The sequence below is a fragment of the Saccostrea cucullata genome, unplaced genomic scaffold, assembly GCF_032062105.1.
Source record: "Saccostrea cucullata isolate Sc308-1 unplaced genomic scaffold, CSIRO_AGI_Scuc_v1 ctg1270, whole genome shotgun sequence".
Classification (NCBI taxonomy): Eukaryota; Metazoa; Mollusca; class Bivalvia; order Ostreida; family Ostreidae; genus Saccostrea; species Saccostrea cuccullata.
The window spans coordinates 6,487-78,575 of NW_026925713.1; the positions used below are offsets into that span (position 1 = coordinate 6,487).

General features: G+C 32.9%; 1 protein-coding gene and 2 long non-coding RNA genes across 3 annotated transcripts in view; all 3 read left to right on the forward strand.

The window, feature by feature from the left end:
• Window positions 1-887, forward strand: part of LOC134269640 (uncharacterized) — a 2,674-nt gene extending 1,787 nt beyond the window's left edge. Inside the window, exon 3 of the long non-coding RNA XR_009992616.1 lies at window positions 824-887. This is a non-coding gene — a long non-coding RNA (uncharacterized LOC134269640). The remainder of the gene's footprint in view (window positions 1-823) is intronic.
• A 5,863-nt stretch (window positions 888-6,750) lies between these two features.
• Window positions 6,751-7,037, forward strand: LOC134269641 (uncharacterized). The gene is made up of 2 exons (XR_009992617.1): window positions 6,751-6,804; window positions 6,950-7,037. It is a non-coding gene; the product is annotated as an uncharacterized LOC134269641 (long non-coding RNA).
• A 294-nt stretch (window positions 7,038-7,331) lies between these two features.
• On the forward strand, window positions 7,332-36,040 carry LOC134269642 (E3 ubiquitin-protein ligase MIB2-like). The gene is made up of 6 exons (XM_062751844.1): window positions 7,332-7,528; window positions 9,215-9,386; window positions 9,474-9,583; window positions 10,797-10,985; window positions 12,708-12,793; window positions 35,819-36,040. The coding sequence occupies exons 2-6, from the start codon at window positions 9,271-9,273 to the stop codon at window positions 36,038-36,040; spliced, it is 723 nt and encodes a 240-aa protein (XP_062607828.1). The 5' UTR covers window positions 7,332-7,528; window positions 9,215-9,270.
• The last annotated feature ends 36,049 nt before the right edge of the window (window positions 36,041-72,089 follow it).

A 72,089-nucleotide genomic window follows, 5' to 3' on the forward strand; every position in this document is an offset into this window, starting at 1 on the left:
TTACTTAGAATATAAATAATTTATATTCGGACGAACAAAGTAAAGGAAGAATATAAATCAAAATATGAAGAATCTTTATAAATCTTCTTTTAAAGAATCACAAGGCCAGAAAAGCTGAAACTTAGGTGCAACCTGAGATTGCGTAGATTTTGAATTGTTCAAATCATGGCCTTCTGGGGTATGGCGAGGCACAATAGGAAATCCAAATTTTGCAATGAAATAATAGTGCGACTCTTGAACCTTTTATTGAGAAATGTCCCATTCAAACATTCAACTTAACACATCACCCCAAAGTTTCCTAAAGTAAAGTAACGATCTTTGAATTCATTCATGAAATAAAAGACACATATATATATAAAAATATATTGCCCCTTTAAATTACAACTTAGATTAAAGAATTGTTTTGTTAAGAAACTGTTTAATAAAGGTTTCTAGTGTATATAAAAATATACGTTCATGATGGAAGAAAAATACAAAAAAAAAAAAACACCAAAGGCTGTAAGCTTCATGGGCACCCCGCCCAGTGCCACTCAGCTAACTGAATTACTTAACGTGTAATATGAGCGAAATAATTTTCATCAGGACGAGCCAACTGTCAAAAACATAAATAAAAAAGGTTGGGATAGACCCTCCGCCAATCTCTTTTGTTCATTTATCTTGATATTGTACTTTAGATCTTGGCTAATTAAAGCAAATTCAAATTACTTGTTTTAGATATTTCATTTTATAAGGCTTGCAATGAAATATATAGGACAAAACAGTCATGTCGGTCAACAATTATCTGAAATTCGCTCCCATTGTATTAAGTCATTTTATATTACAGAATAAGAAGGCTGGCAAACAAAGACGAGAAAGAAAAAGAAAAACAAAAAAGAGAAAAAAGGTAAGGATTTCAGTAGAATATATTTAAATAAGTCAAAACAACTTTTAATTCAATACGATGAGAAAACAGTAACATCTATCTCGTTATTTTACAGAAAAATGATGATAACTCTGATGAAAATGAAGAAGACGAGGATACTTCAGAAGATGAGAATTTAATGACCTCTGGTGCTGGGGTATGTGATGACGTTAAAGTTGAGAATATATTTCTGTTATCAAATAAATCAAACTAAAATCTAAATCCGAAAAAAAATTCTGTACAACTTAAAATCACTTTTCAATCAACAATATGTGTTTTCAATGTTAGTTCTTTTGAAGTTATGTGCATGCATTTGCTTGCCTCTTGTTAACACTAATATATATTATTTATATAAATTGTTAGAAACATTTAATCTCACATACAACGTAAATTATTACTTGTATCTATTTTCATGTCAATCAAAAAAGAAAAGGGAATTTAAACGGGTTTAATTAAAACGATAAGGTTTTTCTGCGCAGATATGAGAAAGCTGCCCGAAGGCTTAAAATGCATTAAAGTGTACATTTTATTTTAGCCAGAATTTGATTGTAATATGTAATCCTTGAATTGGTAGTCATATTGTGAAAGGGATTAATCAGGTATTATTTAAAGCATTTTTGTGTCACATAATTTTGTTGATCACATAAAGGGCATTCATGATATTCCGAAATGTAAAACAAAAATTGCATCGGCACAAGTGCAAAACAAAATTATTGTGAAAAATTTGTTACATTGATAAATTCAATGTGATATCTGGTATATATTAAGTGCTAGGGGGCAAGTCTGGTTCTTACTTTCTAGGAAAGAATTTTACGAGAAATTCAAAATACCAATATGAGAAGGGGTATTTTCAACTGTTAATCGCATTTTTATACAAGAATGGATAAACAACATACAATCCCCCAGCAAAGTTTAGTTTGATGACATACTTCTCTGGTGGATTCACACAGAATATCTTCAATATCTTCAATTCATCCTTCACGTATAATTCCCGTTGATTTCTCCATAGTAGGCCTCAACAGTGCTGCAAATTAGTCTTTTCTAAAAAGGTAGTGGGTTCTTTGAAGTCATTATAAGGGAAAGAGTTATTCGAAATGCCGACTTACATTTATCAAATGCATCTGTATTTATTAGAGATCAATGACCCTGCCGTCGTTTAATAAGTTCTAAGAGGACGATCATGTAAATCGGAGGAATCAGAGATTATTTATTTTCCTGACGGTGAAGGACATATCACATGGTGACAAACCACTTTCAGCTATAAAACATCAAGCTTAAGTCCACCCTGTACATTATATTCTACAGCAAAATCTACATAATAGAGTACTAAGTCCTATATATTACAGAATCATAGGGCTGACAAACAACGACAACGAAGAAAAGGAAAATCAAAGAAGAAAAAAAAGGTATAATTATATAAATCAAAACAACTTTAAAATCAATATTTCTGTACGATGAAAAGATAGTAGCATATCAACATCTTTTCAGACATGTAAAGAGGAAGAGGATGCTGAAGAAGACGGAGCTTTAGTACCAAACGTTGCATGGGTATGTGCTAATGTTAACATTTAGAATATTTTCTTTTATCTCATGAATGATGGAGAGAACTAATATAGGCCCTTGGTCTGCTGTTCAATCCATATTCATATTGTACACTTGATATGCAACATTTTTGCGAATTCTATTTTGGGCAATCCTGCGCTTGGGGTAAACGTTTTTAAAGACGTTACAACACGCTGACTGTTTTTCACACTATTTACGTGTATCTTCATATAATTAAACTCATTATGACCTGTTTAATATCCTAATTTATCACATGATTTTTAGACTCAAGTAATTTTGTAAATGCAAAAAAAAAATTCTCTGGCTTTAGCTCCGATTTACATTCTCGAAAGTGAGAAAGTGACTAATAGGGTACTAGAGTGTATTAGATTGGAAAACATGTAATTATATTTTATTTGATAGTCCTTGGATTTAGGAGGCACCTTTAAAAGAGAGATTTATAACAATGATATGGCACTAATCTTTTAGAAAATACATAAAAAGTTTTTCGTTGATATAATATTTCCTGTATATACAAGTAGGCTTCCTAATTTAAGTGTTGAATATTCACTTAAACACTATCAACCCCCCCCTTTTTTTTTAAAATATACTATATGATTATTCATTTTTTTTAACTTTGGCTTCATATAATTTTGAAATAGTTTTCAATTCCCTTGAGAAGTGAATAAAATTTTATAAGTGCACTGTTTTTTTTATTCATGAAAAAGTCCATGATAAAAGCAGCAATTGAAAGAGGAGAATTCCGAAAGAAACTGGAGGAAGGAGAAGAAAAACGTTCATCGAGAAAAATGGTAAAGAACAAATGTTTCAATCTAAATTTAATAAAACCTTTACTATAAGTGCTTTCTGCCATGCTTACTCTTTAGACAGGTATGAAAACGTTGTCAATAACATTGATAACTAGTGCTAATTGTAACGGGGACCGTTACAAATGTTCCCCCAACGCTCCTCAACTCCCTTTTATAGTCATATTCCCTGTAAGCGTAATTAAATAAGACAAACTCTATGCATTTGAGACTTTAACAATGTTTACCCGAAAGTGTACTATGTTCATTCAAATTTTATCATTGCACACTTGCACATGTGAATGCATGTGCGTAATGTCCATATCATATTGTCTACACAATCTATATAGTTTAATATGCTAAATATTAAAGTATTTAATCCAAAAGTATTAAAAAAACGCTCATTCAAGTGTATTTTTGATTTTACCCATTTCACATGCACGCACGTGCATACATGAGCATGGTGTCCATACCTTCTTATAGAAGACCATTACATCTATCTATGTTTTAAATCCCACCCCGTTTGGTTGAAATCAAGGGACTTATAGCTGTTTAAAGTTTCAGCCAATCAGATTGCAGAGCACGTACACGCACATGTATGAATGTGCATGGTGACCATACCTCCTTGTAGAAGTTCATTATATCTATCTATGTTCCAAGCCCCATCCTGCGCACGTGCATTCACGTTTTTTCATGATAATTGCTATATATCATGTTGTAGGACATCGTAATACATGGCTATGTTCAAAATTTCAAAGGATTTCGTCAAAAAACAAGACAGATATTGATACTTTAGTTTCAGCCAATCAGAGCGAAGCGCACGTGCATGCGCGTGAGATCTTATTATTTTGACCACGTCATATTGTCTACGCTACTAACATATTCTTATATTATGAGTTTCAAAGCATTTCATCAAAAATGTAAAAAGTTACGTCTTTATCAATTAAATCGGCCATTTCACGTGTTGCACGTGCACGCTCTTGCAAGCACGTGCGCACAAAATGACCTTGATTCCGCAAATTTACATAACATGCCTATTGACCCTAAAAAGGTTTCACCTAAGTCGGATGTGTAGTTTACAAGATCACTCCCGGACAAAAAAGTACCCAGGAAGAAGAAGAAGAAGAAGAAGAAGAAGAAGAAGAAGAAGAATAAGAAGAAACAGAGTAAAAACAATATGTTCCCCAACTTCGTTTGGGGAAAATAATTACGTCTGTAAAATATGAGACATTATAACATCATTTAAATGAATTGGATCTGTTACTATATTTTTTTAAACATAGTGAAAGGCAATGTATGAATAAAAGCATAGAAATTTATTTAAATTATGAGCATATAACTGCCCAAAGAACCCTATTTATGACGAAATCACACAGGCAATAGAAAAACCGATAACCCAATCAAGAAAAATTTCCCAACCAGAGGAAAACGATGAAGAGAACGTTCTGTTTGTAATTACACATGCTTCATATAATCACAATCTTCTTAAATAAGCGGAGCATTTTTTCCCAGTATTAAAACAATCTGAAAACATAAAAGATATACTGGATAAATCGTCCATTAAATAACAAAAGACAGACAAAAATCGGGGTATGATACATGTACAAACCAAAGCAATTTTTCCTCAATCAACCATGAGATCATCAGAAAATGTGGTGGTTCCAGATATGGAACGAACAGATAACACTTAAAAAACAGAAAAGATTTAAAATGTAGTACGATATATAATATTAAAGAGCAGTCAAATCAATTCAAGTCACAAGTGAGGCTTCACATAAAAGTTATAGATTATAGAACAAGTTCAGATTTTCTGAATATTTTGTCTAGTATGGTGAAGGCTAATGCAAGATTTTCTTTTTTAATTCTGCAAAATGTGGACATCAGATAAAATCGCCCGTGACCAAACCGGAATTATTTATAAGACTGTTTAATCCAACTTCCTATGCTTAAATCATACATTGTATTTAACTAAGTCACGATTTTTAAAAATATTTTAGAGGTTATAAGCAATGTTATTGACACCGTTTATAATTTTTCTTAATTGTCAGAAGGGCCAATATAGCGAAAGCACTCAAGGTAAAGGTTTTATTGTTTTTTATCTAGGTAACTCTTACTGTACCAAGAATTTAGATTATAGTAAAGGACAAAATTTTAGCTCTCCACCGGCAAGTGGTGGTGTCTCCATAAAATTGAAAAATTCTCGAGAGGGGCATTTAACAATTTAAAACTCAACAAATAATCTAAATACATTTTTCATTGATATGCAGAGTCCCCCCCCCTTATGAAAAAGTGTTATTTATTTAACCTGTGTTATAAAATATTTTAAGGAGAATTCTGACGATGAAGATGCGGTTGAAGAGGAGGAAAAAGAAAATAGTAGCGATAGTAGCGACTACAATTATGATTCTGAGGATGAAGTTACAAATGTGGAGAATGTACGCATTTTTTTCTCATAGTAATAATCAATATATTGATAAACCCATAAAATATGAGTGACTATATGCAGCAAATACTCATTTTTCAAGTAGTTTTGATGCTCGTTCGTGTACTATGTTACCTTTATAGTTTATCTCGATTACAAAGGAACATTCAACTAGGTTAGAAAGTTTTTCCGCTGCTGAGATTGAATATGTTCAAATCTTTGTGTCTTGCTATCATTTTTATTATACTTTGCCAGATATCAAATGCAAAAAGTTCACCGATGGGTATATGCATCACAATGATTCAAATTCAATATTCAACTATAATTTGATTTTTGTACTTTAGCCTCTGATTGGTAAAAAAACGAATACAATTTTTTATATAACCTAATTTGGTATGGGGACACCCTCCTCCCTGACAACCAGGTGAATCATCTGTATCTGTGCAATCCTCATATTTCCAGTCCTCGCGATTCATGGAACATTAAAGACTTAATAGGTTTACCTTCAACTTTAAACGGTAACTTGATCCTACCACATGAAACAACATAAGTACTTGGCCTATGTATCAATGTTGTCTCTCCTTAATTCTTATCACGTCTGTAACTAGGTGAGATTATTCAGTAGCAAATTTCTGTATGCCTCTTTATTACTCCTGCGCGGAAAAAAAATTGTAACGCTTGGAAATAAAATTTAATTTAATTTTCAAAAAACATAGTGGACAAAAATGACTGCCGCGACTTTGACATTGAGCTTTTTTGACATCGAAAGATAAAGGTCATTTATTTATTACGGCGGTAATATGAAATAAAAGGGAAAATCAGTTTTATATGTAAACAAGTATCTAGCAAGCTATATGAGTATGTAGTGAGTATATAGTGATTTCTGTAAATTACAACAATCAAAATTATATAAGCTTTATACAGGATCACTTAGTTTTACAACGTTACATGATTCAATGCAATTAATTACAGCTGGATAATCTCTTTAATAATCCGACAAGTATTACTTTAATTGAATCAATTGCTATCATGTGTAGTACAGCTAATAAAAAGTAAAATAAAATACCTTTATTTTCTAGAAATTAAGATGGATTAGTTCGGATGATGACGAAATTGTGAAATACAAGGACGGGGTAATTATCTTTCAACTATCAAAATGTAAAAGAACATATCGTTCTTTCATAATATTTATGTGATAATATTATATTTAAAATATTTCTTTCCAATTTTTGTTGGAAATGGTTGACAACGATAGACTTTTTTTTTTATATTTTAAAGGATATTCAAGATCATAAAAATATCAAAGACAAAATTTATGAATGCGACAAATTCGCCGGTAATGATATCAAAGAAGCGTACGAAGGAGGTGAGATTTGTTTTAAATTCTTGTCGAATTGATCTTTTAGATGATTATTTTTTATAATAATAATTTCCCGATCATGACAAGGAGCTCACTACGGGTGCAACCGGTAGGCAGGGAATGCTCACTCCTTCACTGCAACTGATTCCGCCTCTGATTTTGTTTAGGTCCGTGATTGCTATACCCCTTTTTTATATTCTTTTGTGGACTTTTGAACTTGAATACTATTTGATTTCTCAATATATTTCATTCAACCCATATCAATACTTAGATATTTAAACTTTGATTTTTTAAAGATAAAATAAAAGAAGGACAAAGAGTTGTTTTAAGTTCCGAATACGAAGAAAAGAATAGAATAGAAAAGAAGAGGGTTGGCTTTGTTGGTACTATAATCAAGGTTGAGGAAGACACTGTTCGCGTTCTTTGGGACAATAAGAAAACTGATGAATTCTACAATACTTCTGGTGATCTTCTCCTCCTAGATAATGCACAAACAGGTAATGCCTGCAACAAACACATTTTAAAACATACCACTGAATTGTAAAATTTAATTTCAGTCTTTTCCATGAATTGTTCATATGTACAGCAAACAGGTTAATTTCGCAACATAAACATTTAAAATACACATCTCTATAACACACACGAACATTGTCATATACAGTATAAACTACAGGCATTTTTAACACTCTAGGAATACCAGAAATAAATATAATTTTGAGTATATGAAGAAAACAACCTGACCAAAATGTACAATCCTCTCCCATTCAGAGCCAAAAGTGATATTTATACAGCAGACAAACATACTCACTTTTTTCACCCTAAACTGACAGAAACTCTCCACTCTAATATGGGCCGCGGGCTTGGCCAGCTTACGTCGATTTTACTCTCAAACGCGCACGTACGCGTCGTTTGCGTAATGTTTTTTTTAGCATGTTTACACTGGGGAAATGTAGCTAATATTTGTCGATACTTTTTACAAACATTCACAAGTACCAAACCTGCTGGGTTCTGTATATTCTATCCTAAATCGAAAATTCGCGGGATTCGATTGAGCGGGGAGATTTGTTGACTTTGGAATAATACAGCTAATCTCAGCTATTAAGACTACCGTCGGAAGGGTTGACTATATAATAATGCTACGAAAAAATAAATGCTCTGGTGAACTCAATATAAAGGAAAATCAAGTTTGTTACTGATGCGAAAGGGAGATTATGAGAATTTTTAGTTTTATTTTTGGGGGGTGTCACCATATTGATATCAATATCTCGGGAACTATCACTCAAAAGCATACAAAATTTATGTAACTTGTTGATTAAAGCTGAATTAAAATGTATGATGAAAATGCTGAAAAACATATTTGAAATAATTGCTTTAATTTAACTCAAAAGTTTAATATGCGTTTTTTAATCCTTTCAGTATATATATAACTAGTATAGACGTGATGACGTTGTCAAAATAGCAAGATCTCACGCGCATGCACGTGTGCTTCTCTCTGATTGGTTGAAACTAAAGTCTCAATATCTTTCTTGCTTTGTGACAGAATCCTTGCAAATTCTGGACATAGTCATACATTATGAAGTTCTACAGTATGTTATATAAGACATCATGAAAGCATGCGCATGTACGTGTGCTGCAATCTGATTGGCTGAAACTTTAAATGCCTATAACTTTCTTAGCTTTCAACAAAACAGGATGAAATTTAGAAAATGAAGAGGTAAAATGGATTCCGACATTATGATGCAATCAAATTTGAATGCACAAAAATGCATGAATGCACGTGCGCGCGCAATATACGCTAAATGACCAATATATTTGAACACAGTAACATGTATATTTTAAAGACTTTTTTATTGATTCATTGTAGCTTTTATAACTCTTTGATGAAATCCTTCGTTACTGATCAAATTTTAATAATGTATTACACGAATTAGGCACAAAAAGGGAGTTGGGGAGGGTTTGGGGAACATCTGTAACGGTCCCCGTTACAATCAAAACTAGTTTAATTCAATGCTACTAATTTGCAATTAAAAATATCATTCGGTTATTCAACATGATAGCGTTAAAGTATAAAGACAATAGTAGTTTTGTCAAAATTTATTTGCTAAAGTCATAATTTTTGAGTGAGAAGTAAAGATTAACAAGATTATCATGTTTATACACTTTATCTTAATATACATTGTAAGGGGCAATACACAACGGCTACAAATGTAACGGATGTAAAGAGAATCCAATACGTGGTATGAAGTGGAGTTGTTGCATTTGTGATGACATTCATTTATGCACAAAGTGCTACATGCAAGGAACACATAGTCTTTGTCACGAATTTGAGAGAAAGCTCTACCAAAAATCAAAAAGGTATGAAAAATCAAGAACACTCTTTACAATCTATACTGTTTGAAAAGAAGAAAAAATTAAAATAGACTTTTTTTATTTTATTTTTAGTATCAAGGTAGGCATTCGTAATGATGACTTCGAGGATAAAATCTTCAAATACGTGAAGGGAATATTTCCTGGTGCCGAAGTTTCCTTACGCAATGACGAAAAAGCAATAGGTAAATGTATACTACAGACATAATTTTTACTAAAAAGAGGAACAAAAGACGAATTTACTTTTCCTGTTTGAGCTGTAAAGCGATCGTTTCTAAAACAAAAGGATATTCTAAGTATTGATGAACCCTTAGTAGTGACCATATGGAATAAAAAAGAAGTTTGTTAGAAAAATATTTAATGTATTAAATATAAAAAAAGTTTTAAAAATGTTATGTTCACTTAATCTAAAGTAAAATTGATTTATGTTTTGAATTCAAACCTACAAGTTTTAATTTTTATTCGATCCGCAGGGGATTGAAGATTAAGTTAAGGCTATTGAAATGTATGAACCTTGATTTTGGTGGATTAAACAGAATGGTTATATGTTTTGAATAAACATTAAAAGAATACGAAATATAATTAAAAATATCTGAAATTGATATAACATACATTTGAATTGGGGTTTTTTTTGTAAAGCAGAAATATATGTACTGTATGTTGCCCTAATACGCAAATTTCGAGATTATTTCCCTTGGTACCCTCTTTCGTTGAGGAGGGGAGTTAAGTTGCCCTGTAAACAAACACGTGGGACAGATATTTTTATATTGGATATATCGCGCTATCAATATACTGGTTTATCGTAACTATGTAATTGTCCGGATGCACTGTTCAACTCGAGAATAACCAAATTTAAGTAAAGGCGTCACCTTTTAAGCAAAAAAGTCGGAACAATAAAGAAAATTCAGTGGATGTGAGACTTATCAGACGAGGGAATTGATATATGGACCTCTAATAAATACAGTTAAAATTAATCTGATCAAGGTCAGAAGGTCGAGGCAATCTAAATGACGCATTGATTTTTTTTTCTTATTATAACTTCATGAAACCCACTAACTTTTTAGAGAATGTACAATTAAGAAAATGTTTACTTCTTATAAAGACCACGACGTTAATTTCTTTTTCAAGTACCCTGAAAGTAGATTTATAAATATATACGTATTTGAGTTTTATAAAATCATTAAATGCATCTTTGCTTAACATTTTTATCTTTCTATAACATTAAATGAATTTTAAAAGCCAATAACATCCTTTATTTATTTATGCACGTTTGTATGCATAAACAAACTATCCCACCTCCATTCTGAATGGATACTTTTTGTGCCTGTATCATAGGAGAGTTACAATGTCGAAAATGGCGTATTCTTAAACTATTTCATAATTCGTTACTTCATATAGGGACAGTTGACAAGTTAACGGACAAAAAAATAAGAATGTTCAACTGTGACGCCTTCGTTAGGCGTGAAATCGATAACAAGGATGAAGTGAGATACAGGGTGGGACGAGAAGGGCATGTGGATTTAAAGTTCCTAACTCCAGGAAAAGGATTGGAATATTACGAGGATCATTTGCAGACTATTTCACTAGGTATGGCATATATATAATTTTCCTTAATTTACAACATTTTTCTGTCTTTTTAGAATGGACAAAAAAGGCCGGGGAAAATTCATTTCAAATTGTCTATATACGACTTACTAAATAACTGTAAGGATAACGAATGAGTAAACTGTATTATAAGTGATTGAATTTGTTGAAGACCACCTCTCTGATTTCAATGACAAGAGTCCTTTGTCTTTAAGAGGTTTAGTGAGCTTTAAAGGAAAACATTTGCACTCTCTCTTACGTTAATCAAGTGAAACCATCTGGTTTCACTTGATAGAGAAACTGAGTGCATTAAATGGCAAATTTATACCTTTAAAATAATGTTTCATATTAGTTCAAACATTGTTTTATTTGAACGACTATCCTGATGAGTTCAAGATAAAATGAAATATGTGCGGATAACAAACAGTATTCAAATTCAAAATAAAAAAAGATACAAAATAGGAGCCGAGCAAACACGGAACTCCAAAACATCAGAGGTTTGATCAAGTGCCATGGAAGAGTGGACATCCCCTGCTGACCGGTCACACCCGCCATATTTGTCAATTGGTTGTCAATTTAATGTGTAAATAAGGTAATAGCAATTAGAATGAAAAACGTCATTTGGTATTTGATTCAGTGATAAATTGTGCTTGCTATCAAAGTCACTGCATGGTCCATAGAACATGCGAAATTATGACCTTAAGCGAGACTGCTGATGCCTTTAATTTGTTTCATCAACAATGATTGATTGATTGATTGTATATTGTTTAACGTCACTCTCGAGAATTTTTCACTCATATGGAGACGTTACCGTATGCCGGTGAAGGGCTTCAAATTTTGACCTTTACTCGGCACTCAGGGCCATTGAGCAGTGAGGGATCTTTATCGTGCCAACGCCTACCGCTGACACGGGGCCTCGGTTTTTAAGGTCTCATCCGAAGGACCCGCAACTTTCACTTCAAAGTGCCGAGCGCATGGCGAAGGAACAGTTGCTACCTATTTTAACGACTAGGTCAGTCGCGGCCGAGATACGAACTCACGACCTCCCGATCACGGAGCGAGCGTTCTACCGACTGAGCTACCGTGAACGGTCATCAACAATGAACTTATCAGCAAAAACAATTCACTTATGAGTCAAATACTGACTGACGGCTTTCATGCTTATTGTCCATTATTTACACACTGAATTGATGACGAATTTTTTAATCATATTTACCATTCATGATAAGGAGCACACGGTAGGTTTGACCAATGGGCAGGGGACGCTCACTCCTCCATAACACCTGATCCCACCTCTGATGTTTTAGAGGTCCTTGTTTGCTCTGCTCCTATTTGTATTGTTTTATGGACTTTTATATTTTGAAGACTGATTGTTATCTACATGTTTCACTAAATTATATTTTGTAAAATGTGGAGTTTTTAAATGCCTATTATTTGCAATATACAAAGTCACAGGTTCGAGCCAATATTATTGTGTTTGGGAATCAAGAACGGGACAGTGTAAAGATTATTGCGAATGTGATGTAGATCTTACCTACAATGTGTCTTCTCAAAGTTTTTTGCATTTAAACAACAATATCCCTTTCAAAGAATTAAAGGTTCTGGAGCATGCCTAAATTTGATACAAGAGCGAGAAAGGTTTTATATAAAAAAGAAATTATTATGTCATCTGACTCAAAGACATTTGTATGCGCATTTTAAAACGATATGAAATTATCCATTTAGATGATGCTATACCAGGGATGAGAGTTGTAGCAAAGAACAAAACAGCAGAAAAGGAGCAAGTTGTTGGGACAATAATTATGAGAGAGGTAAGGATTTATTTTCAATTTGCAACATCTATTAATTTAAGTAATCACTATCTATATCATATGCGAAACAAAAATGTAAATTGATATTTATTATTAAAAGTTCCACTAGATCAACCATTCAATGTTGACAAATAACGTCCCCTGTCCACTAAAATAAGAAAAAGACTCATGAGAAATTGAAATGCAAGACCTTAACTTGGCAAACTCTAGATTCAATGGTGTACGTAATATGCGGGAAATCAACTGACTAAACTTTAACAGTTTTCGCATAGAAAATACTTTAAATAATATTTTGTCTGTGTTTTTTTTTTTTTTTTTTTTTTTAAATTTAATGTACATGTGAAGACACAGAGTCAGAGAAGGTTTTCGGGAAATTTGGGGTTTTTAAAAGAAAACTAAGTTTGATTATTTACCAAATCCACTGATGAAATGTAAACTATTATACAATTATGGACTTCAGTGTAGTCGATTTGTGGTTATAAGGACTCATGGCAATTGATATTGACCGAAAACACAGAAAGTGATAGCGACTGCGACGTCGCTATCATTTTCTGTGTCTGAGGTCAATATCAATTGTCATGAGTCCTTATAAACACATATTGACCGTTCACTGAAGTCCATAATAGTTATTTTATATAATCACTCAAAGTGAATGCACTGACGTAGTCCTAACTAGACTTGGCTGACATTACGCCACAATGGCTTAAAACACGCTTATCATACTATGACGTCACGTTTTACGTAACTTCAGTGCAACCGAACGCTGTGTCGTGTGTTATTATTTTCCACCGACGCGCTTTCGCGTCGTTTTCACAAAAGGAGGAATATCACGTGACGTCCTTTCAGCCAATGAAAATTGCGAAAATAATCTTCTTATATAATATCATTTACTACTGTATAAAGATAATAGAGTCTCTAACGCAAAGACATGTACTAACCACCACGGCATCACGTGATCTCTTTTATATAGAAATGTTCCTGAACAAAAAAGGCAAACAGAACAACTTTACCACAGAGTTTAATTACTCCTTTTTGTTAATGATATGGTTGAAAAACATCTATTATGCTTAAAAGGTGCTGCTAGAATCCCACTGTCCGATAGGTAAAAAAATTATTTTATTTATCATTTATTTATTATTATTTATTATTTGCAAGAAAAATTACCCGATGTTTTGAATTTTATACATATAACCCGAGATTTGCCGTGAAACCATTCTTGCCTCGGGATTCTAGCAGCACTTTCCCAGTATTCTAGAAGTCAAGCTTTCGATCTGTTCAACTGATGTGTCTTGAAATATCCAGCTTACTGTTGTTCTTTTGCAATATATTTGTCGCAAATGACAAATTCCGACTGGGATACGTATATCACTGAATGTCTTCGAAATAGAATAAAATCGATGAAATAATACGGTAACCATACCTATTTAATAAACTTCAACTCCTAATGATTTTCACATAATATCACGATATTTGCTTATAAACCCCCTTTTATGTGTCTTTATACATACCGTCGTTAAGTACAAAATAAGACGAAAATAGTCCCATCCACAAAATCTGCAGTAAATCGGTTTTGTTATAATTATATTTTTGAAAGATCATAAATATTCATGTATAATTATATCAGTTATATTCTTATATAAATACAAACATGTACAAAAAAATAAATGCAAATTACTTATTAATGAATTTTTACAAGCACTTTAATTTTATAAAATAAAAACCAAGAATACATCTAAAAAGACAACACAAACTTTTTTACAATTTGACAGGTCGACAGGTAGACATGTCGACGGTAGACAGGTCGACAGGTACACAGCTTTTTTATAATTCAATGTATATTAATCTATTTTACAACTTGACAGGTCGACAGGCTGGCAGGTCGACAGGTAGACAGCTTTTTTAATAATTCAATGTATATCTATTTAGTTATGTTATATCACAAGAAGTATCATCTTAGGGGGGAGGGGTTCACTCATATCATAAAATACATGTACATGTATATTGAATGCCTAAAAGTGTAATTTATATTCTCTTTTCATATGCGCAATGTCTGATTACAGTTAGATGTATACTTCTCCATTTGACAATCCAAAACTTTGACGACATGTTGACAGGTCAACAAAATTATATATTTAAATAAACATGTCTACCTGTCAACCTGTCAACTCCTCCACCTGTCGACCTGTCAACCTTTCGACCCTTCAAACTGTCTACCTGTCGACCCCCCAACCTGTCTACCTGTCGACCTGTTTACCTGTCGACCTGTCTACCTGTCGACCTGTTAAGCAGACATAGTATCATTTTTATGAATATGATCCTTTAAATAAATTTTGTACATGTATGATCCATTTGATATATAATGCAATAAAGAATGTAATTGGTTGTATTTGTATCTAATTCACAAATATGGCTCTAAATATTTAAGAAATAAACAACGTTATTTAGTGAACATGGCGTTATGAATAGCAATTGCTCTGCTGGCATATTCCATGATGCGCGCTAGCGCATCATGGAAAATATGCCAGCAGAGCTATTGCTATTCATCACGCCATGTTCACTAAATAATCGTTGTTTATTACTTATATTTGCATTCTTTGATGTTGTCAAGAATATCAGAGGAAATCCTGACTTACATAAGGACGTAGCCTCTTCTGTCTTCAGTAAAGAAAACACATAAGGCTTTAAAATCAGTACACCTGATCAATACTCCTTTTCTCTAATAAATCACAATTTTAAAAGTATTTCCCTCTCTAACACAGTTATCTGGATACAAGCAGCGCCGTCATCACATTCTCTTAATTTTTGTTTTGATGCAGTCGTGACGTCATCGATCAACGTTATTGAAATCCTCTGACAAAAATCAATTATTTAACACTATGATAAAAATGAGAATGATTTTATAATGAGTATTACTCCAGTATGCTATTTTGTGATTTTTTTGGTACTTTTTCTATTTATTTTTTCTTGAAATAGATATAGATCTACTAGTTAAAGAGATTTTCTCTTTCTGTATTATTACCCAAGTGTGAAGAGTTATCGTTCTTTGTACAAGTATGCATGATACGAAAAAATAAAAATATGGAGTTCTATTCAATTTTTAAAAAGTTTTAAATTACAATTAAATACATTGACCAAAATTAAATTTTTAAAGATATCAAACAGCAATTTTAAATTGTTCTGAATTCCTTTTTTTCCAAAAAATATTATTAAAAACTTATTTTTAGTCCTTTTACAAAACATTTCATATATATACTTCTCAACACGGTCTATAAGTGTAGTAGAGCTTGTTCTACAAGAGTGAGATAGAGCAATTGCACTCATAGCAGAAGCAATTGCGTCTATAGTCCTATGAACGCAGTAGATGGCTACATGTTCATAGTGAGAGAGAGCAGTGGATATGCAAATATTCATTTATATTTACATTTAATTCAAATGCAAAATATGGTAATTTATCTTGTTTTGTACATTATGATTAAAAATGAATATTCAAAAATATATATTCTTACGAGAAAAAAATGGAACTATTTTCGTCTTAAAATGTATTTGATCCAATTCTCTTTACATAACATGACCAATTCCCAAGTGAATTATCGATCCTCGATTTAAATCCAAATGAGAGATGCAGCATAACAAGCTAAACGATTTTATTTTTGTCAATGTTTACAGGTTTATTATCATTTTCTGGAGAAAAAAATACTAAAAGCACAAAAACCTGTCTTTTAAAATTGACGTCAAGATATGGACCATTTTTCGTATTTTTATACACAATTACATAGTACAACTCTCCCAAAAAAAAAATTGAAAATTCAAAAGAAAAAGATTATGAAATGTTTTGTTTTTCACATATATCATGCAATTTTCATTCTTCTTATAAAAAATGAAAAGAAAATTGGAGGTAGTCTTTATTGCAGTGAAAAGGGGGCATATCAAAACACAAAATTAGGATTTATTTTAATCAACTAGATATGAAATAAGTCACCATGGGTTTACATAACATCAACAAACAATTGCAATACTGTATTAGTTTTCAAAAAATTAATAATTCTTACCTTCTGAAATAATTTCTCTCCATGCTTTATTTTTTTTCTTAACATGGGACGTTGTTATACGTGGGAAAAATAGGGGGAGGGGTAAAGGCGACAAATGACGTAATATCATGTAATACCTGTATATAGAAAAAAAATATTTATCGGGCATGCATTTAAATGATTCATAGACTGATTTATTTTAACTTAAGCTAATCCATGCATATCTAAGTCCTCAATAAAAAAAGGTGTGTATAAACAATTCAACACGTTCAAGGATAAAGACTTAAAACGTTTACTTTTGGTTGCAGTTTTTGATTTTTTTAACTCACAAATTGAAATAAAACAAGGTAAAATTAATGTATATGTACCAAGAAATTGATACCTCAAAATAAATCATGATCCAAAGTTGTTTATCAATTAAAAAAATATTAAAAAAAAAAAACATGTAAATAATAGAAATACCAGCTTTCAACATGTACAATCTATAGAGCTGCTAGGTATGCATGATCAGTGAAGCATTGTCGCGCAATCTGACGTCATTTTAATTATGACTTTATTGTGTTCAATTGTGACGGCAGTAAAGAGTACTATGACGTGCCTGAGTCGACGCTGCGTTAAAACGTATGCGCATTACAAGTAGATCGGGACTCCTTAAATTAAATTTCTGTAAACCGCAATTAAACGTGAGAAACTTAAAAAAGGTCCGAAAACAATTTTCAAACATTACACAGTAACACACAAAATGTAATAATAACAGTTTCATTTAAAATGAGCTTCATAAAATAAACACTGAAACGAAGTAAATATGATTTGTTTATTTCAAAACTTAGAAGAATGTGTTCTTAAATGTTGAGTTTATGCGTAATTAATCATAAACAATTTGCAGTTTAAATTTTTACAACTTACTGAACTCTAATGCAACATAAACTGAATGTTAACGTCATAGAAATTTAACATTTCCCCGCAAGCACCTTATAGCGTGCTACACTTTTCTCTAAAATTTAGCGTAAATAATTTTATGACGTAACATTCTAATACAAAAATAACATAATTTTATGAGATTTTTGAAAGTATAAAAAAGAAGGAAATTTGAATAATATTTAAGATTAAATGAACTTTTTTTAGTGTGCGTGAAAATACGTGATTGCAGGGAAACGGTATAATGCGTGATTTTGCGTTAGAAATAGGAAACTGTGTATGTGTTAAAATGCATGACTGCAGGGAAGGGGGTTAAAATAATTAAGAAAATTAAGGACGAAATGCTGTTCATCTTATTGTATTAGTGCGCAGTACAGTTAAGGTGCGCAACATATGGAAAAATCAACTATTTTGTTATTAAAAATGCATTCATAATCGGGATGGCGATTATTTTTAGTACATTATTTATATCTAAAATTGTAATAATGGATAATAACTACATATAGAGAACGACAAGAAACATATATTGACGCAAGCGTCAAAAATAGGCCGCAAACCAATTAATTGTTCCGTTGATAAAGTAATTAGAAAATGAAATTTGCGTGACCTGTTTTTAAAATTTCTTATATTTATCTATTAAAATATCCTCGTGACATGAAACACTTGCATGCGACATTGCCGATTTTCTTCATGCAATATTATATGTATAGGCAAACGGTCCATAGACCCCTGCGTCTCTGCACTCAGTTTGGTACTTAAATATTGTAACGAGGCTAGGGGGTGGCAGCCATTTTTAGACTATTTAAATCTCCTTTAAAAGGAGAGCTCCATATAAAGATATACAAAATGATCAAATTTTAAAACTAAAATATATGAATTTTTTCTTTGCCAAATGATAGTTGACAGCTAAAGATACCATATGTAAAAAAAATAATTTAAATCTGGTGGTTAATTTGGGATTAAATTGTTGACCCACCAGCCTCCTTAATGTTTAAGTAGTTTTTTACATAAAAGTACAGAACTAAAATTTAAACTAAGTCATAGTTTTACTTTAATAAAAACGCAACAAATATGAAATATGTGGGGCTCCTCGCTCTTTCTTAGAGGATGTTAACTTTCCCCAACTCCCTCTAGATCCACCACTACATTTTTTCTCTTTCAATCTCTTTGTTTTGTTGTTGAGATGTGGCGGGAAAATGCATGGCACATTGTAAAACGCGCTGTATCCTAGTCTTTTGATCCATAATGTTGCAAGATTCTGTGCTTTTAAAGGTACTTGGACACAGATTTGAAGTTAATATTTTCTGTATTTTTCTCTATAATATTACGAAGTATATATTTTAATAGCATTTCACACAAAAATTACTATAAAATCTTATTTCATTTTAAAGTTATTAAAACTTTAATTTTTTTGGCGGGTTTGATTGACACATCCTTACACTTTCACAAATTTTAATTTTACTCTTAATACTTCGGAAAAGTTGCAATCTTGTTGTGTATGAATGCAAAACATTGATACTATAATTCAGAAAATTCAGAGTAGACATGTTCGAAAGCAAAACAAACACACAATATTTTGTCAGTCCGTGCAGTTTTGGTAAACAGACTGTGACGATTCATAACGCACCCGGTGAAATCTAAACATAAATAAAAACAGAGCTCGTGCCTTGTTTACAAAAACTGTGTACATAACAAGAGTGTGCTCGATTTGCACACACGACTTAGCTCGAAATGACGATACTTGTGAAGGTGTTTTGTTTTCTAACATTTTTATTCTGAATAAAATTATTTTTTCTGGATGAAAGTTTTAATATTTCTCATTAATGCACAACAAGATTGCCACTTTTCTGAAGGATTAAGAATAAAGTTAAATATGTGAAAGTGCCAGGATGTGTCAATCAAACCCGCCAAAAAATTTGAAGTTTTAATAACTTTTAAATGAAATAAGATTTTTAACTAATTTTTGTGTGAAATGCTATTAGAATATATAATTCGTGATATTATGGAGAAAATATTAGCTCCAAATCTGTGTCCAAGTACCTTTAAGAAATAAATACTTCATCAAATTTTTGAAAATTTTCCATAGAAAATGTATAAATATACACGTCATTTCAAAATAAATACAACAAATCCCGTATAGGCTGTTAAAAAAGAGAAAGTAAAATTGTTGATTTACAACGCGGTCCTTGTTTTAGACTATGCCTACATATAACTTAGCCGCACTTCAATCATGTCGGAATATGTTAATCAGGATTGGATGAAACACTTACCCCCATTATTTATATGATTTTAATTTTATGATTATTGTTCTTTTTGTTAAACATTTAAAAATATCTTTGTTTAATATTCTGTAATGTGAACGTTAAATATTTTTATTTAAATTGTTCTAACTCTGCAGAAACGCACGTCGACTTCAAACTTTCATATAAAGTAACCGACCGCCTCCTGGCGGCCGGTAATTAGATTTATATTTAGACGTGTCACGTGATGCGGCAGTCGTGTGATTTTAGCACTTTTACTTGCGATATTGATGTAACCTATAAATTTCCTAGTGCAAGGGCATAATCAAGTATAAAGAACAAAAGTCAGAAAGTACAATATACGGCCTGTGAATTTCTTAAAAAATGCATCATCGTTTTCTTGAAAACTATTTGTGGTTTCCGTATCTACTCGACTTCGTCAATGCAGGGGTGGGTAGTTTTAGTCAAACAGGATGTTGGATTTTTCATCGTAACGGCTAAAACCTATAAGGGTTTTGACTTTTCCGGAATTTTTCACCGATTTTACAGATTCACTTTAAAATTTCAAGTGGGGCGCATTCCTCTCGGAAAAAAATTCAAGTATAAAATCAAACATTGGTTTCTTACGCGTGTTTTTCAACAATTTTTTTTCCGAGAGGAATGCGCCCCATGTGTAAATTTAATATTTATGAATATCGTTTGATCAGCTCCGCATGCAGAAAGCAAATTTACCTTTATATAATTCCATGTTAATAAAACTTCGCACGGCAAGGATTGAAACTTTCATAAGAAAGGTTACTGTAAATTATGTAAACACAACCATAAATCCTTTTTTAGCATAAATGCTTTATTTATGCATGGTAAATAAGGTAGGCTTAACAGATTCTAATATAGCCTAATTCTCAGTTCAATTAAAAACATAAAAAAAAATGAAGAAATGTTTTCGCGTTAGTCTATGCTTTCCACATCTGCATGTCTATTGTGGAACACTGTAACAGAAGCCCTCCAAAGTGGCCAGGTTATAACCATAAAGTCTATAAATTGCTTTGTTTATTTTTCTCAACATTTGACAAGTCGTCAATATTTTCTCGTGACGTCACAATGAACAGAAAATGACGTCAAAGTTTTTAGGGAACTTCAATATTTTCCGTACTCGTGGTGAATCGAGATACTCAAAAAATATCAATTTTTGAAAAATTTAAATAAATAACATTATTACTATTGTTAGTACATAGGCTTCAATATACATTCTGTGTGTTACATAATCATTATTGCGCATCGGGTAGATCGCGAGCGATTAACTTGTAAATGTCTACAGGTCAATGGCCCGCTTCACAAAGCCTACTTAGGTCTAAGTTATACCTTAGGAAAGAACTTTTTCCTTAGTTCATTACTTATCCGTTTCACTAACCTCGTCTTATCTTAGGATATTCTAAGTTATGAACAGAAAATGACGTCAAAGTTTTTAGGGAACTTCAATTGGCAATAATGGAAAACATCCACTCTCCTCGATCGTGCAAATTCATTTAAGTCCATTTTTCCGCGGTTTATTTTTTTAAATCCTTCTCGCTGACGACAGCCACACGTCTCTTTCACTTCGTTTTTAGTGTCGCAATGCAATTTGAAAATAACAATCCGTGACATCAAAGTCCATCGAAGAATTTTTCTGTAAATCCTGTTCTAGTTAAACCGGGATTTTAAGACCTCTGAAATAAATTATGATAAATATCCATCTACAATAGATCACAACAATGACGGTTAAATCCTCCAATTTATCCATTAAGACTGACTATCACTCGATTACGTCTACCCCGTTAAATTGTCAAAACTAATCTGACCGAATTTTACGTTTTCCTTGGAAATATATATACTGCGGATGCGTACTCCCCGTCGGGGCCTCATCTGCAGAACTCTTGCGGAAGTTTGGATGCTGCAAAGTTATAAAGTGGGCGGAGCTATTTTTGATTGATCGTGTCACAAATCATTTAGAGAACTCGACAGGTTCTGTATCGTAGATACAAATTTGGGGGTGGAGACTCGTGCGGAGCACTCGTCTCCACCCCCAAATTTGTATCTACGATACAGAACCCGTCTCGTTCTCTAAATAATACTTATTATACATGCATGTATACATTATGCACATGTATATTTATCTATATATTACTTGTATTTTAATCGATATTTAATTAGAATTTGAAAATATTTTAGATAAATGGAAACACTTGTTAACTTTCGATAAATACACGATTTTTGATGAACTCCGAACCAAGTTCCGGATATATAGATGTTTCTCCCAAGAATGGTGGCATCTAATCTTCTCTTGTACGTTATTAGTGAGGGGACACAAACATAACACAGTTTTGCGTTCTATAGTCAGCGGCGTATATTCCTCTCTGTTCATGTGTAGTCTAATGTGAATCGGAGATTCACCTGAGGCGCGAAGCGCCGAATGGAGGTAGGTACGGGAGGAGGTCGCCCCCTCCCGTTGGGGGGGGGCCTCCCCCGAGAAAATTTTGAAATTTAGATACAAAATCATGCGATTTTACGATGAAAAGATTTTTAAAACGAATATATTTTATGTTTAAAACTTTATGGGAATATAAATTCTTGTAGTACCACAGAAAAAACCCCAATATTGTTCTGTAGGAAAATTTGTATTTTTTTTATTTTGTCTTTGCGAAACACTATATAATCGCCTTATATAATCACCTTTGCTTTCATTCTGTTTTTTTTTTTATCCTCTTCATAATTAAATGTAACTGATTTTTTTTTATATTCTACAATAAACTTTAGAATAAATTTTGAAATTTCACCTTGTATGACTTAACCCACATATCGGAATCAAACCGTCGGATAAAGTTAAATCCAGTTCGTTAAGAATTAATACGGCCTTTTTGCTATTTGACTTAAAATGAAATAAAATTAAAAAGGCAAGACCTATAATTTTGAAGCAACTTTATTAATAATTTTTACTTTCAAAGATATATATGTATGCCCTATATATTTTTGTAATCCTTGAGAAAATGATGTGAAGGCTACAGCCTTTTAGCCTGACTGGAATAAACGCCACTGATAGTATTCTATACATCAGTAAAATTATTATTAACCCCCCCCCCCCCCCACGTGCTTCTCCAGTTCCTACGGCCTTGTGATTACAACCAGTTTTCCTCTCCGCGTAATACAATGTATAGCTTTGCGTGAGATTTCAAAAAATTTCCTTTTTGAACTGAACTGAAGACTGAATGGATGTCGCCAGCTAGCTGTTCAGGTTTCCCCCTGATGCCATAAAAAAGTGAAATGTTAAGCAAACACTCGCTCATAATACTAAACACTACTGCTGAATCCATAATATATATACATGTAACTACATATGTATATATTAAATAATAATTAATAATTAAAAGAGACAATGAGATAAAAAAAATAATGCGCATGGGCAAATATTAAATATTATGTAACTATTAATTACCGTAGTAAAATTACAAAAGAAAATCATTTTACGTTCACTCTGAAAACGTTTGACGTTGTTGAAAAACATGACGTCATTATGAACTTGTTAAAGTATCTTTGATTAAAATGAAGAAATAAACCTATTTAGAGTAGACGTAAGATAAAAAAAATTTTTATTTGACAACTTTTAACCTTACTCTATCAAAATCCGTGAAAAACTTAAAATGCATATGCATAAAAATTGCTAAAAAGGGCCCTTTTCCTATGGGCGCATTTAACATCCCCCGGGTTGCTACATTCCTGGACTTGGCTTTATATATACAGGTTGATTAAAATATCAAATGCATAAAGTTTATGTAATTTATTAATGAATTTATTATTTTAAAATATTATCAATGTCAATAATGAAACGTTACAATGTATCTAATTATTTACGTGTACCGCGAGTGCTGAACGGACACGCTGTCATTTTCACTTGTACATGTACCTATGCTTGTTTACACCTGACGTTATAATTTCAAATTTAGTTATCTTTTATTAACAAAATATCAAAGTACTATCTGTAATATATTGTAAAATACATTTTTTGTGAAGTTCTCATTAATTAATAAATAATTACCACTTTATTTATGAGAACTCAGAAGTGTTAAAATTCACAACGTCATTATGACGTTCCGTAAAATGTACGAAATTCAGCCATATACATACATGCTGTATGCTATTTTGAAGACCTCTTACGGAAAACATGAAAGAGATATTGAAAAAAGAAAGTTGGTTTGAAAAAATATACAGTCTGTAGATATATCTAGAGGCAAAATTGTCCTAATTTGAAAACAGGCGAATTTGTGTACTTTCTGACTCAAGCTCTTCCAAGTTTAGTTTATAAATATTTCCAACACACATTGTAGTTTCTGAAAAGTGCTCTGATCCTATCTAAATTCTGTAATTAAGGTCTTCCGTCTTCACGGAAGACCTTCTAGTGATTCTACTGTTTCTTATTATTATTAAGGTCTTCCGACTTCCTTCAGAAGACCTTATTGTTTTTCTTCTGTTTTCTATTATTATTATTATTATTCTTTCTTCATAGTACAGACGATATCTCAGCTATGCGTGGATGGAATTCAAAGATTTTTACAGGGATAATGCATTATGTGAATATCTCCAGACGTGTTTTTCATTTTTTTAAAATTCACTTTTGTTCGCGATTTTTGGGGATTTTTGTATTTTTAAAATGGCATTTTCTCCAGAAGTTTTCTCGAGAACGGCTAAAGATATGAAAGTGAAACTCACTGAGGTGATAGAACATCGAATCCGTTATGGGGAACAACCTTTATTTTTCGTCGTCGGCACTTCCGGTCGCAAACGGAAGTGCATTCATAAAGTCCAATTTCTCAACTTTTTTGTTTTTCAATATTTTTCTTTAGGATTTACAGGGTTGATAGAGTGTTGTATTAGAATTCTAAATATATGTTCGGTATCTTGATGCGTGCATATATTGAAAAGATATGACCGAACTAAACTTTGTCCCACTGTCGGGGGTTCGAATCCCGCCGGAGCCGTTTCAAATTTTTTTTTCTTTGTTTATGTCTTTTTTTTAGTTGCAAATGACCTTTTCACTTTTACAACACGTATGGAATATTTTGCCGATTTTTAAAAGCTATTTTTTGAGATATTTTGAGGAATACCTGTATTTATCATGATGTATGTTGAGAGACTGCTGTGAATAAACGTAAACAAAAAAAAATACATTCTGAAATCTATTTCATGGGATGACGCAGCATAGAACTCTAACGAAAAGTCGGTCGGAAGACCGCTTGTTGCTCTAGCAACAAGAACCCATCTAGTTATTATTATTATTCTTATTTTTTTCCCCAAAAAATTTGTGTACGCGATTTCTCGAAAACTATTCAGTGGTTTTTAATGAAACTTTCAGGAATTATGCGTAATTATATGAAATTGTGGCATGACAAGGAAAATTTGGAATACTCACCTTTGGTTCCAAGTGATTGACACTTTTCTGATTTTGAAATGCAATTTTGTCCCCCCTTTTTTTGAAAATGATATAAACTGGAGACTTGTAAGAGATGAAAGATGATGACTTTAAAATATGACGAATTGCCTTTTCGTGTGTCGTCGGTACTTCCAGCTGCTACCGGAAGCAAAATGAAAAAGTCCGTATTTTGTAACTTTTTTGTTTTTCAATACTTTTCATTTATATTTGGAATGTTAATAGAAACCTTTCTTATAATGCTTACTATATAATTTGTTTGAACATTGATAAATTCAAACTCTAGATATTAACAATTAAAAATCTGAAGCGAGTTCAATTTGGCGGCTGTCTATGTCAACTCCGACATTTCGCAATGGGGGTTTTCAGAGGCAGCCAAGTGTTTGCTTGAACGAAAGTAAATAAGGATAAATGATATGTAAGGGAATACGGGGATTGTCACGAAGTAGTTACGTTGCAATTCTGTGTCAAACTAAGTTTAAATCCATGGTCGTCTGAAACGTCTTATATAGTTGGTTTTAGCTGGTTCTCAAAGAAGAAAAAGAAAAGACTTAATGTGCAAATGAAATAAATACCTACTATCATTTGTTTTGCGGAAAAACAGATCTTAAATAATGTTACAAATAATAGTTTTTAAGAAACAATATCGATGTTTATACATGTAGTAAGTATTAAACGTATCCACTGTTTTGCTCGCGCACCCTAGAGTCATATTAAACTAATAGGAAAGACAAACATAAGAAAACCATTTTTTTAGAAGAATTGAGTTTATATTAATATTCTTGTCTCAAAGATATGATTTAAGTTATTGAACACATATTGTATCTGATTCCTTGACCGTCTTAGGGCGACACATGTTATTCGGCGAAACATTTCAACCTTTTCATGAAAGTTTAGCTAATCGGGATAGTTTAGTATGTGGATAAACAGGAAGTTTAAAAAAGTAAAAAATTATAGCAGTTTCACTGATTTAGTGTTACTTATCTATTTACGTCATAGAATTTGTAAATGTGTTAAAAACAATTTCTTAAGATAAAAGAACGTTCTTTTTTTTATTTCCGTTGAAACTATCACACCTATTCAATGGGAAATTCCAAAGAAAATGCGCGAAGATTTACTCGTGGTGTTTGACGCAAAATTTTGAATAGTGACCCGCCTTTCATTATTCTAAGACAGATGTACTGTTTCAGAAGTATATACAAGTAGATTTAGAGCTGTGGTCCCAATAGCGTAATAGTAAGCGCTTTGGATTTCCATGCTGGCGACCCGGGTTCAATCCTCTTTAATTGTTTCCATAAAAAGTTTTATCACTTCTCGATTTTGAGGGTTTTTTTTCAGAATCGGACGGAAGACCTCTCGTTGCTCGCAACGAGTTTCTTTTCTAGTTTTATTGTTAAAATTATATTTGTATGATCAAATGCTGTATTTTTGCTTGTCAACGGCATGAAATATTAATATAAACTAATTACTTTTATGATTTCATCAGGATCACAGCACTTTTCAGATACCTTTATAGTTCTAGAGTTGAATTAAAGAAGCTTACCATGATCCATAGAGTGTATGCCCTTGCACTAGATCGATTTATTAAGACCTCCGCATTACCCTCCGGTGTGCCTGCAAACAAATATACGGCAGTGTCAATTAAATACGTTAATATACCGAAAATATATTAATAAAATCGTAAAGAAGACATTAAATCCAAGTTTATGGCCTGTAGAATATCTGTAAATAATATTTTATTTAATCAATGAATACAATTTTCGTTGAGAAAATATTACTTGATCTGCCTCTCACTGTATAAAACTACGTCACGTTTTACGAAATGACATCATAAGTTTTGATTTAAATTGATGAGTTCTTACAGGAAAATTAGCATATTACATTGTGTTGTAGTATTTTAAAGAACTGTTTATGACGTATATTTTGTATGATGTCATAGTTAAGTTTTCCCGTACAAATTAGGTTCCGCCCCCTTTGTGATACCTTAACTGTGCTGCGTGTTGGACGCTAAAATAATGCCCTATCTATATACATGTACCCCTAGTCAAAGAGATATCAATCAAAGCTATTTTGAATGAGAAAAAATACAATAACCTATCATTTGGGGCAAAAAAGATCAATAGTTTTTCAAAGAGCTGATCAAGATGGCATAAACCAGTATGATTTATTTTTCAATCATTTCTTCCACATTATCAACTGAACAAAGTGCAGCACAAATTGTAAACAGTTAAATGCCTCAGCAGTACATATACCAGAATGTTTTCGTCCGTTGGCCTCGGGCTATGGAACACACAGAGCTATTATCTGCGCCAAGGGAAAACATTCTGATCTATTGACTGTTCAGGTACGAAGTAATTGTTTTACATATACATACCTTTGTATTTTTTTTCCGTATTTAGTGTTCACATTGATATTATACAGAAGGTTCCCGTACTATTATGCATTCAATTCATTGTAAATTAATACCTAGATGTTTTGCATCTGTAATATAATTAAAGTAACTTTCATGAAATAAAATATCATATTATTGATATCTTATATTTTCTTAGAACTATTTTCAAAAGATCAAACAAAATGAGGACTGACTTCTGTACAATATTACATATTAATTCGAAAATTTATTGGATTTTTCCGAAATACGTTGCCGGTCAATAGATCACAGTCAGGGTTTGAAACAGGCGAGTGCACTATGTGTCAAACCCTGACTACTTTTTTGGCATTGTGCACGCAAAACACAACACTATTCTTAAAATTATGCTGATTGTTGTAATGACAATATTTTCTCCATTTTCAATATTTCATCTCCTCTCACATTCATGTAAGTACAGCCCTATTATAGTTTTAGAGCATTATAGTTGAGTGAAGGGGGCAAAATTGCAAGAAACTATTTAATAAAATATCTTTTGTTTATTTTTCTTCTTTATTGGTGAAATATTTGATATTTAGTTTATATATACTGTATTATGGCGCAGTAAGAAAGAAAATATAACTTGATCTGCCTCTTACTGCAAACAATATAGCGATCAATGACTTGTTTATAACTTGTTATGTTGGATTTACCTAACGACAAAACAGCATGCTGTTATAAGTGTTGATGTGGTTTGATGATTTCTTACAGGTTAAATAAGCAAATCACCCCATTTTGTGGTATTTTAAAGAATTGCAGTATGAAGTATATTTTGTATGATGTCATATTCACGTGTTCACGAACAAATTAAACTCCGTCCGCTTTTTAGCTCACCTGAGCCGAAAGCTAAAGTGAGATTTTTTTATAAAAATTTGTCCGTCGTCGGTCGTTGTTGTCGTCGTTGTTATCGTCGTTGTCGTAAAGTTTTCACATTTCTTTCTTCTTGTCAAGAACCACTGGGCCAATTTTAACTAAACTTGCCACAAAGTATCCTTGGGTGAAGGGGATTCAAGTTTTTTCCAATAAAGGGTCAAGCCCTCTTCCAAGGGGAGATTATTATGAATGAATGAAAAATTAATGACATCTTTTAAAAATCTTCTCAAGAACCACGGGGCCAGGAAAAATGAAACTCATGTGGAAGCATCCTTAGGTAGTGTAGATTCCAGTTTGTTCAAATCTTGACCCCCGGGGAAAGGGCAGGGCAACAATGGCTGATCAAAGTCTTACCCAGGAATATATAGAAAAAAATCTTTAAAATTCTTCTTCTCCAAAACCACTAGGCCAGTAAAGATGAAACTCAAGTAGACGCATCTTCAGATAGTGTAGATTCAGTTTTGTTCAAATCATGACCCCCGGCGGAAGGGCGGGGCCACAACGGCCAAACACAGGTTTAAATAGGAATATATTCGAAAAATCTTTAAAAATCTTCTCTTCCAGAACCACTTGGCCAGGAAAGATGAAACTCATGTGGAAGCATCCTCAGGTTGTGTAAATTCAATTTTGTCCAAATCATGACCCCCGGGGGTAGGGCGGGGCTATGATAGCTGATCAAAGTATAACATAGGAATATAGAGACAAAATCTTTTAAAATCTTCTCGTCCAGAACAGCATGCCAGGAAATATGAAACTCATGTGGAAGCATCCTCAGGTAGTGTAGATTTAATTTTGTTCAAATCATGACCCCGGGGGGTAGGGCAAGGCTACAACTGACAATAAAAGATTTATAAATCTTCTTTTCAAAAATCACTGTGCCAGGAAAGATAAAATATATATGAAAAAATCCTCAGGTAGTGTACCAATAGATTCAATTTTGTTCAAATCATGACCTCCGGGGGGGGGGGGGGGTAGGAACCCACAATGGACGATTAAAGATTTCCATATGAATGAACCCATTGGAAATTTTTTTAACTCTTCTTTTACAAGAGCTTGAGATAAAAGATACCACAGGGTCCGACACTTCTGCTTCATACTTGGGATATTTTACTTGAATTAGACACTAATGGTAATCTAACAACCAAGCTATATGATAAACGTGATTACTTTAACTTTTCTATCGTCAACTTCCCTTACTTATGCAGCAATATACCTTCATCACCTGCATACGGAGTAGATATATCTCAGTTGATTCGATACGCAAGAACGTGCTCTATGTATGAACAATTTCTTAAACGAGGTAAATTATGACAAGCAAGTTGATGAAACAAGAATATCAACAGTCTCGTTTAAAGTCATCGTTTCGTAAATTCTATGGTCGATACAATGACCTTGTCAGGAAACACAATTTATCATTGAGTCAAATGCTGACTGACGTTTTTCATACCAATTGACTGCCGTCATGAGAAAAGGGCCCTTATCTTTTGACGTCACAATGCTCAGAAAACGACGTCAAAGTTGCGGTATTGTAAACACGGAAGTAATTTTTGTTGACTGCATTTTGTAAACAAGATATAAAATTGAATTTCAAAGTGTAACAAAAATTTGAAGCTTGATGCGGACATTTTTTAATAGGTATATGATATTATAACAATTTAGAAAGTAAATTTATTCATAATTTTGTTAAAGTATTTAACTTGATGTTGATATATGGGACATTGGACATGCACATTGCTAGCTCTGGAACAGCGATTAAAACGACGTACGTCTATGCATGACTAAATTAAAGATCTGCATATTTGTTTTTTGAGCAAATTACAAATGCTTAAATTTGAATTCATGTTAAGAAGTCTTAATATTAAAAGGTATATTCTATATACTTGTATATTTTTTTTTCAAAGAGAGAGAGACTCAGAGAGAGAAGTATATGCACATATAGTAATCACAGTTCTTATAAGCGCTATTTTTTTCCTGAAAATATATGCATGTACCATGATTTAAAACATACAGAGTGTATTTAACCATTTTAATTTTAATCCATAAATAATCATACTGATGTACAGTGTACTCCGATAACCAGCCTTCGATGAACTGTCGATTTTAAAATGTGTTTTAAAAAAAGGGGGGGTGGTAAGAAGACAAGCCAAAAAAAATCTCCGAATAAAAAAACCGGTAAAAGTAATGCAAAGAAACGATCCCTCTTTGATTAAATAAAGATACTGGTAACATGGGAAATCCAAACCTTCTACATTAACAATAAACAATAAATAATTTCTTTACTAAATTAACAGTAATAGAGATTATGCTAAGAAAAAAATACAGATAATAGGGATGACACGAAAATTTTGCCGAATTAAATTTTGTTTCAAACACTAATATAAAATGATCAATTAAATACATTCAAAGGAATTGTATGGTAGAAATTACTATTGTTTCAAATTTCTGAAATGAATGAATGAAAGTCCACTGGAACCTATTTTGCAATTAATTAATTATACCCAATGTTGAAGAAATTAACAATAGTACATCGACAGTTATAATATGAATGAGGATATTTATAAACCAAAAGGAAAAAAAACTATAGATTAAGCAAAAAAGACGTACGCATTTCTATCAGATATATGGCTACATCTCTTGAGAAAACATCACTGAAAGAGCAAAAAGTATGTGACAAATTGTTACGGGTGTAATTTCCAAAAGTTATGAAAATGTTTAAAATCTTTAAAAACATTAATGAGCGTGAAATATAATTATAAAACCTACTATTGAATTCATGATATAAAATAGATTAGTCACATTTTGCGTTGAAATCTTCAACTCTGATACATGTATCAAAATACCCCGCATATCTCAACATTATGCAATTTCTTAAAGTTCCGTTGAAATCTAAATAAAACTTCATATCGTAATCCTAACTGTAACATGACCCAACGGAAAGTAATTAATGAAAAAACACAATTTTTCTTCTTTTAAAGAAATTATTGGCCATTACAGTCGCACGCAAGTATCAACAGGGGTAGGGGGTAGGGATTTACATTGAAAGTCCCCCCCCCCCCCCTCAACACACAACACACACACACAATGACATACACACTTTTTGCAATAGTATAGTCAAATTCGTGCACTATAGGGCAAAAGAATAAGGCAGTGTATTATGTTTGATTAAGAAAATGTGATACTCAAAGAAGACTGAACCTACACCCCATCCCTCCTCAACGGTGAAATTGGATTCGAGTTTCGACCCCCCTCCCTTTTTTGAGATTTTTAAAGGCAAAATTTATTTTTTTCTGACCGAACCCTCACCCAAATTTTCCAAAGGAGTTGTGTAGGGACAGGCGAAGGTACGAGTCAAATGTGATTTTTCTTTTTTTTTTTTTTTTTGGATATGTTTGGTATGTTCTGAAGTAATAACAAGGGGAAAAATGGTTTGCCTAAATATTTTCAGCAAAAGAGAGTCAAAGTAGAGCTGTATATTATTACTTAATTAACAGCATCGCCTCATACAAAAAGCATTAACGTATGTTAGACGTTATAATTCATTATTGGATAAGACAATCACATCGAAATGTGTAAAGCTTATAAGGTATCAAGTTAATTAGCCATTGTCACGGAGGAAAATGAATAGATTACCGTTCGTGGCCGTAAAAAAAATGTTTCGCTTGTCAAGGAAAATTTGGTGGTTGAACGTGCCCACAATTGAAAAAAATATAGCTTCCTAAGGGCCTGCCATTCTTGCGTAAAAATACAGTGGACTTTCAGATATCCGGATGCTTGTGTATCCGGACAATTTTTCATCGGAACGAAAGTTTTTAATGTTATTTTGTCTTGTTTAACGGGTAATTCAGATATCCGGACGCTTCACATATCCGAACGAATTGACTAGGAACCAAAGCGTCTGGATAAATGAGGCTCCACTACCAGTATTCATTCAGTTTCAAATATTAGATTTCGTCAAAATTTAAATGGAACTGTAATTTCGCACAGAAAAGTCAAGCACCTTTTAGTGTACATATAATAAAAAGAGACACGAACAGTACAATTCCCATCTCTTTGATTAAATTATACAATATTATACATAATTGATATTTTTTGAGATCACAGTAGCGGTCCTTGTAAGAAATATACAAATGCTGTGTTCAAGTGAAAGAGGGTACAGGTGACACAAATAAAAAAAAGGGGGGGGGGGTTAATGTGCAGAAATATTTGTAACCGATTTTAATTGTGATTTACATTTAAAAAAAATAAGAAGTTAAAAGACGGTTTCCATTTGAGGTATAAATTCAAAGAAAGTTTTAATTTAAGGTATACGGTATATAAATAATTCATTTGTCCTTCTTTTGCCTATTTACTACTTTTCTACTCCATAACTAAGGCAGGCGACGAAAATGAATTGCAAAAGCAATAGAAACGTAGAACTTTAAACATTTTTATTAAAATATTCTAAAGCGTAAAGAATTTAAAATCCGCTTGCATGGAAGAAGGGAACGTATATTTTTTTTCATGAATGTTTATAAAGCAATAAACTTTTTTAAAAACAAGTTTACATTTCTTAGCGTATCTGAATTTATTTCTAAATTAAATTTTTCGGTGATACAGAAAAAACATGGTGTTTTTTTTTATCGAAACAGAATAAAGTTACGTGCGTGTGTGTTGGTGAGTGAATGCTGTCTCATAAGATTTTTTTAACCATCGGGATCGATGTGCTTTTTCGCAACGGGTGCATTTTAGTATTTGCGCGTGGTGTCCTTCTGCATGGGATTCTCTATCTATCTATACACTTCTTTTAATCTTTACGTGTTACAAGTGCTTTATATATTTCATAAATTGAATTAGATTATTTTATATAAAAGAATAATTTTTATGGATTTAAACAATATTATTTCCTTACTGATTATGTTATAAACCGTTCCTAGATTCTGTCTAGACCCCCCCCTTTTTTTTTTACGAATTTCTAGATCTGCTCTAAAATTAGCATAAAAATAGTAATAACATATGAAATCCCTTAGGAATAGTTACATACTAGTCCCTTGGAAGAAAAAATTCTCAAAACGATGGAGGTTATTAAAAAAAACATGTAACTTTAAGATTTTTTGAAAACTGAATAAGACACAGTCAGGCGACGTCATTACGTTTTCAGTGAGTAACGTCAAAGTTATTTTTAGAGCGCCTCATTAAAATGCTCATAAAATCCCGAAAAAGTTAGATATTTTCAAAATTTATATATATTTGCATTCAAAAAGAGCCCGGCTATCAAAATTTGCCAAAAAGTCAATTTGTGAAAATTTGACCTTAAGGGCCCTTTTCTCGTGACGGCAGTCAATTGTTAGTCCATTATTTATACACTGAATTGACGACGGATTTTTTCCGTTATTTCCTGATCATGACAACGAGTACACGGCTGTGTGACCGGTCGGCAGGGGATGCTCACTCCTCCATTGCACCTGATCCCACTTCTGATGTTTCGGAGGTCATTGTTTGCTCTGCTCTTATTTTGCATATTGTTTAATGGACGTCGAGATTGAATTCAGTTTGTTATCTCCATACCTTTCTTTTAAAGAACCACAAAGCCATGATTGGTCATATTTTTATGTAAGCGTCCTCACGTAGTGTTGATTCAAGTTTGTTTAAGTCATGAGCAGGCAGTAGGGGATAGGTACTTTGGGCGACAATTGGGGATCAAAGTTTTGCCCAGAAATATCTAGGAAAATTTTTTTCTAAGAACACAAAAACCATGTTAAATCATATTAATATGAAGGCAGTCTCAGGTAGTACAAAGTCATACAGGTTTAAATGAGGCCTCCCAGGTGTAGGGTTGGTCCAAAATGGGGGGGGGGTCAAATGAATAAATAGGAAAATAATCACCTGCTCAGAAACAGATAAAGCTTTTGTTGTTTGGAAGCATCATCAGATAGTTGGTAGTTCAAAATTTCAGATCCCCCTGTACACTTCTCAATACTGAAATGATTTCTGCTTTATTTTCCAGCCAATGTGCCAAGGTGAGCGATGTGGCCCATGGGTCTCTTGTTGTAACCTTAACTGCATGTGCTGCGCAGAACAGATATTTTAAAAGCTATATTGCACTTACACTATATATTCAATTTCTTTTTTTTAAAGCACTACCACCTCCTCTTCTTTCTTTGACTAGACTGTAACGTGCCTGTTGAAAGCAGGGAGGTGAAAGCAATTTCACATTGTTCAATGCCTATATTATGTTTATCTTTGCAAAAAAAGGGGTAAGCATCGCTGCCCCCCCCCCTTCCCGACGCCTATGGATTAAATAAGATTTGTGAAAACTAAGTCATAAATATGTGTTTTTTATGCTGTTGAATTTTGAACCGGTTTCATTATCAAAATTCCACGACCCGGCTAAGTTTTCAACGGACTAGGGCCTTTATTAAACACCTTTGGCCTCACTATTCAACGTTGAAAAATGACCCCCGGCTCAATTTTCAACCCGGGTCAATATTCAACGTTACACCGGAGGTTATTTAGAGACAAGCTAACAGGAAGCATGAAAACACACAATAGGGCACAACCACCCCAATCTCCCAACCCATGACGATGGGGCTGCAAATTAAAAACGATGAAGGACAACACAGGAAGCAAAAGGCCAACTTATATTTTCGGCACATAAATGATTGAATTTTATTAAAAAAAAAATTTCAAACTGCGTCTTTATACGTATACATATTTTAATGTGTCCTCTTTAAAAATTGTTCCTTTAAAACACTGCTACACATATTAAAAAAATGACTTCTAAATAGGCAACTTTTTTTAAGTATGTCAGACAAATTTAAAAGAAGTTACTAGACATATAAGACTTCTGTTTGTTATTATGATTATAGTTAATCTCGAATTCGTTTAATGCAACAGACCCTCAAGATTTTACATATTCTAATGTGAATAATGAAAAATGAAAAATGAAAAAATATGAAAAATGCCAACTTTATTTCTGCTTTAAAAAAGTAAATAACAGATTTCATAACAGGAAAAAACAAATTAATGGCTTAACCCATTATCATAAAAAAACCTCTCATCTGAAATAATGAATGAAATAAAGAATAACAAATCTGAAGGGGATGTCACTATTTTTTTTTTTAGAGTCAAAGCACAAGATTCTATATGCCGAATCTCCCTGGAATGGTCCAAGAGTCATCTGGAAAAGTTATGAAACTCAAAATTCAATGGGATGATGGAAATATCGGCAATGAAATAGAAAATGACCTACAAATTCTGCTTTATGATAACAGTCAAATAGGTATGGACATTTTAAGCTTATTTGAGGCGTATACTCAACTGAGCTTTCCTGATCAAAGAGTGTAGGACGTCGTCTGTCGTATGATCTAAATATCGCCTTCTTCTCGAGAACTTCTGGGTCATTTTCAACCAAAGTTACCACAAAGTATCTTGGGTGATGAGGATTTTCGTTTGTTCGAAGGAAATACAATGACCTCTTTCAAGAAAGGATAGGATTACATAGGTATTATGCATAAGAAGCAAATGCGTAATACCCATTGAAGACTATACATAGTGGATGTTCAATCATCAATTAAGAAGGTTTGGCTACGAATAAAATAAAAGTATAAAATTTATGCACATGTGTTAAGTATCATAAAGAGCAGTTCCTCCTAATAGGAACTTAGGAAATAAACACGATGAAAGAAGTACCCTTACCTCTCATTTTTAGGTTAAAGAGATAAAATTGAGTACTGTTTGATTTAACCTCATACATAGCAGTCTTTATAATAATTACAGCCTTTAAGTCAGTAAAAAACATAAATATACATTTAAAGAACCATATAATACTTTTTTTTTTACATAGGACAGATCTTAAAAAGAAAATCTTCTTCTCAAGAACAACAAAGTCATTATAAATTAATACAGAACCAACCTTAGGTATTGCAAAATCACGCTTCTTCTAAGTTTGACTTCCGGGGGTTCGGAGGAAGAACGTTAGAGGGCCAATATTAACATAAGAAATTATGATCATCATGTTGAAAAATCTTCTGCTCAAGAACAGGAAATCTATAATAAGTTGTATTATTAAAGAGTCAAATTAAGATAAAGCAGATTCAAAGGACAAGATAGGGTAAGGGTCGAATCTGAAACCTTATTTGATGTAAAAATCACAACAATGGTAAAATTAAGATAGTTTGTAGTTAAGAAGTTTAAATGATGCTTACCTTAAGACAAGCTTTAATTTAGATTCAAATCCTACATGGAAGCCACTAGAAGGTGCAGAAGTAGAACCTTTTCAAGAGTTTTCTCAATTATGGTAGAATTTTATCATAATTGAGATACTTTTCTCTTCGTAAAACATAGAGCAAAAGCTTGCCTATCTGAGATTTTCATACATAAACTGCATCTATTATTATTGTATACAATATATAAATTTGTTAGATAGACAAGCTTGTTTTCTGAAAAAAAAAATTGCCGTAAAATCGATGAAATGTTGCAAAAAGATGAAAAATACGAAAATTGACCTACTTCCTGACCTCTCTGTGACCTCTGTATATTACAAATCTTAGAACCAACACTCATTTTGTGGCAGGGGTGACAACAGGTTTTTATGGATAAACTGTTGGATCATTCTGAAAGACATCTAAAATCGGGGGCCATATAAGGGTCCTACCCTATCTTGTCCTTCAAATTTAAGATCAGTAGAGACAGGCCACAATGAGCAAGCAGAATCTTATACAGGGATATAAAGAAACATATTTGATTTTAGATTTTTCTGCTAAATAACTGTAAAGATATGATATAGAAGCATTTAAATGTAGTGTTAATTGCCCGACATGTAATCTTTTAATGTAGAACAAAAATCTCCTTCGTCATACAGTCCCTGAAACGTTCTACTTTCCCACCTGAACGGTGAACGAACGCTGAACGAACGGTGAACGAACGCAGAGCGAACAGTGAGTGAACGATGTGCGAACGGTGAACGCAACTTGGTGAACGATGTGTGAACCGTGAACGGTGAATGAACGCAGAACGCGAACGGAGCGCGAACGCGAGCGCAAAGTGAACGGTGAACGAACGGTGAACGCAAGATGAACGATTAATTCGGAATGCCTTCGGTCTTTTCCTTGCATTGAAATTATTGTTTTATTCTATAATTGAAATGTCATAAATAAATATAAAAAAAAAAACAATAGATAAACAAAAGAGAAATAAATAGATAAATAAATAAATAATAAAAAAAAAATCTGCACATACGTATGTTAATTGATATTTTAATAACATGATTTTAATCGCCGTCTAACGTGTATTTGTTACCGCGTGTTGTTAAAAAATAAATTAATCTTATATAGTAAATAGTTATGCTTATTCTTTTAACTAATAAAATAATGTGGACTTTAGAAGATAAAACTACTACTGAGATAAACAATAGATAAATAAATGAATAAATAAAAACATTTTTTTCTGAACATACCTATGTTTAAATCGATATTTTAATAACATGATTTTTATCGCCTTCAAACGTGTATTTGTTACCACGTGTACTTAAAAAATAAATTAATCTACATATATAGTAAATAATTATGCTTATTCTTTTCACTAATAAAATGATGTGGACTTTTGAAGATAAAACTACTACTTATAGAATGGATTAATTACCTTGTACGAGGTTGAAACATCCGTACATATATTACCGTGCCAAAGCGATTCTGAGTTGTCATTCATTCATTCTATCTTCATTTCGCACCGTAGGAGATTGCATGAATAAGAACATTTCAAATCATATTAACATTACAAAAGAAAAATAGAAAAATAAATACATATCAATTAGGAGAAAAAAAGATAAATGTATACATTATATTACATTAGGAAAGAACAAGGTTGCTGACTAGAGCAATATACGAGGTAGAAAAAGAACTAGGATGCTAACAGTAACTATGGACAGGTCACTCTTTTCTCCTACGCAACTGTCTGTTAAACCACGCTGCGGTATCCCTGAGGAAACGAAAATGCAACATATGTAAGCTGGGCCCATCAAAAATGAGATAAGGTGCTTGAGAATAATCTAGCACCTAGCAGAAAAAGGTATAGGTCATGTGGACTAAGACCGGAAAGTTCGGCATTTAATATGATTTCAAAGTCTTCGATCATTGTGTCCCACCACGCTTCGCGGATGGCGGTTGTGCCCGAGCAGGTTGTAGAGATGTGCCCAAAAATGTTCCTGAAGTTTCCTTCGCAGAGGGGACAAGGTTCTGGAGGAGAGTATGAAAGAGTCCACAGCTTGACAATAAATTTACAAATTTTTATTTCGTGGATGTTGCTTGGAATTTCCCAGATAGTTTGCGGAGATTTCCCTGCGGTTATTGTATTGAAGAGAAGAAAGGACGGATCTGATTACATCCGATGACGTCTTGATTCCAAATGTACGTTGAATGACAGCTGCTTTAACATATCTTTTCCACGGGTAATTTGGGGGGAAGTGACCATCTTGTAAGTATATAAGGAGGTACTGATGGAGGTCATACTTATACAAAAGAGCCATGACGTCATTGATAAAGCCATAATGTTTAAGTTCGGGAGACGGTAAGTAAGAAAAAAGCCGGTGGAGAAAAATCTGTTTAGTTAGAGTTTTGCTATCCAGTTCACACAAACGGCCGAAAAATTGCAGTTTTCTTTTGTCAAATTCAGACGAAATCGGAAGACGTCCAAGTAAGGATTCACAGATATCAGATCTGGTGTCTTTTGGTAGACCAACAGCATGCTTGCATATGAAGTGTTGAAAAGTGCTAAGGGCTTGCAGATCCCTCTGACGTAAGTTGGACCAAAGTTCACATCCGTACAAAGTCGAAGGGAGTACAATTCTGGTGAAAAGCCGTTATATGGTGACTGGGTTAAGGTATTCTTGTATTTGGAGGGCCAAATAAGCCCGTCATCCTTTCCTGCGTGCATTTTCAATTTTCTCGGTATGGATGAGTTTGGATTGAAGAAGAATTCCTAAATGGTTGTACGTGTTAGATAAATAGACAGGGTCTGGACCAAGAAACCATACTGGGGACTCGTCATAGTTGGTAGATGTTTTAGAAAATCGAAGAACACTAGACTTGTCAGCGTTGAACTTAAATCTCCAAGTTTTAGAATAGTCATATGCTGTGGAAAGAATGTTTTGGATTGCTGCAGGATATAATCCTAGACAGGAAATGTCATCTGCAAGGGCAGGATTAGAACTTGTGATGTTGTGGATACCCATATTGGGACATTTATCCTGAATGTCTAGAAGTAGATCATTTATGAAAACTAAATAAAGACATGTAGAGAGAACCCCTCCTTGACGAACTCCTTGAGATACGGGAAACCAGTTCGAATTTACGTTATTTACCACAACAGAACAGGCGGTATTCGTATGGCAGTCGTCTATGAGATTCTAAAGCCGACCAGATACTCCCAGGCGGTGCAGCTTGTACATAAGTCCATGTCGCCACACTGTGTCAAATGCTTTCTGAGTATCCAAGAAAGCAACATATACCGGACTACCAAGTTCTATATTATGATATATAGTTTCTTGGAGGTTAAAAGATGCAGTGAGACAGCCGAGCTTCTGCTGGAATCCCTGTTGTTGTGTGTTTGGAAATTCAATAGCAGATAGAACATGAGATTTTATCCTGCCTAATAACAGTTTTTCAAAAATCTTAAGAAGCTCGGAAGTAAGGCTATTGGTCTATAACTGTCTGGGGATTTCCGTGGTTTGTTGCTTTCCTTGTGTATAGGGACAATAATGTCTTTATTCCAGGAGTCTGGGATTTGACCAGTTTGTATGATTAAGTTAAAAAGATGCTGTATACATAGTTTAAGTTCTAAGCTCCCGTAGATATGTTCGTTCTGAATTTTGTCTAACCCAGGAGCTTTTCTGTGTTTTAACTCACTGATGATCATGGAAATTTAGTCAATGGTGACATCTCCGCCTGGGAAGAATTTGTCGGTCAGAGTTTTGGTAGTTGTTTTCAGATTGGTGTAAAATTTTTTAATATATTGGAAGAAGTCAGAGTTAAAGGTTCCGTTATCCTGTGGATTGTATATACGTTCAAAGTGTTGTGCGAAACAGTTGGATATATCCTCTGGGTTTGAGTATGTGACATCATCAAGTTCTATTTCAGGATATGTTCGAGACCTACGAGGTCTTTGACGTTTGATGAGCTTCCAAAATAAACGCACATCACACTCTGAGGCTTCGTCAATGTCCATAAATACCTTGGTAAGGAAATCGTTGTGCGCAGATTGAAGCTCTTTACGAAAGTACCTTTAGGCGCGCTTGTAGTTCCTATAGGATTCATGGCCCATACCACGCGGTCGACCTTCACTCATCCAAATCCTGCGTGTCTCACGTTCTTCGTCATGGAGTTCTTTAACTTTTGGGGTCCATTCTGGTTTTAAGTATGGTTTATAATTAGACACAGGGATAAACTGAGATGCAGCATTGTGTAACAGACAGTTGAGATCAGAGCAAAAAGTATCAATATCATTAACACAATCAAGGTTTCTATGAAGCAATGTTTTACATTCACTTGAAACAAAATCGAGATATGCATTGATTTTACAAGAGTCTGTTTTATGCCATGCTGGCAGACAATGAAAACCTTTGTCTATAGTATGACACTTAGCATGATACTCTAGAACCATGAAAACTGGAAGGTGGTCAGATGTACAGCTAATTGAACCTTCCTCAAACAAATGATACGTTTTAACATATTTACACAAAGAATTGGTACAAAATATATTGTCAAGTGTAGACTTAGTTTGGATTAAGGTAAATTAAGAACCGTTTGCGTCGAAATCGACGCGGGGGCTTCCTATGCAGTTGCGAATTACAAATTGTTTGAGCAAATTCGATTTACATGCATTAACATGACCGTTATCTGTATCATAACAACTAGCATTGATGTCCCCTCCAACAACTACATCACCTTTGGATGAGAAATAAGCTTAACTCGTTTACATATGACTGATAACATTTCTGCTGGAAGGTAGGCACCAAGTATGAATAGGGAACGGCCACATAATTGTTTGATTTCTAATCCTATTATACGTGAAGAATCTATTTCAGCTAGCTCACATACAGACAGTTTTAAATCTTTTTTGTACAGAATTCCAACTACACCTCTACCTAAGTAACGTGAAAACTGGTTATTTTCAACAATAGGTTCAGTACGTACACAGCTTAGATAGTTAGAATTGATCGAGCTAAGATATGTTGCATTATTTGTCTTAAGCTTGTGTTCAGATACGATAGCAACATCGCAATTAACATAGTCAAGCATATTTGACAGACAAATCGAAGATGACATAATGCCTCTGACATTCTAAGATAAAACACTAATATTGCCGGACATTTGTATAGATAATGATGAAATACACAAATAAGCAAATACAAGAAATGTTTGTTCAATCATCACTGTGGTCCTTAGGGCCCCAGTCTTCATTACTGTAATTTGCGTCAAAGTCTGCATCGTCAGTACGCGCGATCTTGTCCTGCCACTGCTTGTTGCTAAGCCAAGGTCTGCACGAGAGACCTTTAGGCCAGAAGCCAGTAGACTCTGTAATGGTAGCATCACGCACAGCCACGTTGATTTTAGTGTTGCGTCGAGTGCCTTCTCGTTTAGGTTTGAAAAACACACACAAAGAATCGGAAATGCCTCTGTCCTTAGGAAAGTTTATCATTCCGAGCTGTGTAGACCGCGGGCATATCTCGGATATATAGTAGCGTGCGTTCCGTTTGTAGGTGACGCCCTCAAAGATGTCCTCCTCCCCTCGATCATCGGTAAATCCTGTTAGAGTATCTGGCGTGGCAGCGGATGGGGGTGTAGGTGTGGTACGGGAACCTAGGGACTGAGTGGATTGTTGCTGCTCACTGTCGTTTATGGAATTGTTTATGGAATCGTCGAATTTATTTGCGGCATCTTATGGAGATGTGCAGAATTCGTTAGTTTCTCTTTCGGTAGTACAGTCGCTGTAGCAAAAGTGTTGTTCCGTGAAGAATAAGGAACATCTGATGTGACCAGAATAGATTTTAAGGCTGGGTCACGTGTGTTGACTTCAATTGTTTTGGTAGATTCACCTTGATATGATACAGGCGAGTCGAGGTCAATCAGCCGAGAGGGACCGTTACAGGTAGACTGTGTCCCAGACATAACACGGGAGGCCCATGTAGGGGAGTTCGGTTTGCATGACTTTACTTCTTTAATCTGTTTTTGCACATTGGAGCAGAGTTTTGTGAGTTTAGATATCTCTTGTTGGAATTGATTACATTTAACTTCATACTCCGTAAAGTCCAGACCTTGAAGTGATTTTAACTGCACATTTGCAAGTTTACGAAAAGTTTCGAATCCTTGAGATTCTAGGTCACCTTTTAATTTTTCATTTTCTGTTCTTAGAGAGAAATTTTTGGACTTGTGATCGCTAACTGACTTCTGTAGTAATTCGATTGTTTTGGCCTGAGTATATTGTGCATTTTCAAGTTGATTAACCCGTTGAAGAAGGGCTTGGATTGATGACCTCAATTCCACGTCTGAGCCTTTTGGAAGATCCACAGATTTGACTTTAGACCTATCGAAAACTTCCCCTAGACAAGAGTCATCTCCATTACAGAACATGTTTAGTGCAAAACAGTCCTTTGCATATCGGTTGACACTAGGATTGTTCTTAGTTGTTTTACGCAGTGTGAGATTCCCTGTTGGACACCCCTGAATAGCCTTGGCTTTGGAGCACAAATACGTTCTACAGTCAGTTATAAAATGTTCATTGCAATCAGTAAACTCTCTCTCTCTCTCTACGCAACGACTACGAAGAAAAAATATAATATCCATTTTCTTCAAGAAATTGTATTCTTCTGGCGCCTTACTTTATATGAAGTCTCATTCTTTCATTCTTCATTCACAAAAATAATTGAACAAAAAATTATGAATGAAATTGATTCGCCAAGACAGCGTCCGCTGATGTTCATTTCATTCACAATAAATATCAGTTTCTGGATCCCACAGAAGGGATGTTACACTATCATGACGTTAATTCTTTTCATCGAACCTAGGACATGTTGAAGGCTCAGAATCCGTCATAAAAATGTCAAACTAAATTACATTTCGGACGTACAGCTGACGAACAATTATTTGTTAAAGCCCTACCTTTAAGAGAATAAGGTCAATAATCTTGTCAAAGATAATTTAAACAAGAAAGAGAAAATATATTATATTTGTGAAACATGCACAATTTTAATGCAACACATGTATACACTGTAGCTGATGTGCTTAGAAAATCAGTTGCTCGATATGGCCAACGGGTCTATTGCTTTTATATGTAAAAAGAGGCAAAACTTCTTTATATATTCATATTTTTTACAGATATTGATGTTAAGGAATATTGCATTATGTTGAGGATAATGTTTTATACAGGTACGGAACACCGCACCAGATGTCCCGAATGCAAATTAGATATTAAAGGCATACGCTGGAAGTGCAAGACAAAGGGATATAGCCTCTGTACGAGCTGTTACATGTCGGATAAGGGTGACACGGATTGTATATTTATCAGAGTGATCGACCCTTTTCATAGGTATGTCTATGTCTAAATATAATTGGTACAAGGCATCTTTGTGCATTAATTATCATTAATTCGAAATTGAGTTAAAGCTAAGTATATACGTTTTCATGCAAAGGAACTTAGCAAAACCCATAAGGGCTAAACCTATGAAACAGACAAAAAAGTTAAAACGTCTTCTAATAATTTTTGGTACCTCAAAAAGGTTTGTTTTAATTATTTTTCAACTTTATTTTGCTATTTTCAATCTACATCTTGATGCATCCTTCAAATCTTTTCGGAGTAATTTCCATTTTGCAATAAAAAAAATACGTCCGGCTTATAGGCAGATCGACTCATACCCGTGTATATACGGCATACACATTTAAGAAAGAAAAACAACCTTTTTAATAGAGTCTGAAAATTTCGACATAATGAAGCTAACCCCCGGAATAAAATATACACATGTATGCTATCCACCCCACAGAAAATTTGCGTTCAAATTTTGACAACCACTTTGATTTCCTTTATTTTGATTTGTTGGCAATACCTCGTTCATCAGTCTTCTTGAGAGGAACTGTTCTCCTTTTTGGCAAATCGAGGGGATAGTTTCAGTTGCGAGTCATCTCACTAACAGCAATGGATAACTGCATATAATATGGGAACAAAGTTAATATTCAAGTTCATTTGTATTAGGGGAATTTGCATTTTCTTTCGTTTATCAACTATTCTAATTTCAAATTTGAGTTAAAGCAAGAAATGTCAAATTGCAGTAAGTGAAACCAATTCTTTTTATGGTGACTCCACCCTCACAATTTTATAGGTTTAAAGTACAAAAACTGCATTTATTTTCATTTAATATACTTTAAACTTTCCAATTATTGCAAAAAATGTATAGGCCACCATATTATTTAAGATGCGAAACCTAAATAAACAGAAGTGTATGTCAACAAAAAAAATCGCACATTTTTTGTAAACAGTATTATGATTATTGGTTAAAATGCATAATTCTGATGCTGAGTGTTCCCAAATACTTCCTACTTTAAAGATACTTTTGAATTGTAAATATCAAGGAATCTATTTTACAATAAAGCATATGCCTGAATAAGAGACCTTAGAAGGAGTTATTGCCCTTGTCAACATTTTTTAAATATTGAATAATTGATTAAATATAGAAAATATGCATTTTTTAAATTCTTTAACTTAACAATATTTATCATTACACCTATTGTAAAGCATTCTTCCAAGAGATATTGTTATATTAGGTATGAATTTAATCTAATTACAGTTTTTGCAAAAACCTATGACATCATAGGAGGGTGGAATTACTATAAAGTATCAAATTAGTTCCATTTACGTTATTCTTAATTTTTGCATTTTGCTCTAACAATCATTTTTGAGGCTGTAAAAACTATTAAGGATAAATACTCCAGAAGTTATTTTTTCTGAATAGAAAATAAAAAAAATCTTAATATAGAGATAATGTTATTCGTACTTCCTTTTGTAGCAAAGAGTTATCAAATTCGAGATTAGAACTTGGCTTAGACAGGAAAACACAAGCCATTGGACTATTTAAAGATGCCGAAGTTTCAGAAATTGGAAATGGTAATCTTCTTCTTATTTTACTTGTAGTTTTCATCTTAATTTCATATATTTTTCTATGTCGATAAAGTTATGAATATTTCTTCACAGATCAAAAAATTGGAAAGATTTCTAGAATATCAAAATACAAAATAAATGCATGCCAAAGCCAAGTTCATGTAAAATGGTGCAATGGATATATCGGAAAAAACTATCTGCAAATAACAGAACTTATGCTTCGAGGAGACTCGAAAGAAATCATATATCTGGCATCACATCTCCCAAAGGTTCAGAAAGGTAATTTTTATAACAACCGATTACAGCTTTTTGAACCGGTTTCCAACTGAGGAAACGGTTAGTTAAGAAATAAGATATCATTTTTTGAGTTTTATTGGGATGTAAAACGGGTTGGTCCGGGCTTTATGGAAGATTTGATCATGTGCCAACCCGTTTTACATCCCAATAAAACTCAAAAAATGATACCTTATTACTTATATTTACATTTTTGACTTATTCATACTTTTAATTTGCCTGATTTGTGACTTTTAACGTGTGAAATGCATTATTTTTCAAACCCAACGGGATGTATGTAATCCACTGAACGCGCGTCAACCCTTTATGACGTCACTAAGAAATTACGTCGAACGTTTATCCATACGAAAATCTATGACCTCTTGACCCCATACCTGTATTTATACAGTTATACAGACACAAACTGACAGTTAGTGAATCAAGATTGGTACTGACTACTTTTTAATCAGAAAAGTCACCCAATATTTTCAAATTAATAATTAACAGTTTTTGTTTGTCATGTTTCCTTTTTGTTTGAAATTTTTACATTTTTTTTACAGATTTACAGGGATATGTCAAAATTGCACGTGGTGCAAAACAGGTAATTCATATTTCAAAAGTCATTATTTAAGGACAGATGATACAAACAAATTTATTTCTTTGAAAGGGACTTAATATCATGTCACAAGTTTAGAAAAAAGATAATTCTTAGAACTTTTTCTCCTAAAAAGTGGAAAATGAAATAGACTTGGAAAATATTAGTAATTTTTCAATATAAATACAAATATGGAAAAAACACACTCAGAAAAGGTTTACAGATGAAAAGAAATTTCAGAATATGTTACCTTGATGCAAAAAGTGTAATTAAATTAAAACTTTAGAAAATATACCAAGCCGGGTGAATTTTATTAAGAAAAACAAAATGGTAAAAATCAGCCTATGTTTTATTGCTGATATTTTTAACATTTTGTATTTTCTCATAAAATTCACCCGACTTTGTATATTTTTCTAAAGTTTATATTACACTTTTAGCACCAAGGTAATACGTATATTCTGAAATTTGTTTTCACTTGTAAACCTTTACCAAGTATTATTTGTCTATATGTATTTTTTTTTATTGAAATATTAGTGATATTTCCCAAGTCTATTTCATTTTTAGCTCTACTTATCAGAGACCAGAAGAGCTTATGCGATAGTAATTTGTCCGTCGTCTGTCCATCTGTCTGTCTGTCCGTCTGTCTGTCTTTCTGTCTGAAAACAATTTTTCAAAATGCTTCTTCTCCTACATCTTTGGTCCGATTTCAGTATAACTTTGCATACAAGTAGACTATAGTAAGATACATAATTCTGTGCATAGGTTTTTGATTTAGATGGACGGTGTTGCCGTGGTTACTAAAAAAAGAAATTCTTTCAAAATGCTACGCCTCCTACAGTTTTGGTCCGATTTCAATTTAACTTTGCATACAAGTACACTACGCTAAGATACATAATTCTGTGCATCGTTTTTTGATTTCGATGAATGAAGTTGCCAAGTAGCTAAAAAAAGAAATTTCTGAGAAATACTTTCAAAATGTTACTCCTCCTACAGTTCTGGTCCGATTTCAATATAACTTAGCATACAAGTAGGCTACACTAAGATACTTAATTCTGTGCATGGGTTATTATTTTGATGAGTGGCAAGGATTATTTTTCTTTATTTTTCTATTTATTGCTGTTTTAATGTTTCAAGTCCCAACTGCTACTTTCTCTTCCTTTGTTTTATTAAGTATAAACCAGTAGAGCTATAGTCTCGACAGACTTCTGGTCATGTTCTTAGGAGAAAAAATGCTCTGATTTTATCCACTTTTCTAAACTTGTGGCATGATATTAAATCTATTCCAAAATAAATAATTGTTTGTATCATCTAACCTTAATATTAGCATTCCAAATCCATAGTTCATTGAAAGGAAAATTTTAATGACTTTATCAAAACTGCATTCATATAGAAGATAAGGTGAGGCTTTTTTATATCAAAGTAAAACAACAAGTTTTAAACACAATTGAGGATTTGTTATGAAGATTTATATTTATTTCATCCATAGAGCCATCAAAGGAATGCAAACCTTTCTAATTATTAAAACGAAAGAAAATTGAGAATTTACCATTTTAAAATTATTTCTTTGTCTTTAAAAGATACAAAAAAAAAAAATCCAATACGAGTGGCTTCTTGTGTCCTGGAAAATCTTCAAATACAACTTCTTCTTAAACTTCGATATCAAAACACCTTTCTTTCTTTATATATAATTATGTTATCGATGGGTAGGACATGCCAAGATTATTTGTATTGTAATGTTTCTTTTGTAGTATTTGGTTTTTCAAACATATATTTTTTACATTTCATTTCGTTTGTTTTAATATTTCATTTGTATAATGATATAATATTCCAGTTTGTAGTCTGTATTTTCCATTTGTATTTATACATTCCCATTTGTAAACAAAAGGAAAATTATAAAATGTACAATACAAGGGAAAATTTCAACTATACAAATGGAAATGCGTACTGTACAAATGGAAATTAGTACTATACAAAAAAGGAATTGAAAAAAATGAAGATAACGAAAAAATGATAGATAACGTAGAATCATTGAATAGTAATGGAACATAATGTAATACATTTTATCAGTTATCCCATTTCCTCCATTGAGCGTGCTTCCACCTGTTATTACTTGAGGTCCTTATTTGCTCTGCACCTTTGTGTTGTTAAACTTAAATTTGAAGAATGCTTGTGAACCTTATATCTCCTTTGATGAAAACATCAACATAAAGAAATGCTTAAAATTTTAATATACTTTTAGATAACTGTTGATCTTTGGTTTGATGAAGGAAGGAAACCTCAAATATTACAAGAGAAAAGGTTACCATATTTTTTGTTTGAGAATGATGTACGAGGCTGGCAAGGAGATGAAATGAAGTCATTATCGGGTAAGTAGAATTTTACTGCCGTCAAAAGTTTCGAAATTGGTAATATTTGTTGCATTTGATAGCGGGGTTTATTTATATAATTGAATATTCTGAAGTTTTTTTTTGTTTAGAACGGACAGAGCTGCCAATCCTTCTCATTGCTAAAAAGGTTCTGTTTTTTAAGAATATAGGAATTGTGCATCCGCTGACAGAGAAATCAACAATAAAAGTAAGAAGAACAATATGTTACCTCAAAGATAAACTATTAATGATCATTACGTGAAAGCATGCTTTTTTAAATGATGATATACTATATTTAAACATTACAGAAATTATTACTATGTGCAGACGGTGTCGTAAGAGGAAATACTGATGACAAAGAAAGTTTGATAGGATATTTTCAACGCTTGGCTGAAGGTATTTTTTCAAAGAAAATGCACTTGCAAAAATATTAAAAATTTACGGTTATGAAAAAAAAGATATTTTCTGTAGAAAATATATTTTTTTTAAATCTGAATAAAGGAGCTACCCATAGAAGACAACTAACTACTGCTAAAACGACTTTTTGAATTCATACTTTTAAATCCTACGTTTAATAGTTTTGAGTCAGACGATTTTGCTTTAGAAGAATATACCAAGCTAAGTGATTTTTTAGGAGAAACGAAATGACAAAAAATAATCATTATCACATGCGCTGATTTTTACCATTTGACCTTCCTTATAAAATTAACCTTGCTTGGTGTATTTTTCTAAAGTTCATATTACAGTTTTAGCACTAATATAGCATATTCTGAAATTTGTTTTTATCTGTAAACCTTTACTGAATGTGTTTTGTCTATATTTGTGATTTTATTGAAATATTACTAATATTTTCTGAGGGTCAATTTCCTTTTCCAGTTTTTAGGAGAAAAAAATTCTAAGAATTATTCATTTTTCTAAACTTGTGGGATAATATTATGTCCCCTCCAAAAAAATGGGGTTTGTATCAATTGTCCTTAACAATTGTAATTATCGGGTATGTTAAGGAAGCATATTAGTCATTTCTCGAGAAATTTAGACTTTTTAAAGAAAAGTAAGTTTGATTAATTGTTTTTGTTTTGAACATATTTTATTGACAAGCAAAAGGATAAGAAACAAGTTCTAACAACGTACTGGTTCTTCTCCTTAAAAAAACACATAATAATTGTCATGCAAAGTAGTAGCAAAAACGTGTACGAATAAGATTCAATAATATATCGAACTAAATCTACAGGATTCATTTATAGATTTATGAACAGCGGAAAAAATGCCAATGTTTACTTCGATTGAGAGATTTTCCTTGCCCAATAGCAGTAGGTGTACATATATATGATGTTTAAATCAAGTCGAAAAAGATAGTCAAAAATATTACTTCGAGCATTACAGTATTTTTTACAAACAAAGAGAAAATGATAGGCATCTTCCTGTTACCACAATAGCAATAGGGATTATCAATGATATTACGTTTGAATAAGTCTTGGTTTAATACACAGTTGTGTCGTAATTTAGTATGATTAATGTTGGTAATGACGTTTACCAAACAAAAAAATTGATTATGCAATTTCTTATTGTCATCTCTCACAATCGGCAATCCTTGGCTGACTCCACTACGCTTCATACAAAAAGTATGAGGCCACCCGAGGATCACCGACTGTTAGTTTGATGATAATGCGATTATCTAAATATAGATAGAGATGTAAACAATGAGCGATCTGCCTTATTAATCAGAAAGAAAACAAGCTACACGGAAGTCCGACACACATCGCCTGGGTGGTGGGGGTTCTTCAAAATAAACATATATGTTCTCATGCATAGTCTTCCTGGCTATTACGTAAATGATGGTCAGAACTTGATAGAATCTCCTAACTAGCCCAGTACGTGTGTAAAGATCCTCTGCGGCCAACGCGTGGATCCAAGAATTCACAGATAAACAGTATCAATTTTAAAGCATTTATATAAGTAATCGCATTACCCGATATTGATTGATGATGAAAACTCAAATTTTTTGGTTCATTAATCATTCTATAAACTTGCTGTCATTTTTATAAAAAAAATACGAGTCTGATTAAGCGATCGAATGTATAAAGAGTAAATTAAGAAACTTCAGAAATTAGAAGCACATATTATGAGCGGATGCATTGATGTCCATAAGAAATAACAGACGTTGGAAGATTAAAGATCACAAAGAATCATAATGAGTATTTTCTTGCATGTCTAATCTATTTTTTTAAGGAGTTTTCATGTTTATAATTAAAGAACTTGCAATTAATCATTTCCTAATGCAGTTGTAATTGCAATAATGGCAACAAAGACATCAATTCACTTCTCCTATATTTTTGAAATGAGGTCAAAATTATAATTATACAGAATTGTTTAAATTTAGTATGCAAGTAAAGTTTACTTAAGCACAAAAATAAATAAACTCCTAATCATATATAAACACTGCACGTGAATTTGGAGGATCACTAAATTAATGATGACACAATACTGGATATTCCGAAAACACTCGAAAGTTCGAAGTTTCCAAATGAGGACTCTTTCCAGATAATTTGTAAATACTTAAGTTTGGTAGACAGCATTAAAATATTATAACTTGGCTTATTTTAAAAGCACGTGTGCTTTTTTTCTTTGGATAAGCTAAGTGTGTAAAATTAGGTTTCATATTTTAAGACTTGTGTGCTTTGCAGGTTAATTACGTTGATCATGTTGACGGCAGTTTTCATTCTCCTATGCTTTATTTTGACAGTACCGTGTGCATGTGCTTATATTTTATAAAGCGTTTATTACCAAGGTGAATCCAGAAGTCTTGAAAAGGGTAGGGTCCCACCGTAACACCAAAAAATGAATTATTAAATCTTATGGATATTTTGGATACACAATTTTACAAAATTCAAATGACATTCATAAAGTGGCAAATAATTTCCATATAAAAGAGTAAAAAAAAAAAACCAAAACATTGTTTTATTATAGTTCAGTGTGAAATGCTTTTGGCACATATGAATTATGATATTATTAAGATAATTTAAGACAATCGGATCTACGAATCTGTGCCCTAGCTCTTTTACCCTGTACTGTTGTAATTGTTCACTGCAAGCCCCCCCCCCCCTCTTATCCACACTGTTTGTTGAAGTATAGTCATGTACTTCCCCCCCCCTCCCAAAAGTTAAAATATTTCATTCCTATCCACAACATAGGATTTTGGAGTTTGATCGTTATTCTTTTTTCCCAATCTTAAATTGTTCATGTAAACTGCCACTCCCCTTCCCTAGAGGAATAGAAAAATCTGTAATAACTGAGAAAAAAGTTAAAATTCCCTGTTTATTCTGTGACAGTAATAAAGCCAAAGAGATGACAATTTAGGCTTTCTGGAAAGCCAAACTTGTAAGCATTATTAACAATACCATCTATATACTCAGACCAGCTGAAATTTTGTGACAACAATATACCCAAGTGGCGATGCGCCGATACAAACTCCAGTGCATTGCCTTGAAAATACAACTGAGGTAGTACAGGTAAATGTTTTAAAGAAAAAAATACAACCTTTGTTTTTGCTGGATTAAATCTTAAAAGCCATTTACTCGACCATTTATCTAAAACATCAAGATCATGGTTTAACCTGTTTTCTATAATTTGGTCAATTATATGTTGCATGTTGTAGTGAATTGTCATCAGCAAATGATATACACATTGTAAACATATTTTCCGCAACACCATTAATATATATTAGAAAAAAAGAGGACTTACAACTGAGCCTTGAGGTACACCTGCATGTATATTGAGGTTGGATGATAGCAGATCTTTATACATAACTTTTTTGTAATCTAATTCTCAAGTAACTTGTAAACCACAGTAAAGGATCACCAGATATTCCATACGTTTGTAATTTGAAAAGAAGACCCTTGTGCCATACTCTGTCGAATGCTTTAGACAGATCGCAAAAAAGCCATACAACACGATTTGCCTTCATCTATACTTTGCACAATACTATGATAAGTTTCTAGAAGTTGGTACACTGTAGAGTGAAAAGGTAGAAAAACCCGCTTGATATCGATAAAATAAACTGTTATAATGAAAATAATTATACACGTGTTTGAAAATAATTCTCCCCATAATTTTGCTAACACAGCTTAACAACGACACAGGCCTATAGTTAGACACACACGACAGATCATTCTTTTTAAAGAGAGGTAATACATGAGCTGCTTTCCACATGGACAGGAAAACATTCTCTGACAGTGATTTAGTGATTTATTTAGTCAATGGTTTTGAAACGGTAGAAACAGTATTTTCAAGCATTTTGTGACTGATACAGTCGGGGGAAAAACATTCTCTGACAGTGATTTAGTGATTTATTTAGTCAATGGTTTTGAAACGGTAGAAACAGTATTTTCAAGCATTTTGTGACTGATACAGTCGGGACCCGTGGCCTTATTAACAGGAATTATTGAAATAATGTCAGCTACCTCTTGTTCATCAATAATGATATTATTAAGATTATCACTACATGAAGAGTAGATTTGTGGTAGACTATGGTTTTTATCATCAATACAGGAGATGGATGAAAAATAATTGTTGAGTGCTTCAATATTATCTTGATCAGAAAAAGCTAAGCTAATTTCCCGATTATCAGTAGTAATTTGTTATGGAGGCATATCATTGGATGATTTAATGTTAAATGCATCCTTCATAAGTTTCCAATATAATTTGTTGTTGTTTTTGTTTGCGTCCATTAGGTGCATTTCTATATTGTTATAGTAATTAGATATAACATATTTTATCATATTTTTGAACGTGTTTCGAACTTTTCTGAATTCAGCCCAATCCGGATCTTTTTTTGTTCTTAATGCCTTATTTCGTAATCTATTTCTAAGTCTTAGAGTTTTACGCAGAATGGAGTCCATCCAAGGTTTATCTCGTGGACGAATAGTAATTAATTTTTCACAGAAAGATTGTCTAACACAAGAAAGAAATTTATTTGAAAAATTGTCGGTAGCCGCGTCTATATTGTCGGCATCATTGATATATTTATCCCAATCACAATTTTGTATTTAGGAATTTAATTTGTCAAAGTCACCATTCTTATAATCCTATACCTTTCTTTCGTAAGCGCGATTGTAATTTATATTCGAGGCTAGTGCAATATAAGTTGCTTTGTGATCACTAAAAGCTAGGTCAATTTCAAGGACACCCGAATCATGTACCTGAATATCAGCTGGAGTGAAAACTGGGTCAAGAAGCGTGCGTGTATTGTTAAAAATTCTCTTTGGTACGTGGATGTTATTGACAAGATTGGATTTTGAAACTATTTCACGTGTTATGTGTCTTTAAGGTGTATTTAACAAATCTACATTTATATCACCAACAATTATGATTTTACTCGAGGATTCTCCTACTTTATCTAAACTCCATGAAAGTTTAGTCCAGAAACTGGCATCAGCGTTTGGAGGTCGATAAATTCAGCAGAGATAGTATTTGCAGGTACATGTACGGTTTTCGATTTCTAACCAAATACACTCAAAATTAACTGGTTCATAGTCTTGGCGTCTTGTTACATGTATTTGATTTGAAAAATATATCATAATACCACCCCCAAAACAATTTCTATCTTTTTGTATTACTAAAACCATCTAATAATAGATTATCATTCAATATGGGATGGTCAAGATGGGTCTTAGTGAAACACAATATATCAAAGTCATGGACGAGTGAGTTCAAATAACCTAATTTGTTTCTTATACTGCGAATGTTTAGATGCGAAATGCCAAGGACACTTTCGATAGTGGGTCCTGGATTGACCTCAATATCACCACAGGCTAATAATATAACGTAAACAGCTGCAAGTAAAAGTTGATATACACTAAGTTTTTCTTAAACCGTGTCGTACTTCTAAGCAATGTACTGTAAAGAACGCGCGATAAAAATTCACAAACCGAGATATGGTATGAGTTAGACTTGCATATACCTATACAGAATAAATATAAAAGACCGATTAAAGCAAAGGTATTGTTCAACAGAGTATCCATTGTCTAAAATTCGGTAAAAGTGTACAGTAGGAAATAAAAAAAGATGCTACAATGGTGTTTTTTGGATAGGAGTAACATACAAAATAGACAAAAAAATACAGTATTCGGTAAATTCAGCGGAATACATGAAGCATGACAATTTAAATTGTAAGGATTATAAAGTGTAACACAAAAAATACTGCAACAAAAAAATGAACAAAGGAATAACATTGAGAATAATAACAAAACAAAGAAACAGGAAAGAGGAATATTGTGTGTAGGAAATATATACAAATACTGTGTTGTACACATAATACTTTTTACAAGAATTTTTGGCATCAAAGAAATTTGAGGTTGATTGAACAAGTGATTGAAATGAACAAGTAAGTTGAACTGCACATAACAAATGACATAAACTGATGCAGTTTATTTTACATAAGTTCTAAGAAAGAGAAAAAAACTGGTGTGGGAGGAAAGTTTAAGTCCTAAATTTATGCAAACGCATTTCAGATTACCGATTTTTGGTTACATTTTAATAGATTGCCATTTCGTGTCCCAAGGGTACTAGATCTGCCTCTTCTCGAATAAAATGAGCATTATTGTCCCGATCATATATTTTGATCTTTCCATTGGAGGACGACACTGATTTTATCCTGTGATTTCGACAGAAGTGTCTGCTCAGGAACATGATCTGCAATTCAAATATGTTTTTGTTAGAATATGTGCACATTGGAGAAGTGAAATGAAAAACGATGTGTAAATTTCAAATGTTCAACATCATAACAGCACGTTGGAGCTAAAAAAAATAATTCCGTCACTTGAATTAAACAATAACGGCAAAAAATCTACTAAAATGTGAAATGAATGTCAAAATTCATTTCACCTTCCCATGTCAGCTCATGAATGCCGTAACTTGACCTCATATTCTATAATGACGTCGTATCTAGGTAGTTCAGAGAAGTTATACAGTTTGAACAGTTTGATATTTTATGGACAGTCTTGTCCTTGCCAGAACATGGTTAGAAATGTTCATTAGAATAGGCGACAATGTTTACACTTCAGCGTCAATGATGCAGTGTCGAACGAATATCTCCTTTAAATACTAAATGTCCTTTCCTAGGAATCTTTCCATGTAAAGTATCTGTAGAAAATTACCGTAGTATTTCCCTTAAAAACCGCTTCGATTTATTTAAAGTTCATGATCTATGAGGAAAATATAACATTTAATAAGTTGGAATTTAAAACAAATGCACGCAAAGTAGCATTGATATTTTTTGATATTAAGTATATTCTTGATGCTTGCCAAAGCTCAATTAATCGATTGACAGTTTTAATTCGTCCCATTTGAAAAAAAAAGATCTTTCATGTAGAGACGTCACAAATTGTTTTCGTCTTATATCTACATGTGTTGAAGAAGGCATGTCTAGAAGTTTACAGGTTAATCTAGCAGTTACTAACCCTAACCTCTCAGGAGGTTTTGGGGTGTAACATTAATCACTTTGATAGGTTCGTGGACTAACCTTAACTTATTCGAGGACTAACCCTTATCCTCGGATTTGGTAAATTTTTCGAGTGGGTTTAAAAGACTTACACTAATGTCCAGTGTTTCCTCAAATGCTGATTTTTGTTTTAGGAGAAAATAGATTCCCAATTTTTTGTCAACTGTTGTGAAGGATGAAAGTCAGCAATTAAGCGCGACCTTCATAATGAAGGATTAGGGCGACAACTGTCGACCTTTTTATGGCATTTTAGGTTAAATGTCAAATTGTCAACCATTTAGGGAAAAGTTATCCTGTGGACTATTTTAAACGCAATTATTTTGACGTAATAAATCAAATATCAGATATGTTGTAACGATTTCCCCCCGTTTGTGACTTTATAATTTTAAAAAGACCTCAATGTGTTCATGTAGTTGACATGGAAAATTTTACAATATTTCATAAATAAATAACAATTCGGCAACAAAATTCTAAAAAGCTATTTTTAGCATATATGTGTCAGTCAAATCATTGACATTGGTCTTTAGTAAAGTAGGGATACCGAAGATGAAGTCTCTATCTCTTGTGGTTCAAAAGTTATGGCAAAGTTACGAAAAAACTATTTTTAGCATAAAGGTCACCATCAAGGTCACAATGTCATTGACCTTGGTGTCATTTGTAAGGGCTTAGTTAGTGGAGTATGCATACTAAATATGAAGTCTCTCTCTTTCATGGGTCAAAATTTATGGCGAAGGTTAAAGTTTACAGATAAAATGCTATTTTTAGAATATAGGTCACAGTCAAGGTCACAATGCCATTGACTCTGGTGTCATTTGAAGAGCTTAATTAGTGAAGTATGCATACCAAATAGGAAGTATCTATCTTTCATGGTTCAAAAGTTAGGGCGAAGCTTAAAGTTTGCAGACAAATTGACAAACAAACAAACAGACAAACAGACAGACAGGACAAAAACAATATACGCCCCGGATCTTTCAATCCGGACGCATAAAAACTGGGTTTTGAAGTGGTTCGGACACGTAATCATTTTTATATTTATATTCTCTATATGTAGACAGGCTTATTTAAAATCGGTCGCCTAGAAGTTTTTGCTTGTTAAAATTGAAATAAAACAATTAGTATTGAATTACGTAATTGCGTGCATTTTTATTCATAAAGAATATGCAAAATAAAGCAATTCATTTCGTTATATTTTTATTGTGCGGTGATTTTTTCACGTAATGACTTGAGAAAAACTTTATAAATTTTTTTTGAAAAAAATTGCTCTCTTCATCTATTTTTAATGGATATATTTCACATTGTACATACCGTAATACAGGTTATTTCTGAGGTTGGAATTTTTTGCAATTTAATCATAAAAAAATTTTGCGTTTTCTTACACTATGATTGCAGTATGTGGTCATCAAAAATTTCATAGAAAAATATGCCATGATTATGTTTTGTAAATTTAATCAGGCACATGAATGAAAGGTGCCTGAGAACAGGTACATATAATACGCTATTTAACCTGAAGTAACTACAATCATTTAGTTACTCTTGTTAAAATTATGCCTAATCCCAACTGAAAGTAATTATTATTGTAACAGTACTAGTCCACTCAAACAACAATTCAAAATCTTGATTCTAATGCCCTGTTCACAAGGAGAGTTTAATTCGAATTAAATGTAAAGTTACTGCGAATAAGCTTCGCTTAGCGTTCACACGGAGAATTTAATGCAAATAGTTTAATTCGAACTAGTTTACTGCGCATTAAATAACTTCGCATTAGTTACGAGTGAACGCCGAGCAAAGCTAATTCGAATTAAATTTTGAGGCATGCGTAATAGCAAAATTAGGTCAAATGCCACATGTCCGTGGTCAGCTTGAAGTATTTGTGCTTTTTTGAGTGAAAAACCAAGAAAAATTGTGTAAATCACTAAAATGGGTGTACAGACACTGTAACATTATATCAAATGCATCTGCTTCTGCATAAGGTCACGTGATTTGCAATTGACGTCATAATAGCCTTACTGACGCCTGGCCGAAAAAATAGCATTTTAATTTGCATTAGTTTACTTCGCATTAGATGTCGTGTGAACGCGATTTAATTTGCATTAGTTTACGTCGCATTTATTTACTGCGAATTAAACTCGTCGTGTGAACAGGGCATTAAACTTGGGACTTATAAATCTGATCTTTCAATCATGATTTTTTATTTTTACAAAAATATAGGCGATGATAATTAATGTCCCCAAGCCTTAATCTAATTAAAATACATTTAGATTTAATTGCCAGCAAAATTAATTTGGGATTTTCATTTTAAACTAAAGCAAACAATTGCATAATCAACCACCCTAAAAATACAGGAGAAGCATGCATTGAGGCGTAACTAATACTCAGTCGTCTGAGTCTGATTTGGATGAATTTCACGAGACAATCAAGCCATATTGTATACATAAACAACAATATTAGTCATGGTCGCAAGACACTACAATGCTGAAAAATGGAAAATTAGAAAGAAAGAAAAACTGTAAAGTTTTGTTTGCAGCTATCGGAAATTCGATGTCCTCCGATTTTTTTCGCTATCGAAGAAACTTGTAACTGGTACACAGAGTATAAGACTTCTTTCAGACATAGGCACCAGTGTTCATACTTGCATGTATAAAATACCTGAAGTCAGATTAAAAATATTTTGAGATTGTAATTTTGGGGGATTTGTCCTTTCCAAAAAAATCTGCAAAAATTGGACAATCGCAGAAAATACACGTTATACGGTATACATAAAGTTGAAGAACACTATTCTGAGCAGTGAAGCGAAATTATGAAAGAGATAAACCTCAGAGTAAGTTTTGAATGATACTTACAAATCATATTTTTGAGCTTCTTTAACAAAATTTATAAATTTTGAAATACATAGCACATTGTGGATGCATCCTAATTCCCGTTGTTATATCTATGGGTGACGAGAATCTTCGTGAAGAGACAGTTGAAAACGTTATTAAAGACAAGATTCCTGTAATATTCTTCGAGGTAAGAAATTTAATGTTTTTAAAGTTCTAATTCATTGAAGAATTCTCGCAGCTTTCCAAAAAAAAATTTGATGATCAAAACACTAGCCAAATGTATGCAAAAAATTATATTATGACAAATAAAGGAAACTTTTGTCAGTGAATTTCAAAGCTTGTGTGAGTGTTGGATTTATTCATTTCCTGATACTTCTAAGTGTTAAGGATATCAAGTTCAATTTTTGTAGAAAACAGAAAAAGAAGGTATTAGGCATAAAGATAAATGCATGATTTAAGAGGCTTTTCTATTTCTATTTTTGGCAGGGTTCATTCAGATATGCTAGTGTATCCCTGTTTGAGGAGAATGATCATGAGGACAAATCCGTTCCAAAGATGGAAACAGTTTTTGACTTTGAAATTAAAACTCCCTGGAAAGTTAAACAAATCAAAAATCAATTATTTTTTAACAATCCTCAAAGAAAACGCCGTGGTTCTTTATCTATAATGGATTACTTCACTTACTGCTGGTATTCAGACATTGATGAAACCTTTGATGCAACGGTCTGTTGCATGCTGATAGCTGGTGCGTATCTTAACGTTTTTATTTCATTGTTTTATTTTTTGTGTACCTCCTACATGATCGGGCACATGTTCGAGTTCCCAGAGCAAAACATGGATAGGATATTTTTTCTATAACATTAAAAGGTGCCCATCTCTTATTTGCTTTTACTCACTCTCTACCACTGAATAGCATTTAATAATTTAGTTTTGTTTGTATTCTTATCTCTCATTCAATTTTGTTGGTTGATTTCTGAAAAGGATCACAAATTTTCCTGTATAATCTGGTTTGGTATGGGAACACACCCCCTTAATAACCAGCTTAATCATCTGTATCCATGCAATCCCCACATTTCCAGTCCTCAGGATTCAAGCAAAAATCAAGATTGAACAAATGTACCTTTAACCTCAAACATTATATTGATCTTACCTCGTGTAAACAAACATCATGGCTGCTAGATCTATGTATCAGTTTTTACCTCCCCTAGTTCTCCATCACTTCTGTTACTACTTTTGCATTATTGCGCGGCAAATTTGAACTCATAAAAAGCAGCACAATTTTACATCCACAATTATTAATTAGTTCAATAGTAAATTATTATGAATGACTCTAATTCTTGGACGTTTATTCGAGTATTACCTGGTTTGGGTCTTTTTACTCTTTTTTGCTTCGCTGACCTAAACCAGGTGATATCGAATAATTTGGCCAAGAATTAGTCATTCCTTAAATGATACTTTCATATAAAGTATAAAACATAATCTCGTAGTGCAGCTCCTATTTTAATTTTTAAGGTGACACTTAAATCTCGGGATTCCCAAATGCAAGACTTGGACTTTGCCATTATAAGAATAAGGGAGGCGGGGTATTATTTAGTGAGCTATTTGCTCAAAGTATCTCTAGTCTAAATTAAATCGTACGAGTTATGCTTTTATTGTACTATTGTGGATTTTCATATATCTATTTTACTGTAAAAGTATTACATTTGGCTGTGTATTCTTTTTAGCGCTTTTGGCGTAGTGAAACTTCCGCTAATTCAAGTACAACGCTAAATGTCTTGCACATATACGCATAAAGAGAAACACTGAGATATGTGCTAAATCGAATCTACGCTTACATGTTCAAAAATCAATTTCCGACAAATATCGTACATTCTAAATATAAAACTTTAACAGTTTTGGTATTTTTTTTTTAATTTAAACTGGCCATTATACCAGTGGTTATAATTGCTCTAAAGGGATTTATAGTAGACGTAAGTAAATAATCACTAACAAAAGGTTGTCAGAAAGCTAAAATTGGTTCGCCTCTTTAATTGCTTTTATCTGTTCTCGCAGGCACGTGTTATCTCTGCTAAGCTAATCTCGCTGAGCCGACTAATGCAAATCCATTACATATATTATCATCTTATTTTTACTGCAATTTTTGTTATGATAAAAATATCAATTAAATATTTTTTTTATTCATGTATTGTAAAGTATCTATGAATGAAAGAATCCAGAAGACACCTGGCGATTTCAAGGTAAGATGTATAATTATCCTTAATTCTCAATATTTACTTTATTTTGCAAATGAATGCCCTTAGAAAACACAATTTGAAAAGGCGATTTTACATCTCGGTAAAATACTTTCGTCATGTGACCATAAATTGATTATTTAGTCATATGCGATCTGTGTTTTTTCATAGTGACGTCATCGACGTGTTCAATGCATTCAATTTATATCATTGACTTTTGAAAGAAAATGTAACTATTTAGGGATTTAGACCTTCAGTTCTTCACTTTTTTTTTAAATCAGTCACGTATGTAAATGTAAGTAACAGGTTATAATTTTTTGAGTTTTATTGGGATGTAAAACGGGTTGGCAAATAATCATATCTTCCATAAAGTCATTATTTAAAGGATTTGACCACCTGACGAACCCGTTTTACATCCCAATAAAACAAAAGAAATAAACTTTATTTCTTTAAACATAATTAAATTTTATAATTGATTTTTTTCTTCTGTTTGTATCTTGGAACTGAAAATGAATATACCAAAAAATTCTCTCTGAAACTTTAACTTAATATTTCATTACATTGATTCTGCAAATATCTTTAAAACCAACTAAGTAGTACTCGAAAAATCGTGTGCACAAAATTAGAAAAAAACAACATTATATATAAAGACAAAGGCATAAATCTAAGCTAAAAAATAAGTGAGATAAATCCGACATAGCCGGGGTTAAACCAAGATCGCCCGAATACAAGAGGTCCACGGGCCTTATAGGTCACCTGAGTATCATGTAACAGCTTTCCAACAATGTTCTAAACCAGAGGTCACGAAATTCACAACGAAAGAGGCACCATCGCCAATCATAATTTTAAATTTGGCATGCTTACTCTTTTTACTTAATACCTAGAGGTAGATCAGAGTAATTAAGAGAAATGCACTTCCACTTTTAATTTTAACTACTTGTGCACCCCACCCCAAAGGAACCCTGACCCTGGAGCAATATATTTAAAAATTTTGGAAATTTTATTATAAATTTTATTTCATTATAAATGGTTTATCAATACCAATGAGCAGATTTCAAAGCATTAATTTATTTTTAGATTATGTAATTCTCCCATTCCCTTCCAATACCGCTGACCCAGGGGCATGAAATTTTGCTAGATGCACCTTTCTTCATCATAAATATATATACTTGGATCATTGGCATAATACACAGAAGCAAAGGAAAAGATTTTCAAAGGATGAATGTATTTTCACTATATAATCAAAAGAGCCCCATCCCCCACCTACACTAATACACTATATAATCAATATAGCCCCACCCTAACACCAGAACCCCTGACCCTAGGGCCATAAAATTCATAATTTTGAAAGAGGCACTCTTCCTCATCATAAATATATCCTCAAATAGCTTTTTTTATACCCAGGAGCAGAGGAGAAAATTTTCAAATATTTAATGCATTTTCACTATGTAATCAATATAGCCCCGCCTTAACACCAGAACTTCTGACCCTGGGGCCATAAAATTCACAATTATGAAAGAGGCACTCTTGCTCATCATAACTATGTACTTAGTTAGTTTATTTAATATCCAGAAACAGAGAAGATTTTCAAAGAAATAATGCAGTTTCACTATATAATCTATATAGCCCAACCCTAGAACTAGAACCCTTTACCCAAGGGCCATGGGTTTCATACTTTTGATAGAGGACTCAATGCTCATCACATTCATGCTAACAGTTTGCCTGCTCGGTGTCCATGAGTAAAGTAGAAGATTTATAAATATTTCAATAATTTTTGTGGTTTTGGCCCCACCCCTCAGGACCCAGGGAGGCAGGGACCATGAAATTCACAATTTTTGTTCCCTTTCACCTATAGATGCTGTATACAAAATTTTGTTGAAATTGGTTTAGTGGTTTCAGAGAAAAAGCTGAAAATATTCAAATGTTAACACACGACGGACAACGGACGCCGATGGACGAAAACGGATAGCAATAGGTCACCCGAGTGACTCAGGTAACCGAAAAGGGTTTTTTGTCATTCATATTTTTTTTTATTTCTGTCATAAAATGCATCATACAAACATTACAAAAGCTACAACATAGTGGAAAAAAGGCAAATATTTATACAAAATAGACATAAAGTACTTTCATTGAACAATTTCTATATATTCTCTGTTCTCGATATTCTCTATATTTCTATATATTCTATACATTACTTTTTGTAACTTATCTTCACTGACTAAGAAACGTTTTCAAAAAATCCCAACTTTGCTTTATCATGTCTGTTTTTTTATGAGAGAGGGAAAAGGAGGAGAAAAGCTCTATAGTTCTATAATACGAGGGCCGTTCAAAAATTACGCGGACTTGTTGCACAAAAAAAACATTTGACGACATAATCGGGCAAAAGCTCACACATAATATAGGAGAGTCTTTACTTATATGGTCTTCAAAATTTCAGATCAAAATGTTGTAAATTGGTATCAATTTTGAGTAATTTTTCTGGACATATCATTAAGTCACGGAGCAGCAAAGTAGACGTCACAGGCATTATAAAAATATGTGATTGATCTTTCATTTTCTCAACATTTTCCCAAGAGCACTTGTACAGTTTGAGTTACCTTATCTACTCAACATCCAAACACATTTCTTGTCAAGCATACAATCTATTAAACAAGTAAAGAATATTCTCTTTTTTTGGTTTAAAACCAAAAACTGCAGGCATTTATGAGATATATTGTGATATTGGTCACTCTCAATCACGTTCTTTCCAGTCCGGATAAAGTTTTCGTCGATAATCTTCTTCCCGTCCTCCCATACAGCCATTTTACAGAGGTCTACCGGTCTAAATTTATGGACGAATGTCATGAATATCCTAGTTTACTACATGTTTAATTTGCATATTTTGGATCTATGTTGGCGATATCTCGAGCATTACACATAATTTAACAAAAGTGTGGTGCGCCGTCATTTCAGGAGACGTCATTTTCACAGTCGTTTTCACGGGAATCGCATCAGAGAAAAATCACTATATTTCTGTTAGTACTTCAAATATCACCTCAGAAATCTAAATACATAATAGTAGAACAATTTAAAATTACATTTGAGAAAATTGTCGAAAAATATCGCGAATTATAGAAAATTAATGAGTTTAATTTTGGATTCCGCATGCTTTTGCTTCAAATTATTTGTCGTTGCTCCGTACCTCTCCATCAGCGATATAAACATACCGATAATTTTAGTAGAATTTTTTTATAATACAAAAATTTTGCCCAAAATTTATTGGAATCTTTAAGATACATATTTCTGTGAATTTTTATAACTATATGACGTCTATAAGAGTAAATAATAGCACAGTCCGCGTAATTTTTGAACGGCCCTCGTATTAAAGTGCTTCCAAAAATGCAAGAAAAAAGGCGTTATTTTTTCCCACTTACAATGCATTATATATTGCTTTGCAATTAGAATAATTATGTCAACGACCTGAAAGCAGTTTTACTAGAAGTTTCATATCCAAATATAATTTCTTCAGGTGTAAATTTAATTATCAAACCAGAAGTGTTACGAAGTTCATCTCTTAAATTAGACCATAAAGTAATTAAAAAAGGACACAAGCATATTAGATAAATGTTTCTTTAGTATCATGACAAAAGGAACAAAGTTCTGTTTCAGCTAATTTACATTTCATAAGTTTGCTGTTTGTAAAAAAAATATTTGATGTAAAAGTTTAAACTGAAAGCAGCGAAGCTTCGTGTTCTCTGTTATCAAATAGGATAAAGATAATGAGTATCTCCATTTATTTTCAGGAATATATATTGAAAGTTTTTCCTCCCATTTTCTTCAAGCCGTTTTAGGGGACTCTGCTATCTAAATTTGTATTTAACATGTTTTTATTATTAAGTTGGTTAAAATTTTACCGTGATTAAATCATTAATGAATAATATGCCATTGATTATCCATTTTCGCTTAAACATGTATTTTTTCCGACTTTGACACCATTATTTAGCCATAGTGGTTGACTTAGAATTTCAAAGGGGATGTGGTAGAGTTTTGACTAGCCTTTCCCCAGGATATTAATACACTTTTTCAGAATGGATAAAATTTATTCGCAATGGTTTCTAAATCTTCTCATCTAAAATACCACATTTTGTCGTTTCCGAATTTTTGTGTCGTGTCTGAGAACAAGAGTTTCCATATTAGGGTCAAGTAATTTCTTGACCCATGATATTTTCAAGGCTTGGCAGAAGGATGCTAGATGAGGAACCTTAATCCCTCCGTTTTCTGTTGAATTATATAGAACAGTGCGCTTGATCTTGTCTGGTTTGCCTTCCCAAATAAATTCAAAAAACATATATTGAAGTTTCTTTAAAAAATCTTAAGGTTGGTCTGGAAGAACAGTAAAAAGTTAAACAAAAATAGGTAAAACCAGTGTTTTGAGCACAGTGACTTTTCAAATCAATGTAAGGTTTTTAAAAGACCAATCATTTATAAGCTTCTTCGAAGCCTGTAATGCCTAGGTCACATTTAAGCTGATGGTCGGGCGACAAATTTTTTCTGGTCTTGTCGGCTAAAAACATGATCGATCGACACGAGTATCGGGCGACACGGAGCAGTCACATTAATTCCTAGGAACACCAATGACTTGGATAAATTACACAACAAATCTTTTTTTCTTTAGAAATCAGCAATATTTTTCATAGATCTATATTCAGATAGGTGATGTGAGTAATGTTTGCAAGGCAAGGTGGCAGAATTTTGTAAGATTGTAGCTTAATGTTGAAAATGTGTGCAAAATTTTGAATAGAATTACATAAAAAACGAGAAATGGTGCTTATGTTAGCAGCAAAGAATAATTAGGATTTCTAAATATTATTTCCATTCAAAAAATATGTATCAATCCATGCATCAACATCTTGTTTGTGTTGTGAAACCTTTATAGATTAGATATTCACAAGTCGGCCAATAGTCGCCCGATCATCGAGCTTTGAGCTACAGTTTGATTTTAACCGTCGGCCGAAATTTTTGACACCTTTATTGTCAAACGACGGACGACCGACTTAATAAACTGAGCGCCGAGGGTCGGACGATGATCGAAGGTTGGTCGACAGATAAATTTAATAGAAGAAATCGGCCACCGACGCAGAAAAATTATAACTTGGACCGATGGACACAAAATTGGTCGGCCGACAAAAAAAGAGGTCAAAATCGGGCAAGACAACGGCCGATGAATCGCCGACTGTCACCCGAAGAATCCCATTTTTGCTTCAAAAAACCGTCGGCCGTTGGTCGTTTTTGGAAATGTGACTGGGGTTTAACTTTTCCTCATAGTTACATGTATCATAAGTTATATCAGTTTCGTTTAAGTCAAAAGTTATACCTAAGATTTTGAATTTACCGTCGTGGTTCCACATTATTTTTTTCTTTTGTCTTAATCTCTTGACCACAGCCCCTTTTTGCACCAATCCATAAAACTTGTGTTTTTTCGAAATTGGGTTTTAGCCCGGAGCAAGCAGCAAAAAGAGTTTATGCATGTCAATGCTAAGTGAAGGGATTTTTCATCATCTTCGAGCGCTAGAGAAGTATCGTCTGCATATTGGCAAACAATTAAGATATTCTGATTCTTTAATACGAATTCCCTTAATGTTCGGACTGATTTTTAAAGATGAGCTGAGGAGCTCTAATGGCGTTAGGATTATTTTTGTGCTTGTAGTTGCTAGAATTTTTTGATAGTCTAAGGGCACATTAACATCTCCGACGATTATAATAGAGTCATTTCCAATAACTTCTATCTTGCGATGAATTGAAGAATAAAAGTTTGGATTATCCTTATTTGGACCGTATAAAGCAACTAAGGTTAATTTTTATTGAAACATTTTAAGTTTAAAATAATAAATTTCCCTTCTGAATCAATGATTTCTTTACATATTTCAAATTCGAACGAGTTTTTAAATAAGATCGCAACTCCCCTGCTGCTGCTACTATTTGAACTAAAAACCCCTTTAAATCCGCATTCAATTTTCCAAATTGTTTGCGTTTCTGTCGAGCTATGTGTATCTAAGTATAAGGTAAGTAATATCAAATTTATCTCGACATCTGTTAAAAATATCCCTACGTTTTATATTATTTGAAGCAAGTCCCCGACAATTTTGGCAACCATTTTTGCAAGCAGATTCACATTGAGATTGATATTTGAGATTAAACAAAAACTATAAACAAAAAAAAATCTATTGAAGGTGAACTGATGAAAGTGTTAACTCCATTTATTTTTGATGCGTTCAATTTTGCCCCCTTGCAATTCCTCATAAAGATGTCGATGTAATCTTTTTCCGCATGTCTTTTTACTTCTGTACCAGTCCATCTGTCTTACAATTATGAAACACGTGTCTGGTTCTCAACGTGAAAAAAAAAAAACACTACGTCTACACGGAAAAAACATGTTTTAAATCATTGTATATAAGTTATAGTTTTTGAAGAACCATATATGAAATAAGTTTAACCAATTATAGTTGACGTTTGAAGAAACCTTAGATTAAACTTTTAGTTTGACACAGAATTTCAACGTAAATTCTACGTGACAATCAGGCTTCAATTCAAATTTCATTTACCCTTATGCTAGTTTCATTCAATCAAACAATCAGCTGTTTCCGTAAACCCCTATCTGCTAAATGTATGAATTTACGGAGACAGCCGCCATTTTGTACCCTCTTCAGATATTTTTTTAAATGTTAATATCTAGAGTTTAGATTATCAATATTCAAACAAATTATATATTAATTATTACAAGAACAAGTTTTATTACCATTAAAAATATTGAAAGACAAAAATTACAAAATTCGACTTTTTAAAATTTAATCTGGAAACAATAGGAAGTACTGAAGACGAACTAATTGTTGCGTCCTGGATAGTATTTATCACGGTCTATTATCTCTACTTGGCACTGCTAGCAAATTTTCTAAAAATCTATCGGATAAAATAATTACAGCACATTTGTTCTGTAAATTTCATTTAAATCCACCCAGTAGTCTTTAAGATATCGCGTGCACGACAGAAGATGTACGGAAAAATTGTAATAATTAGATACAGTAGAATCACTATAAGGTCTTCTGTGTAAATGAATACATTAAAAAGGAAATCAATTGAATCGGTATGGGATCTTCCTTGAAGACAGAATACCTTAATTACACACGAAACTACGAGGTTGCAATTTTTACAAACTGTAGTCTTTTCTGCTTTAGAATGTTACCATATTAATATGTTTAAAAATGGTTCGTTTTCAAGTCCAATATAGCTATAATTTAATATAGTTATAGTTAATTTATTTGCAAGATTTCATGAAGTTCGCAGCACTTTTCAAATATCTAAATGCTTCTTGAGTTTATGGGTAAAAACCTGACAAGATACCTGGTACATTGAGGGTATTAGCTTGCAATAAATCGATTTATTAGGGCCCTTTCATTACTTTTTCAATGAATCTGCATACAAACACACGACAGTATCACTTGTCTGGAGAATGTACGGACAGTTTATAAATAAAATACTAAATTAGACATCGCATCCAAGTCTTATTTATTTGCACTTGATATTTTATTTGAGAACAATAGAAATTTTTATTGTACAAATGTGACTTGATCAGCCTCTCACTGTGTTCAAACTGTGTTATTTTTGACGTCACATTGACAAGTGCATATTGATCGATGCATCGTATATATACTGTTGTGTGGGATTTAACAAACGACAAAACTGCATGTAATAGTAAGTTTGTATGTAGTATACAGAAATCCAGATGTTTGAAATAGCAAATAATTTCATTTTGTGGTATTTTGAAGACCTTTTATTATGTTTGACGTAATAGTAAACATTTCCAGTACAAATTAGGCCCCGCCTCCTTACTCAACCTGAAATGTGCTACGTGATATTATTGATACTATAATGAAAATTCAATGTTTAAATGCTATATTTATTCTATACTCATTTTAAATAGGAAAACTATTCGAATGCACTGACTATGTACCTGTTAAAGAGAGGAAAATGGACATTTCCAATTGATCTCACAGAGAACTTCTTCAGTCATCGCTCCATTGAGTATATTTTTGAAAAAGTAAGTGTTTGACATAACTATCTTTATATGGAATTAGCGTTTATTGATTCAATTTAAATTCAAACACTAAATGCATTTCTTTATTTTGAATCAAGTAAAAATTCCTTTTGGGACCTACAACTTTTAGAGAATGAAGAATGAATCTGAACCGCTTTGCCCTTGCCATGACCTTTTATCAATATTTAAGATTTTTACTATTCCTTACTTATCGTGTACAAAATGTTTCAATCGAATTTTTGAGACATATAACTTAAAAATATGTTGCTCATTTCGTTCTTATTCGTCTCACTTTAGTCATCAATTATCTGTGGAAGACCTGTACGAGGCACATTTTAACAATACTAAAATTTGAGTTAGCAGCAATTTAGCGTGCCCTATTACTTCATATTTCAGGTTCTCAAATTTTCAAGAGAAAATGAGATGTCGATCCTAGAGGAATAAAACCCCCAAAATATGTATATGCGTGTTTGTGTGTGATAGTGAGGATGTGTGTGTGTTGCTTTTCATCATCTAAGATAAATTCGTCCAAAGACGCTAAACATAGGGAAAAAAACTTGTGACCGCAATTCTTAATCTCTAAATTGTGTATTTGTGAGTTTAAGGGGATGAAGGATGTATGGTCACGTGACTCAGTTGATTTACGTCATAATCTCTGATAAAATATGTACAAAACGAGATTGAAACCAAAGTACTTGTAAAATTTTTTCGACTGTTTGTTTGCGTTCACCATCTAGTATAAAAATATCTGAAAACATTCAAAATTTCTTGCAAATATTATCAAATTACGCAATAGATTAATCCACTCTGTCGTTTCCCTACTCTGTGCGTCCAGTGCGTCTTTGACGTCATAGTGGATATCTTAGTTCAGTAAGATCATACACGGTAAAAACGGGTAGTATAAAATCATAAAAACGGGCAATAATATGTACATGGTAGGGTATTTTGTAAATTTCAGAACGCAAAAAATATTTTTACATGGTTGTTGACGGAAAAGTTCTGTGGGTTTGTCTTATTTCAAGAATGCGTGACGTCATAGTTGGGTTTTCCCGTACTCGAGAAATGTAAACATGACACGTTTTTCTCATGATCATGACTCGTTTAACTTTGCCCCGTAAAATATTGAGCTCAGCTTCACCAATCGATATTTTTACAGTTAATCAATACAATGACGACCTTGAACTTCGACGTAAATGTTCAAATATTGAATGATAGGATTTTTTGCAAATTAATTTTTTATGGTTTTAGTTGTCCAAAAATGTCGTATATTTCCGTCTCCAGATGTGGTGTTACAAAAGAATCTTGCTTTTTCGAATTTTTAACCCTATTCATACTCTAAAATATTTTAAAAGACACATTTCCGCTGGTATATTTTTTATCTATGGTGAAAAATTTCAATTATCGACCGAGTAATGGACCCAGAAACACGGAGAATAAAAACTCCGCTCACACACTGTGGGGTATGGTATATGTCACTCAATATCTCAGAAATAAGTCTGGAAACCTATTGATATGTCTGCTTTATAGTATGTAGGACATACTAAATAAGATATATACAAAATATGAAAAAAATAAAATGACAGGTATTTTTTCAGCTAAAGGTCCTTCATCCCCTTAAATGGACAATTAGTGGTATTAATTTATTGTTTTAATATATTTTGTTTTCTAAACATTGTAGAACTTAACGAGAGAGTTTGATGAAAAACTTTGGTCAGACTTGAAGAAATCAACAAAGAATGCCTACAAACCACCTATTTGGAACAGGAACGGTAAATCTTTGATAAATTATATAAACTAGTTATATAATCGGAATGCTACATATTACTTTATTATTTTTCTTTATTGTTCCAATTATCGGATTGGCTCAAATTGGATAACATGATCAAGTATAAATTGTGTTCGGACTGGATGTTTCCATTTTAAAATTTATAAACCTGCTGTATCTTAAATTGGAAACGTTCTTCTCTGAAGAAACAATAGAACTAACGTCACAATAGTTTTTATAGACTGGATGTTTCTAAAAACAGATATGGCAGCTGATTTTCATTACTTTGACGTCATAATGCAATGACAGAACAATTTACTGAGTATTATAAAGAAGGATTTTAAGACATTTCTTATTAACTAATAAAAAATAATGAAACAATTGTAGCCTTTTGATTCGGTACAATCCCTCGATATATAGACCTTAGAGAAAGCATATCGACCTCGCACTTCGAGTTCGGTCGATATGCTTTCTCTAAGGTCTATATATCAAGTGATTGACCTCATCAAAAGGCTATAATTGTATAATACTTCAAATTCTGTGCCACCATTGCTGTCTCTTGGATGTATGTTTCTTTTTTGTACTTACACCATTAAATGATTTGATTAAATATACATCTATTTTTCATGAAAA

Bases quoted from the DNA above. Each gene is read 5' to 3' on its own strand.
- LOC134269642 (XM_062751844.1), top strand. From the start codon at position 9,271: ATGAAGTGGAGTTGTTGCATTTGTGATGACATTCATTTATGCACAAAG. The intron at 9,387-9,473 runs GTATGAAAAATC...TTTTATTTTTAG, and splicing joins CTCTACCAAAAATCAAAAAG to TATCAAGGTAGGCATTCGTA. The intron at 9,584-10,796 runs GTAAATGTATAC...TACTTCATATAG, and splicing joins CAATGACGAAAAAGCAATAG to GGACAGTTGACAAGTTAACG.